The 72,089-nt window shown below is 35.4% G+C and overlaps 3 protein-coding genes and 1 long non-coding RNA gene across 4 annotated transcripts in view; 2 read left to right on the forward strand and 2 right to left on the reverse strand.

The window, feature by feature from the left end:
* The first annotated feature begins 10,172 nt into the window (after positions 1-10,172).
* On the forward strand, positions 10,173-49,412 carry LOC127874910 (uncharacterized). Its single transcript, XM_052419599.1, is given in 25 exon segments — positions 10,173-10,318; positions 14,796-14,941; positions 15,832-15,944; positions 17,516-17,663; positions 19,505-19,650; positions 20,366-20,519; positions 21,153-21,188; positions 21,912-22,030; positions 22,626-22,770; positions 28,351-28,484; positions 29,287-29,416; positions 33,328-33,470; positions 33,926-34,049; positions 34,631-34,767; positions 35,538-35,700; positions 36,220-36,436; positions 37,016-37,161; positions 37,590-37,811; positions 39,175-39,395; positions 43,544-43,775; positions 44,193-44,466; positions 44,916-45,175; positions 45,667-45,907; positions 46,502-46,602; positions 47,331-49,412. Coding segments are annotated over 25 exon segments (4,758 nt in total). The 5' UTR covers positions 10,173-10,314; the 3' UTR covers positions 48,333-49,412.
* Positions 23,655-27,361, reverse strand: LOC127874915 (uncharacterized). The gene is made up of 3 exons (XR_008047171.1): positions 27,294-27,361; positions 26,771-26,849; positions 23,655-25,934 (listed from the first exon to the last, which is right to left on the reverse strand). It is a non-coding gene; the product is annotated as an uncharacterized LOC127874915 (long non-coding RNA).
* Positions 49,413-54,492: 5,080 nt separating the features above from the next.
* Positions 54,493-60,485, forward strand: LOC127874911 (tigger transposable element-derived protein 4-like). Its single transcript, XM_052419600.1, has 2 exons — positions 54,493-55,384; positions 58,367-60,485. Exons 1-2 carry the CDS (start codon positions 54,739-54,741, stop codon positions 59,296-59,298), a joined length of 1,578 nt encoding a protein of 525 aa, XP_052275560.1. The 5' UTR covers positions 54,493-54,738; the 3' UTR covers positions 59,299-60,485.
* Positions 60,486-64,905: 4,420 nt separating this feature from the next.
* The window catches only part of LOC127874912 (small nuclear ribonucleoprotein Sm D2), a 14,221-nt gene continuing 7,037 nt past the window's right edge, over positions 64,906-72,089 (reverse strand). The window contains exons 2-3 of the mRNA XM_052419601.1: positions 67,733-67,912; positions 64,906-65,346 (exon numbers count right to left, since the gene is read on the reverse strand). Coding sequence (XP_052275561.1) covers positions 65,172-65,346; positions 67,733-67,912 — 355 coding nt within the window. The 3' untranslated portion in view covers positions 64,906-65,171. The remainder of the gene's footprint in view (positions 65,347-67,732; positions 67,913-72,089) is intronic.

The following is a 72,089-nucleotide window of genomic DNA, read 5'->3' on the forward strand; positions in this document are numbered from 1 at the left end:
ATCGTGTATTTTGATGCTAAAACTATCTGCGGTCATTTAAAAGTGAAAACAGTTTAGAACACTTATCGGACATTTGATCATTAGAGTAATGTTTTTGTAATAATTTAACCATTTATTTAATGATCGGTAAATTATCGGCGTCATTTATTAAACAAATGCTTATCTATTATATTATGGTCTTACCTAGTGCACACACACTATATAAATGTGGTTTAAGATCATAAACGTACTTGTATGTTTCAGCAAAGGATATGTCATTTCGTGTAATCTCTCCAAAATTATAACCTGCTATCTCTCCGTTTACGACATCATTTATCTATATGATAAGGAAGGAGAATGTAATGGTTATTATTGACAGACATAATTACATTATGCGAGTGCATATACTTAAGCTGGTCATTTTTTCTTCAAAAATAATCATAACAAAACACTAACAATGCGATAGATATTTGCATCCGTAGAAATCTTCGAATGTAATAAAACGTCATAATCGGCCGAAATCGAAATACAACGAATTAATAATGACTAAATATCACAACACGATTCTATATCAATCAGCCATAAAATAAACTCTATAACAAAACAAAAACTCCAAAATAAAATCGTTATGAAACAAGTTAACATGTCCAGAATAAAATAATATATCAGTCATTTGTTACCAATGTAGGCAAAACATCGTTCCGTAAAATCAGTTGCGGTCGACATTATCAAAAACATAATTCCTAACTTCAAGTTCAAAAAGAGTTTTCTTTTAAATTAAAAACACTAACACAATATTGAGATGCTGTACTAAATCAGTATTTATAAAATGGTAATTCAAGTATTGCAGTATTTGAGAAGCTAATGTTCATTTATGCTGATAAAACCATTCCTAGAATAAAATAAACACTTTCTTTTGCAATCGATATTTTACTTGCCTCACATTATAAATGTGCGCCCGTTGACCAGTTAATGTGTGCGATAATGTTTACTGATAAGCCCGGGATCGCGCAATGCTCAAGAGCGCGCATCTTCAGTGCGCGTGTTTATAAGGCAGCGGGTACTCCGAGCTATATATAACTATACGAGAAACACGGGAAACTTTCGGAGGACCCAATACAATTTTAAATCAAGAATATTTATGAATTCAGAAACTGAATTGGAATCGTGTGCTGTACTTCAAATTATTGGGTCCAAATTTTATTGGGTTTTGACCCAATATGATGGTTGGACCCAATAATTATTGGGTCGGACCCAATAATTGGAGTCTCAAAAGTACAAATGACCCAACAAGTCGGTGAGTTTATATACGTACAGCGTTTACATTTACGTTTTCATACGGTGTCTTTCCAGGCTTGTGTCATCGCCCTGCTACTACTTCAGTCAATAGGCAGATACTCTTAAACACGTAAATTCGAATCTAAATGTTGAAAAATTTATAATATTGGGATAAGGCTGAAATCTAATATGTCCGTAACTGCAGTGGTTTTAACCCCTTGTCCTTTGTTGTAACTCTGTTATCCAATTCTGAACGTAGATCTCAGATATGCGTTTTTTGCGATGGATTTAAAACAATTAACGTCTACTACCTAAAAACATGCCTCGCCGAAACCTAGAGTATTTAATATATGTTTAACCGATTGTATCAAGAATTGTTTTCGGGATAAAGTTCAAGATCATGTAAAAACATATTATTAACAATATTGATATATTAGCATCGTCAGATTGTTATATTTTTAACCATTATTTTAAAACATAAAAAATCCGTTTATTTAAAAGGGGTTTACACCCAATTTCCCCGTAAAGGAAATTATTGTGTGTGAGATCGAATACCCAGCACATGTTTACAATAGCGTATGTGTATTCTTTCAAGTTGAATGCTATTGTTTAATCGCCAAACTTCACAGCCATAACATAATATTAATATACTTTTCGAATAATTCGAGACTATGGCTAAATGAGATATTTGTAAAATTACACAAATTTTATTTTAACATAAAAAGTGCTTTAAGGGCCTGCCCTGAAAGCGCATCATATGTTGCTGAAAAGGATCGCCATTGTGAATACTACTTTAAGATATGTAAATTTATTTACAATTTCTAGCTCATTAACTTGAAGATTGCTCTTCTAACAGTAGTCCCTAGGCCTTACTTTCTAATCGGTTGATGCTGATGCGGAACATTACGTGGGGTTTGCATCGATGGCTAATGTAACTGATGATTTGGTCATTCTAACAGAGCTTGATGTAGCTCTTTTTAGGTAAAAACTCTATCATAGATGACTTAAATCGATAGCAAAGGCCGTAAACCTGTTTGGACCAACTTGGCAAGTGATGGGGTCCGAACCCACTGGGTTTGCAAAAATAAACAATTATTACCTATATTAAGTAGTATGACTATCCATAAAATTCTACTTCGAGTGCTTATTTAATTAAACAAATATGTCACGTTTAACAAAAAGCGTAACAATTTTCATCCAACTGATACTTAAGAAGGTATAAATAATTTTCATACAAGAAATATATATGTTGAGCAAAAATCATATGCTGATTTTTATAATAATGATTTGATTTCCGTTTTTTATCCAAGTGAGTATTCCAAATTTAGTAAAATATATGGCATCAGTGGGATGTAAACCCACGCCAAGAAATGGTGCCTCAAGCGCATCAGACCGCTCGTCTAGCTACCTCAATTAAAAGCGAACATGTAATGCGTATTGAATCAGATCCCATCAGATCAACCAGCTAAGTAAATTTTGTGTTAAGTTAAAGGCTCTGTGTATCTAGGAAGTTTATTTACAGGTCATCGCCGAGTCTTCTTCACGACTAATTTATGTACGGACATGCCCATCTGACCTTTCAGAATAACATTAAATTTTGAGGCAAAGTAAGTCCAATTTTCCCAGGCTGCTCGTGTATTCGGCAAATAAATAATTAGATCCAAATAGACCAGTGCACGATGATCAATGAGACCTTTGTGTGCACTGGTAGACAATTTAAAGACAATTCATAAACGGTTGCCCTCAACAGGACAATGCTTCTCCGCCAAGGTAGGTATATCGGACTTTTTTTAAAGTTCAATACAATATGTCATATTATATATCATTTAAAAGGTATTTTAATTTGCAGTGCAATGCTTTTTATTACAGATTGGACCATGTATAAGAGAGTTATTAGCTATAAAAAAAATCCAAATGTCGGTCAACTTTAAGAGCAGTTTGCAGAAAGTGTTCGCTTTATTAGAGCATTTAAATATGAATAATAGGCATTTCAATCTTTCTTTGGAGAATTCTTCAATAAAATTTGCGGGTGACTCTCGCCACGATCGCGACATGCACGCTCAAGCTGCTAACCAATGGAAAGGCATGCATTATAAAAGAACTAATTTATATTGTCTGTCTGATTAAAGATTCTATCATAAGTTTCCAAAATCTAGCCATTTAACCGTTGTAAATTGCACAATCTCACAGCAGCGGGTTACGCAATATCTGTAGACACAGATAGCTCAGTATCGATATTTTCGTTGCTGTATACACCTGTGTGTAACTCGAGAGTTTATGCCGCAGGGAAAAGACGTTGCCAAGGGTGTCGCGCGCTGTAAGCCGATAGACGATTGCAGGGTGTTAACAGTTGAGCATGCTGGCGTATTGTTTGTTGCACTTTGTGTAAAATGGACACTGTGAACGCGCGAAAAACCTGATTGAACCGAATTCATTTTTGGGTGCAAAGAATATACTGAACATCCCGACATAACAGGATCGCTACATAGCGAATTTTGTGTGTATTTAGGATGCACACGGCGCTGTCAAGATTTTGTCTTAATGCTCAAGGCCAATTTAAATAATGATTAACGTTCGGTCATGTAGGCTTGTTGAAAGAAATTTAATAACGTCAAAATTTTTATATTAATGCACGAATGTGCATACATTTGCTTTTAAACCCATTTGAGATTATTATAATTGGCTTTTATTATATTTTGCTATTAATGAATTGTGACCGTACGTAAATAATAAAAAAAATCGCCGTTAATTTCAAGTGTCTCCGCAAAAGAGAACGGAATGCACAAAGATTAATTAATAATATAAACTATTGTTTCGTTTGCGGCGCAATTGTCATCAACGCCGAAAGCGGCGACAACGGGTGCGGCGAAGTCGTCATCATCGCCGACAGCGGCAACATCGGGGGCCGCGAAGTCGTCATCACCGCCGACAGCGGCAACATCGGGGCGGCGAAGTTGTCATCACCGCCGACAGCGACAACATCGAGGGCGTCGAAGTTGTCATCACCGCCGACAGCGGCAACATCGGGGGCGGCAAAGTCGTAATCACCGCCGACAGCGGCTCCATCGGGGGCGGCAAAGTCGTCATCGCCGCCGACAGCGGCAACATCGAGGGCGACATCGTCATCATCGGTGGCAGTGTCAACCCCATCTAAGTCTGGGCATCGCGTTGGAATGAAAGACACTCATCTACAAGCTACTGAGCATGCACTTCCCTCGTACTTCCACTGTCTACTGCCGAGGTGGAAAGAGTACTTTCACAATTTAAATTAATAAAGACAGCCAACAGGTCCTCTCTCAAGTCTGCAAATTTGACCAAAATCATGAACATTAAATTGAATTGTAGTGAGGCAATGTTTGAGGGAATCCTGCAAACTGTGGCCAAAGTTTTATGGGTGCAAAGAAAAGACGGTTTTGAAATATTGATTCTTTAAGAGGTTATGTGGCACTCCTTATTGTGATTGTTATTGTGTCCTTATTGACTTTATGTTTTTTGTCAGGGTAGTGTACTATATGTATATTGTATTTATTTATTCAGTATTGAATAATTATCAAACTATTAGAATATGTGTATATTTCTATCTGTCTTCAGATCTTCAGTTTGTCTTCATCTTGATTTTCATTATTTTTCTCATATTTGAACATGTCTAAAAATGTTTTTGATTATCCAAAATAAAAGTTAGATATTTTTAATCCTGTTCTGCTTCATGATATTATAACCGATTGTACAGCCATATCATTCTTCATACCTATATATGTAAACTAATACAAACACTAGAATAGTAATATATTTATTATTTCATTACACAAAATATGTATATACACGTGAGTATCGATTTCAATATTATAAAATAAAGCATGGGTGCAATTGCATTTTACCGGTGACATGTCTTAGGAAGTAAATCATCGAAGAGTATATTTTTGTAAGTAAACAATTATGACCTATACATAAAATTGTTGGAACATCGACTGAATTCTACTCCAATGGTTTATTTAACAAAACAATGTCACTTTGAATAGTAAGCGTAACAATTGTCATGCAAAAGATACTTAATAAAATATCATTCAATATGTGTCACACAAGACATATAAGTGTCGAACACAAATCATTTAGAAATTACGGAACAACGTTTGAGCGAAGTTTGAAATCACATACGTTCTAAAACATGGGCCCTTAAAGTGAAATATCTTTTCTTTAAACGGGACTTCTACGAACAGAAACAGAAGGCAGTCAATACAAAAAGCCGAGCTGTGGAATTCTATAGTTAAAATTTGGTATTATCTCGGAGATACGAAGATGAAAAAACCTCGACACAGCGAAATATCTTATGTACTTTTAATCAACTATTACATTATTAAAAAAATCTGGATATATTGCTTTTTTAATTGATTAAATTAATTAGATTGACTAGCGGGGGATATCTTTGTCGTCGTGTGGTTCCCCACAACGGTCCGACAGGTCAAATTAATGACGATGACGGTGATGACGGTGCAGATGACTATGGTAAATCGCAAGCGACACGTCAATGAGTGTCTCTAAAGGGACATTGACGCGTGTTCCAAATTCCAAAAATATATAAATATATGTATATATATAATTCTTTGGGCTTCCCTCCTGTGGATCTCACAAACTACAATTAATGTTAACTAACAATAACCAACTTCATGGTGTCATATACTGACACCTCTTATGTTTGTAGGTTAAATCAACAAAGGGATATAACTTAAGCTGTCAGGGCGATATTATACGATTTTACTTTGGAATATACCAGACTGACGGATACACAGCTTTTGAACTATGATAATCGTGCATCGTAGGAGATATTCCAAACATGGATTAATTAAGTGTGTGACAGGTTTAAAGTATGCCCTTCTTGGAACAAAACTAACGACTTCCTTTTAAGGTTTGCTGAATAACGCCAAACAATTAATTCGCATCCGATTGATTTATGTACCTTTTATGTGGAAGATGCGGAATCCCAGTTCATAGCTAGCATTTTTGAGCTGTAGGCCCGGAAATGATGCATAAAAAGGGGGGTCCGGGGTCCCCCCCCCCCTCTGAAACTTTTTAAATCCTATAACGCCTGTGGTGAGGTTTAAAGCATATTAAGACAAATAATAAGATAAGAAAATATAAGACTTTGACCTGTTTTTCTTTGATATTTTACTGTTTTATCTCAATGAACTACTTTTCATTGCAATAATACGTACATGTTTTATTAAATCTACATTGTCAGTACTATAGTCTGACTGCTCTGACTGCGTCATGATGATGAAGATTATGACATTAAACAACTTAGCTGGATGGAAATGTATAAAGATGCGCGTCATCCCATGCCACGGACAACAACGAACGTTTTTGCTTGGCATCAAGGGACTGAACCGAACCGAATTCAGTCAATAGATCGGCATACGGAGGCAAGTGCTCCATTTTATATGTCCGCGGTCTTAAACATCATTCGGAATGTTTCTTAAAAATCCAACGATAATCGATTACAACTTACTGTAGTGTTGAAAGGGAGACAATTAGATTTACATGTAGATCTATGTAAACTTGTAACAGAAAAGAAGTGAGCTAGAATCTATGCACATAGAAAGAAGTATGGTTGATAATTGGAAGATATGTCCTTTGAACACGACCAGAATCCATTGTCTAAGGATTATGTCAATATGAAAAACAGATTTCTAACAACTCACCCTATCAGGGTCAACATTTTAATGCGTATTTTCGAAGTTGGAGCATTTTTATTATTTTATGTTTTAAAAAATATTGTAGGCCCGGGCCCGTCTACACCGGCCGTAGTGGTATGTCAAACTCCAACAAGGCTACAAATTAGATCACATGGTAAAAAGACGCATATTCCACACATTCCAATATGGAACGAACTTGTCATTTACGTTAAAATGTTATTCACAGAGTTATTTTCCTTTCACGCTGGAGAGTTAATATCTGCAAGTATCAGGTAGGCGGAAAACTACAACGGGCGAGGCATGGTATGGTATTGCGCAAGGGGGGTTAGAGGGTTAGGGTAAGGGTCAGGGTTAGTGTTAGGGGTCGGGTTAGGGTTTGGGTTAGCCTAAACCCAACGCTAACCCTAACCCGACCCCTAACCCTAACCCTTACCCTAACCCTTTTTGGGGGTTATCACCCCTGACCATGCCTCGCCCGTTGTAGTTTTCCGCCTCTCCAAGTATCACGAGTTTGTTTAATATAGATTGTTAAAGCTTGAAAACATTGAGACACAATGAGGCTTTGGTCAATATAAGATTATACTTTTGTCTGAATGATTTCCACTGGACTTATTCAAATATACATTGTTCGATGGTATTTTAAAATATGGTTCTCTTTGAATGGCATTTCGTGTACTGCGGACTTAAAACAAGGAAACGGTTAAACATTAAATAAAGTGCTCGAATGATCGGGACATGACATTATATGGAATCTGCCGAGTTGAACATGAAGACACCCTTGATTGTCAATACACATTAGCATTTATTCATGCTCAATTTAAGCATGAACAAGAAGAAAATAATACATAAGATCGCAGAATCGTGTACAAGAGAGTGGTATCTACAAAAGCTAGTTATTGAAGTGATTTGCGTTACTGATTGGATTCAGAAACGTATTAAATCTTTAATTCAACGAGTATACTTTTCCGCAAAATTGTGTTAAAGCTGTTTGCTACATACCTATAATGTATAGATGAGTTATGTAAACTTTCTAATTTTAAGAGAGATACATCTTCAATTTGTCACAAGTTAAGGATGTGCATAGGCGCATCTAAAGGGGGCGGAGGTGGCATGTGCCTACCCTAAAATCGTCAATGAAAGGTATCATAGTACGCTCATTACAAAAAGACAATGAAACCTAAGGATTTTGTAATCTTATTTACCAAAGATCTATACGTAGAGCTCTGATTTCGGTATGTCCTATATGGGGATACCAAAATCAGAGCATCATGTATATATATTTCATTTTACGCTCCATTAATTCTAGATCCACTCCTGATATGATCGTTTGAAATCAAATCTACGACAATTCGTGTTTGGATTACGGAAACATACTAACATAACCGAATGCCTATTTTCCTTCCGACGCGGTCCCGATTATCGATCGGACATGTTCGAGACACGAACGTTAAAATCCATATGAAGCGGGTTTATCGATATTTTCCGATTCACGGCATGCACTATTCTACTTAACATTGGTTACGGGTCTTTAACTCTTTCTTTTGTCCCTGTTTCAATGATCAGCAGACAACTTTAACCCATAATCCAAACGATAGCGAGATTTTACCAGTTTGTTGCAGACGACTCTAGAATTTATAGTGGGATAAGAGTTGAGCAATTTCTCCTTATCCCGCAATTATTTATCATCATACCAAAGCAATTTCTTCATATTATATTACACTCGTATTTGTCGTCTGCAACCTCTTTCAATTTGGAACGGTCCAAACTGTTCCGTTTGGTAAAGGTTTATATCAGTTTATCAAATTACAGATATCCATTTGGATCGGTTTTAAACATCATTAGTCCTTAAAAACCAAGTTACATTATGAACAAATATTTATCATTAGCATTTCTCTCTCCAGGTTTCAAATGTCGTCTGCTGCAAGACGCAAAAATGTGTATAATTAAACCAACACTTAATTACATGTATTAATTCGTTAGTTGGTTTAATTTGGACTTCGCGACGAAAAAAATCAATCCCATATATTATAGACCCAGTTTAACCCATCAAATAAATACGAAATTGTACGAGTTTGTTGCAGACGACTTTAAAGATCATCATGGAAAAAGGTAAAAATGCTCCAAATGAACGATTTCCCCATTTCCCATAATGATTTATATGCTACAAAAGTAATGTCTTTATACTCTTCGACAATTTTTATTGTCGTCTGCAACGTCTTTCATTTCGAAACAGTCAAACATTTGTTGTTTGATAAAGGGTTAAATATCAATTATCTATGAACCCTAACTGTTACTTCCTTTTTAAAAGGGTAAATATTTCTTCTTTATCGTCGGTCTCTTTCGAAAAAGACGTAACAGCAGATTTAACACGCTGCACTTACGTCTTCTTTGATCGAGACCGACGATATGCTATTCATACATGGTATGATTCATATTATACAGGGGTGTTATTTACCAATTTAATTGATGTGTCCTGGCTTAGCAAGTTAACAATGTTAACTTTCTATGGTGGTGCAACAAATACACTACCAAACACTAACGAGATTTACGGGTTTGTCGCATAAGACTCTAAAAATAATTGTGATAAAAGGTGAAATTGCTCATGATGAGCAATTGATCCTTATATCACAATTATTTTTACCCTTACCCAACAATATAGATGTCTTCGCACTCAATTACAATTTAATTTGGCGTCTGCATTCTCTTTCAATTTGGGACAGTCCAAACTGTGTCGTTTGGTAAAGGGTTAAAGGAAAGAAAAAAATAAGATACAGACGTAATAAAAACAAGAGATGTGTTTGTCAGAAACACAATGCCTCCTACTGCGCCGGTTTGATTTTTTCGATCATTTGGCAGGTACAGATAATTATCTCCTTTTAAAGCTTATTACTTCCCTTGGATTTGGTTTTTTACCTTTGACATTGAAGGATGACCTCGACCTTTCACCGCTCAAAATGTGCAGCTTCATGAGATACACATGCATGTCAAATATCAAGTTGCTATCTTCAATATTCCAAAGTTATCGCAAAACTTTAACCAAGGTTAAAGTATGGGACAGAATGATAGACAGACAGGCAAAAAAAAAATTGCAGCTCCATAAAAACCCTGCTCCGCATAATGCTAAAGATTACCTCTTATAAATGGTATACGCTACTCATGAACGTGATAACCATTGGCTCGTATCATATTTTGAGCAGTATACGCACACAAAATTAGCGAATGTCTTCTTTATAAAGCACAGCTATACACGTAGAATGATCAGTTAAGGCGAGCTTTATAATATCGAACATTTGTAGGATGGACTTTAATCTGATCGAGTACATATAAAATGGAAATTTATTGATGTTACACAGTTTATGTCTTTGAAATGGGTAAGTACATTGTTTGAATGCATTTTTATATAAAAAATAAAAAAACTCACTGAGGGCCCTATGGAAGACATTTTTGTGCAGATAAATGTCAATAGAAATAAAATTAAATAACACAATATAAATTCCATCAATATTAATTAGTTACTATTAATAATATGTACCGGTGTAAAAGAAGAATACACACTTAAAAGACGAGTTTGTTTGATGGCGTATTATAATAGATCTCAAATATCGGAGGTAAAAACCCTAAACTTGTAGTTTAACCGATATATTTCAGTTCGCTTAAGTACATAAACTATCTTCGGAAATCAATATCGCTCACTTCACACCCATGTCTGACCAAGCATGACCTATTTCAATATGTATATCGGCGTTTTAAAATGATTACTGATCGTTGATTGCGTTTAATGGAAGTCCTATTTACAGGACACGTATACTACAGCATTCCATCCTTCACGTTTTTTTGTATGTCTTGTCTCAACAAATTGCTATTATTGGTAGAATGATAAAGCAAAATAGTGTTTAACCCTTTCCGAAACTTTACTTTTAATTAACTGTTTATGAATTAGCCTGGAGCAATGGTCAAATAGGCTTCATACATAAATTAATGATACTTACTAGATATTATATTCGAACTCATCTTGTTTGGTCCATGTAAGGAACACATATTAAACATTTAATTGATTTAGTCATGTTTTCCAAATTACTTTTCTTTGGGTAATTTTATTGATAAGGGTTAGGAAACCTTTATATAGAGCATGCTTTACATACTTTACATTTGAGGAGCGGTCTTGGTTTAATGTAATATATATTTTCTAGACTTGAATCAGTTATATAATAACGACTGGTCAAAATCCACAATTGTTGGTTTATCAATCGTATTTCGGAAAGGGCAAATGTTTAGGCTTGCATGTGAAATGACTTACTAAATTAAGGTAGTCCATATATGATCAAATTACTGAGGAATCGTGTGATTTCGGAATCATTCTTAGGTAACGGAATTTCGCTTAGTGAAAAATACATCATCGTCTCTATAACGACGTCATGAAGACAATTCCGTATTACTCGGCTCGTTAAATAACGTGACTATCGAAGGTTTCCGGAATAACACGACTCTTCTACGAATTAATTATACAGAAGCTATATTATATATTTCGATCGATCCATGGGTTAAATTGACTTCTAAAGGACACGAGCCACTCCTAATTGGCAATGAAAGACAAGTTTACTTGATTGATATGGAGGGAAAAGACCGCCAATAGTATTCATCACCAGAAATGTTGCACTTGTTGAGTATTAAGCTGATATGTTTCATCTTGCAATTAAAGATCATACATACATGTCAAATAATATCCGTTCAAATAAGCAATGTTCGATATTTTATGTTTCAATTTTCAACAACGTTAATTTTTAAGGTGGAGACATCTCAAATGTTCATCTTGTTGATTGTCCAATTAAAACTGTTCAATGAATAAAAACTTAAATCTTCTACATGTAAAATAAACATTTAATTGTATTTTTAAATCGCATACACAACGCATAAAACTTACAAATGTGTAACAGTAACTTTAACGAACTGCCAATTTCCACTGTGAGCATGTAAACATGTCTAGATTGGTCAACGCGTATCTTTACACATTGCAATATTACAAGTTTACATCTGCACAGTTGTAAAGTCGGATTAACAACAATCTATACGCGGTGAATACTATTGGCGGTCTTTCCCGTCATAAACGCCGCGGAAGCGACACAATTATTTTTCGTCTTAGCGAGGAACCAATGCCTAGCTCACGGGCCGGGAACCATTATATGTAAACAATGATTTTTCTGGTTCACAGGTGTTGGGCTTGTGCCCGAATCATTTTAACACTATCAATATGTCATAAAAACCAATTTTCATCATTTTGACCAAACATTTGTTTGTGACGATGACAAATCTGTGTTGTAAGTTGATCAACCCGTATTTGTTTATTGTACTTATGTGGATTATGTTCGGTAGCTGGGATATTTCGATAGTTTAACTCGAATGTTACACCTTACGTACCAGTCCTTTCAGGTACCGGCACTTTATGTACCACTATCTGACACTACCATATATATATAATATATAGAGAAAAAATATATGGTTTAATATAAATGTGTGTTATTAATTAAATGTATTTTGGGTATTTAGATTCAAATTTTTGGTTCTTTACAATAACAAAATAGATATACCATATAATTCAGCAATATTTTATTTAGAAAAAACTGAGATACTAAGTTACTCTGTTTAATATCTGATATATTTTCTTTTAATATTTACGCGAACACATTAATTTAATTAAATTTTATTTATCTTTTTTTCCAATTTACCACAATTTTTCTGATAGCAAGAACAAAATTTAAAAAATGATTCAGTGCAATGAATTGCAAGGTTATAGTGGGAACAATATTTGATTAACTAAAATTTGACTCAATCAACACTTGAGTCAAATTAATCAAAGTTGTTTGCACAAGTAATTATTGTCCATTCATACTGCTATGAATGAATGGACAATAACACCTATATAATACATAGGTGGTACGTAAAGTTTGAAAGTGGTACATAAAAGGCCTTGTACATAAAAGGACTGGTGCATAAGGTGTCACGTTGGTTTTACTCTTGTAAAAATCGGCACTGAACATTCGGCCAGACGAGAGCCGACCTAGCATTTCTACGAGAAGTGTTTTCTTGTAGTTTATGTTTGCAAGTAGCCGTTCGTGGTCATTTTTCGTCACGAGGCAACCTTTTCCTACAAAATGGTACATAGTTTACAAAAAATCGACCACCATTTAGGCTCTTATATTATATCAGAATTTGTTTGGTCAAAATTATTTAAAATGTTGTTTAATGACAAATCGATAGTGTTTAAGCAACTTGGCAACGGGCCCAACACCTGTGGCTTCTACTAATGACAATTTGTACCCTAACATCGGCTGACTTGAAAATGCGTTGTAGAATGTTGAATTGTGATTCGTCAACTTGTTTTCTGTACAATTGTATGGTGTACACTTGTTAGATGATGACTTGTAGCAGATTACTCAAACCGATCGTACAACTTAGAAAATATTCAACATGCTAATGTAGTTTGTCATCAACTTACTTTTAGATGGATCTTTTACTTTTTATTTATTATTATGACTACAATATAAGGTATGTGAAGATGTAGACTTTATACATGCATTATCTTCATTTTCAGATCTGTAGTTTAAGAAGTTACATGTTTGTTTTTAAACATTTAAACATTTAGTAGAATCGGAAAATACAACATTTTACACTTTACAATTGTACAAAACAGATATTAATATGTTGCATTTAAAAAATTCTCTGTTAAACAAATGAGCTGAATATTCAACACGTGCAACATTTCTGGGGATGAATAATATTGGCGGTCTTTCCCTTCCATAGATTGAGATCGAAGATGACAACACGTTATTTTGTATCAATTTAGACCGAAGTATATCGATCAATCCATGGTGTAAATTGACTTCTCAAGAACACGAGCCACTCCTTATTGGTAATGAAAGACAAGTTTACTTGATTGAGATCGAAGATTACAACAAGTTATTTTGAATCAATTTAGACCGAAGTGCGGCGAAAAGTTGTTATGAACAAAATATAACTTTAACCCATTAGTTTAGATAAATCCTTTTCTCAAAATTGTAGTTGCAGACGATTTTAGAAATTATTGTTACCTTATGATAGATTCATTCATCATACTTTATGAACAAAATGACAATGGGTAGGAACAGATTCAACACAAAATAAGTTTTCCCACATAGCCAGTTATCGACAAAACCCCACGGTATATATTATATATAATAATATAATACTTAGATGCATGTTTATTTGGCGGCCGTGTATATCCGACAATGATAATCGAGTTGATGCTTACAGGGCGTAACTTCTTCTTTTGAAAATCTATTCAGCTTTTTTTTTAAACCATAATTTTCGCCGTTTTTGACGACTAGAAGAAGGAAAGAAAGATCAATTCAGTCAGAAAGAATATTAGACGATCGTATTCATACGAGTAACCAGTTATTTTGTCCTATGTAGATTAACCCATTACCAAACAATAACGAGATTTTACGAGTTTGTTGCAGATGGCTTTAGAAATAAAAGTTGGAAAAGGAGAAATTGCTCAGATTGAACATTTTCTCGTTTTCACACAATGATTTATACCCTAACAAAACAATTAATTCATATTCTATTACAATTTGAATAACCTTCTGCAAACTCTTTAAAATTGGAACAGTCAAGAATTTGTCGTTTGGTCATTTTTTTTAAAGTATTTGTTTAGACTATTTATTTGCTGATAAAGGATAATTTTGTTACAATTATACGAGTATTTGTCCCCTGCAAACCCCTTATGAAAATGTCGCACAGTCTAAAATATGATTTTTTGTAAACTTGTTTATACTTTTAGGACATAAACGACCTTGTTTCCCTTTTTTGCAGGTAAAAAGCGAATTGGTGACTTTATACGCGGAATAAATTTCCTGAAGCTGACAAAAGAGCAAGGAGATGAATTTGGAAACAAAATGATCGACATTGAAAGTCAAATCAACTACGATAATGATGGCATACAGATCGATGAAGTGAAGGTATGCATTGGGAAGATTACTGTCATAAAACAAATCGTGAGCACTGTTTGTTTCGTGGAGGGATGAGAACACCTCACACCTAAAAGAAACAGACGAAAAGTGTCTTTATTACTCATTATCTAATATCACCAGCAAAGGAAACAATCGTCGGGTTCGACCAAAAAGGACGTAAGTACAGCCTGTTAAAGCTACAGTAACGTCCTTTTCGATCGAGACCGATGAAATACTCCATTGTATCTATTTTAAATATTTCAGTTTTTAAGTCCCTTTAGTATTGTGAAAGAATATTATCAATCGTTTCAGAACCACGTTCTCTTATTGTCAACTTGTCCATGATGATTAATAAAGCGATTTATGTATATTTTTTCGCATTTATATGATCATAAAGGAAATTGCCTCATCATTTCCAATAATGCCCGAAGGGGTTATGATTGCATTTTTTTCAAGAAATAAATGCAACAAAACATACATGAATCACTTATAATTGCTTCAAATTCGGAGAAAATGCGATATTGAGAATGGCAGACAAAGGCATTTTTTATCCAATTTGATATGTAAGTAACACGTTTATTATCATGTGATCTGTTTGAACCAATGAAATTCGTTCATTTTGACAGCTGAATGTCATGACTGCAATTATTGTCCAATAAGAATTTAAATTAATTAGATACATCGAAGTAAGTTCAATAAAATGGTTCTTAGAGTCGAGGACCGATTTTTTCCATTTATCCTCATTTTCTGCAATTAAGGGCCTCTGTGTAATGAATTATTACGAATCGTATTAGACGATGTTATATCACAAGATTCGTGAGATTAGCAACTGTTGAACATTTCGGTAGTAACACGATTACTCAATGAATTCATGGCGGAAAGCTCTCTTGTGTTTCTAGGATGGATTCGCAGCATTTGCAGAGAAGGTTGGCGTACCAAAGTTTCCTGAACTACATTCCGGCGGTTACTTGGCCGCACACTCGGCTATTGACGTTCTGATCAGGCTTGTAGGGTACGTCTGGCCCCCCTGGGGTTATACAACTTTGCGTATGCTCAAGTCAGATCCGAACTCAAGGAGTCCTGCTTAACCCTTTACCAAAAGACACATTTTGGACCCATCCAAATCAAAAGAGGTTGCAGACGACACATGAAATTGTACTATATCATACAGAAATTAATTTGGAAGTGTAAAACTCATTGTGATTAAAGGTGAAATTACTCAAAATGAGCAATATCTTCTTTAATCACAATAAGTTCTAGAGTCGACTGCAACAATATCGAAACATCTCGTTATCATTTGGTAAAGGGTTAATGGTTGAGTAAAATTTAACGTGCTTAATTTTTTTTGAGTGAAAAATCCGATGTTCTAATTGGTCAAACGTAACTTAAGCCAAATACAGTAGACTCTCGATATGTCGTAGTCCAATAAGCCAGATACACTACTTCGAGGTAAAACAACTTCGAGTTATCACATTTTTAAAATGAACACTTCTTGTGGTTATAGCTTAATACATGATTAAAGTAATGCTGAAGCTCGTGTAGGAGCTTGCAGCATTACGTCCAACATGTATTAAGCTTTCTGTTTACGTTTTCGAAACATGCATGGGTTTTAAATTAAGAGACATTGCCAATTAATTTTTTTTGAAGGGACAGAGGATTTATATCGAGATATCATGTAGTTCGATTGATCCGACTTCGACATTACAAAAGTCAACTGTAGAAGCAAATCAAATTCTAAAATCTTTGAATTTGGGTCATGCTTGAGCATGTTCAACGTTTTATAACCTCACTGTATGGAGAGATGATCCAAAAGTGTTGTCACTACTCACGTTGCGGTAAGATTACAAAACACAAAACTTCAGATTTTAAGTTATTATTGGACGTCTTTCATATTGATACATTTTAAGGGAAAATAACTAATTTACGGAAAAATCACATTATTAATAGATATTTCTCTCTGTCACTGTTTTCTGTATTCCATATTGAAATAGTAAACAGTTCAAACAGTGAAAATAAGTTAAACAAGACTCAAAACGTCGAAGATACCTCGAAAAGTCGTGGGTAAGATAATTATCGCGGGTTTCATTCGAAATGGTCGTAACTTGGCTTGTTACAGCTGAAGATACACCCTTTTTGAACGAGACCGCCAGTATACCAAATTCACCCATGGATATACTTGAAACACATTCATTTTAAGAGCCATAAGATGGTTGAAAAAATACCCTTTGTTAATTGCACCAAGAAAATTCGTTTGAGATATTATTATTTTAGGTCACGTGATTACTTACAAAATTTGCCAATGTAAACATTTATAAGCATTTAAAGGTTATACATGCAATTGTAGTATTGTATAAAGCCAAATTGTTTGGCTAAAAATAACTCTAAACTTAGAATCGGCCATTCAGAGAACGTGTGGCCTTTTTGGCCTGTTTTGCCAGACGTTCTCTCAACGGCCGATACTAAGTTTAGAGAGTTTTGGGCAAAACCATTTGGCTTTATATATATATATATATATATATATATATATATATATATATATATATATATATATATATATATATATATTCAACACCGTGTTTTCAGGGAACTAGAACATGATGAGGCAGTCTCTAAAGCATTCGGTAAGGTATACGCCGACACGTGGCTAGCACTCCTTAAGGCAGGACCAAGCTCCGCACAAACAGAAATAATGTCCACATTCCAAACGTACATCTTCGAACAGTATATCATGGTACTTTTTTGTTTTGTTTTTAATATCGTTTGTTTGTTACTACTAGTCAAACTAGGTTTACATCCATTTGAACATAAAACCGGTTAAATAAAGATATGTTATGTTTGTCTCTCTTCAATACACCGCCTTAAGTAAATTATTTAAAACCTTTTCATTCCAACAGCTATGCAGATAACGACTTAAGGAGATATTTGCGCAAAGGAAGAAAAAATCATTATAGAATCCGTGCATATATCTTGTAAATACCAGCTCCGGATCAACATGTCTTGGTCGAAACCTGTTAATTTCTATTCCTGTTCTGTTAAAATCGCTTGAAACACTCAAAAGCTTTCCGTGTTTCTAACTAGTACATGTAAAGACAACACACGAACATAAAGGACGACAATGTACGCACCATAACATCAACTTTCAACACAAGAGCCATTACTTATAGGGTTGCATCATATTGTGTGCAAAGGGAGTGCATTTAGTTCAGTTGGTGGTGGACTCAACTAGTTTTCGGAATTTTAAATCACGTCTAGCTGTCCTTAAATATAATGAGCTGCGACATACTTTAAGTCTTAAATGTGCACACCTATTAAACACGGATGCACAAGTTTTAACATTTACTTATATTCAAAAGAAAAGTTTTAATTTCCTCTGCCAGATCAATCAATGGTCAAACGGTCAAGTGTTCATTTTTAGAAATACGGGATAAGCGCGAGTACCATGATGATCGATTCGGCTAATGTTGAACTGCTAAACTGATCGATTTTTAGCCACAAACAGCATAGAACTCAAAACGCAGAAAGCTCTAAAAACTTAAAACTTAAAACTCTGTTAGAGATGCCAATGACCAACAAATACAGTTAATTATTGTGTTGAGTTTATTTTCGATACATTTATTACGTGTTGCAATCCAACAATATCTTGCACGCACATATTTTTCTACCGCCATTTCATGAGTGTCACTGTTTGTTTACCTTATCATATCGAATCGATTGGCTGAAATCCTTATTTCAGCCAATCAATTCGATATGATAACGTGAACAAACTGTGACGTCACTATCAAAACATTCCGGTAGTATTGTATCTTACCTAAACTTGGAAGAGTAAACAAATTTAAATACAATGACATGACATTTTTAGGAAATTCTATTATCTATGTACGAGTTTGCCAATACCTTAAATCTTTACCAAACAACATATTTGAATGTCCCAAATTAAAAGAGGTCGCAGACTATGATTTATTGTTACAAAATATAAAGAATGTGATTTAGTTTGGAATAAGTCACTGTGATAAAAGGAGAAATTGCTCAAGATGAGCCATTTCCTCTTTATCACAATGATTTATAGAGTCGTCTATAAAAGGCTCGTAAAATCCTGTCAGTGTTTGGTAATGGGTTAAAGTCCCTTTCGGGTTCACTGCTCGTGCTGAACTTACATTAAAGTTTCACTAAATTGTTTTAGTCGTACTATATACAACTATTTTGATATCATATACTAAAATGTCATTTATCCCTTTACCAAACAATAACGAGATTTTACGAGTTTGTTCCGATTGACACTAGGAATCATTATAATAAAAGAAGAAATTGCTCATTTCCCTTTTATCACAATGATTTTTACCCTACCAAATCATTTTCTTCATATTCTATTACAAGTGTATGTGTCGTCTGAATCCTCTTTTAATTTGGGGCGATCCAAAATGTGTCATTTTGTAAAGTGTTTATCGTTATATTATATAATAACTCCCAGGGCCTTAAAATATTCAAAAGCATTGATCTATTCTAAATACGTTTCTTCGACTTGTAACATTTATCTAAATTAAAAAAGACCAACGACACGTATTTTTATTTCAGAACTGTGAACATAAACAATTTTCTGAAATGTTCTCCCAAATGAAGGTTACATTCCACTACGACGCGTCCATAGAAAAAGGCCACGAAGAGCGAGAATATGCTGACTTTGTACATAAAGCCATCAGCTATTTATTTGAACGCATGGAGTAAGTTTGTTTTTTAACTTGGCCTGTGAACACCCGTAGGTTCTCTTTAAGCATGCACCTGTATTATTCTGGCGCAATCACAAATATGCATATCCCATGCGGAAACATCGGATATTGTAAGTTATTTTATGAAAACCATAAAATACGGTTCCATATAAAGTATTACCAAGTGACTTAAGCCACGCCCACATTGTAATAATATGAAAAGAGACTTACTTATGCTTTTATGTATTTATCCGCCATTTTGGTAAACGTTCACAATATCTCATTTTATTTTGATACAATTTTAATAAACATTATAAGATAAATTATTTGTTTAATTTACATATTTTTTAAAATCTATGAAAGTATTAAATGTGTTGTCTTGGATAAGCGTTACAAGTCTTGTATTTGCTACCCGATGTGTGGTCCGATACATTATTTCTCCCCTTTCTTGAGAAGGAAATACAAGTTCTCGGAGATGACAGGCTGAAATAATGTCCTAGATGAATGAGGTTGACAATAAACTTTATATAGCTGCCTTTTAAACATGACAGACATGGCAGATTGCAAAGAGGAACAACTGTTGACGTCGCTTCGAGTGTATTGTTTGCATCTATTAAAACGGACTTTACTTCAGCTTCTGACAAGCTTAAGGCAAGTCCCGTTGTAAGTCCCTTTACAGCATACACGGTACATTATACTTACAAAGCATATCATCCTTTTTACTTTTTAGAGAGAAACAACTGATCGAATCACGGAAAGAATTCCTGGATCTGTACCATCACTTCCAAAAACAGCTGTCTGGTTTATCGGAGACGTTCGCTACATACGTGGGTTATTTACTCAGAGATATGGCTTCAGGATTCCCCAACGAAAACCCATATGGTGTATGCATATAAAATCTAGAAAACACCCGACATCGGTTTTGCGTTGGCCCAAAGTCAAACCGAAATTGCTAACGTTTTCTGGGTGTATAGATAAATAAATATCGTTTTAACCCTTTCTGCGTCATATGTTTATTTGTGCGACACTGAAAATAGTACAGTATCAGATTGGAAAACCGCCATCAATCTGGGACACTGCTGTTATGTCGTTTTCACATATTTAGAGGTTTCTTTAGACACTAAGTGTTCAGTTTTATCACAAGATTATTTCAATTTATTTCAAGTCATTTAAACCAAGATGCAGTGGACAAATTTGAATTTGGCGTCAAAAGAGAAACTTGTCAAATAAAATCTTAAAGCGAGATTCCATGTGAATTCCACCAAGGGGATTTTGTTTATGTCTGGATGAGGAGATTGGGCCACTACATAATAGTTTCATCATATGTATTTTTAGACCTAACATACGAAGTAGTTAAATGCAAAACTCGTATCCGATATTACATTAAAACACTTGAAAAATACATGTGCTTAGTACATGTGGCAGAACATGTCGTCTTTTTTCCAAAAGCATATATCATCATCGTGTTACGAATATTTGAAAGGATTCGTGTAATTTCCGTTGATGTCTTGTTTCAGGAAACGAAAGGGGTTGGACATGCAGACCCAAAAAGCGTACGTATTCTAGAGAATCCTAAGGTACAGTCTATAATTAAGGCACCTTGAATAAACGTCTTAAAGTATCAAACTGTCAGATAGGAAAACTATGAGGAAACACTCCCTTTGATTAGAACGCCATTATCAGCAACACAAAGTAAAACAATGAAAGAGATTATTAAAAAAACACAAGAAAAAACAACACGCACAATATATTACCAGGGAATAACATGCTTTTATGATTTATGATACATTAATAACCACATCTACTTTTCCACAGTTGTTTTAAAAACGTTCCTGCTGTATATCTTAATCTCAACTTCACAAAATTCAAAATAGTTTGTAAAAAGCAGTGTGGAAAACGTACTGAACGTTATATCATTGCCAATTCTTTTTCCGAACGACGCTTGCAAGTTGCAAACAAGAATTTGGTGGCAAAAACATCTTCGTATTATTATGAGCAATTAATATTTCAAATCTTGTCATGGAGAACAGCTGATAACGACAGCTTGTGACAAGTAGGAGTTACGTTCTTTACGATCAATACCGACGATTCGGTTTAGATATTGCAGTACCTATTTGACCAGATTTATACACATTCAATCTCTTCTGCCTCGCTCCTGTATGTAAATGAAACGGTAGATTTGGTAAATAGCTGGTTGGATTGAGTTACATGTAGCTGTACGTAAATTAAGAAAGCAAAGCAAGTCCGTGTCGATTTAAAGTCAGAACTTATTTCAGAGCAAAGAGAGCATTGAACTGGTGAAAAGCATGATCTGTGATCCAAAGATAAAGTCCCAAGAAGACATCGGAAAATTTAAAGCTGGCGCAACCTTAGAAGGTGTAATAGAAGGAATGTTGTAAGTTGGAATAAGCTTGTTTAAGGTTGCCGGCCTGCTATAATTTTTAAGGACGAAGCAGAATATTGGCTTTCTTCGATAGGCGTGTGTCTTCAGCTTGCCACGCAAACTGACGATACGTGCTTTACAAAGAAAACCGATGTTACTAAGAGTATTACATAGTCTACTCTCGAGTTGAAAGAAATGCATTTTTGAATTTATAAATTACTAAAAAGTATCAATCGTCAAAATGAAGGTAGCGTTAAAATCACACTGCGTAATCCTGTGATAAAATATTAGAGGAAGATTTAAGGCAGGAATTCAACAATAACATAATGCCTTTCCTCTGTTACAAAATATTGCTCGTGTAAATATTTATGCAATAATTCCATTCATAAAGATGATTTTCTCTAGTATATCTATCTCTTTTTAAGTCTTAGTATTGAAGAAACCCCGCTTTATTTACATGCTTAAATGTGGACACATTTGATGAAAGGCAGGTACCTATAACCCTTGTTAACTTAATGTATCGAGGTACAATTTTTTAAGTACACCGGTCATAAAAAGAAAACCAAAAAAAACATGTTTTGAACGTCACTGCGCATGGCTACTTCAGCAAAGCCGATGACATACCTGGAATGATTGACCCTCTGATGAGCCTCGTTTCGGAGTTTTCGAAGTCAGCCGGATCTCCATTCGGAGGGGAGATTTACGCAACCGTCAGGGATAGACTGTTTAATAAAATGGACGTTGACTCCTATGTAAGTTTTTAATTCATAATATTTAAACTATTTAGCATGTAATATTTCGTTCAGTTAACAATAACTTAAGCTTATTAGATCGGAAATCTCGCGTTTTTCCAAAATGGAAGAATACTAATTGTAATCCTTTTTATCTAACACTCGCATCTTTATAATCACTAATAACATGATGTCATATAAATAAATAAGCATTCTAATTATCTACAAGCATTTTCTTTCCATTGATAGTGCTTCACATATTGCCAATAAATAACTATAGGCTAGAAAAAAGTAAATTCTTAAATAACAAGCAAATTCATTTAATTGATAACCCCCGCCGAATAAATTGTGTTTATTCATGGGTACAGAACTAAAAAAAACTTGTATGTGAATCGTTGTGCCTTTTCGTAATTATGTTTTGAACTCATTTGTAGCTGTGATGATTTTTCAGCAGAAAATAAAATGCAGATAACGTTGAAAAGATTGTAACAAGAATAGCACTTGCTTGTTATGAGCTTTTTCTTATATAGAAATCTTATATGGTTTCTGAGATATAGCCTGGAAAAGGTACAGCATACACACATAACAAAGGGCAATAACTCTGAACTAAGAAAGAGGAAGGTTGTGGTTCTTTCGCATTGAATTTCTCCTAATTGAGATGTTTACACACATGACGATTTATAAAGAAATATTAAACAGTTTCCAGGATATAGCCATTAAAAGTTATAACAACAAATAACAAAGTACTCCAGTCATTCTAGCCTCAAAATGGCCAAAGGTAGAAAAATTGCAAACGAATTGATTTGTTTGTTTTTAAGTATTTTAATATATGTGGAATCGCATGGAAAGGTTTACTTTTCTTTGGCGGAAAGTGCTCAAATTGTAACGAAACAACATGCCTTGAACTTCAGCTGAAACCAGTGGAAATTTACAAAAATATGCATATATGAAATGCGTCTGGCCATTAAGCATTAGTTTTCATTATTTTTGAAGGATACACGACATACAAAATATGTCTAGATGCTGGTGATAATAAGTTGACTTCTCTTTTTATTTTGATCATATTTATCGTATGTCGTGGGTCATTTTTACCCCACCCACTTCTTTTAAACACTGTCCATTGTATTCTCAAGATCATTCTTCTAAGAAGATAATTTATTGCAACCAGAAACATTTATGCAGCCCAAGGATATCTCATTGAAGTAAAAATAAGCAACTTATTATCTAACTTAAATTCCTTCTAATATTTTCATGGTTAATATAATGTGAAGACAATATATACTTCAGCCATTTTTATATGAAATACTTATTAAAATAACTGTACACAAATTGTTAACACCATATTTTTGCAAAGCCATTATGTTCAACTTCATTTGTAATATAAAATTTAAGAGCATAAACTGATTTGATGCCATTTAAGATTATTATTATCTCTATATAAGAATAACATGTAAGAGTAAAACGATATGTGGGGTCGCGAAAACATATTATATAAGAGTGTAATAATTGGTTTGAATACATTTTATCAATTTAGAGCGGGCAAGTTTTGCTCTCTTAACAAAATCAAGGTTTTTTGATGTGTGTAATTATTGAAATACCTGAATGCTTTCAAATATTATCATAAATGCATTGAATCCTTTTACAATTTTGTATCTCTTTATAAAGGTCGCACATATAATACGTTCAGGTTTCAGACACAAGGTCGTCATCATCATTGACGGCGGAAGAATTTGAACAGTTTCCTCGAAAGTTCCAACAGCCTTGTAAACAATCAAGTCCATGTTTCCTACACGTACATCGTTTTGAGTCACAACTTTGTCGGCAATTACAGCGTTTGACTTTGAGTAGAGGTTCAGGAGCAGGAAGAAGATGTGTCCTTACTGGAATCAATTTGTTGTTGGATATTACCCAGTCCCAATCTACTGCATCCAGTGTGTTGTTTCCTCGCCATATCTGTGTCTGTAGGTATGAACGCAGTGAGTGAAAGCGAAAGGTAGCAGAGGTCGGTGGTAATGTCTCCAATTGGACGGATGTTTTGCTTGTGCAAACCTTCTGGGTAAACTTCCGGAATCTCAGGATATCGAGCCCTTCTGAAGGAACAGCGTTGTTGAGAAGAATCATTGCCTCTTCACTACGAGTTGTTATCTCGTTAACGTCTGGCTTTTCTTCGTTAAATATCTCAATGATCTGTCTGAATTCGGGACTGGTTTTGAAAAACTTCAGTACGGCTTCTTTGCTGATACCATATATCCTAGAAGTCGTATCACAACCTGTGTATGCATGTATTAACGTAAGCATGTTGCATAACTCTGGTCCAAGGACATTCTTCGTTTTCTTGATATCATATACTTTATTTGTCCGCTCGCCAAATATCTGAGTTATACAGTAGATTGTGATTTGAATCATCTCCATGGAGACACAATAAGACAAGCACGCCAGTATCCTTACCGACAACAACCGTATTATGCGATGTTTCTTCTTGAATTGCAGTGCTTACTATCACCGTATTAGCGTCATCGTCTGCTTTTATTGCATCCACGTTGTCTCCCAGGTATTTGCTCAGGATGGTTAGAAAGTTCTGCTTGTTTTCTGTGTTGTTGATGATTTTTTCCTTATCTGAACTGAACGTCGTTTCAAGGTTAAATAGTGCCTTAGTCCCTATTTTTCCTTTCGTTCTCCTCATATGTGTAACATCATTGAGACTTGGTGAGAAGGAATACCCGTCAAACACAACTTTTGCTCTGTTGCCATAGTGGTGTTGAATACTCCGGAGGTATCGTTGGCATATCTGCTGAAATGTACTATTTTTCTACCATGGAACACCTTGCAACAATGACCCACCATCTAAAACATATGTTGGTGATTGTGGTAAGGTGTTAGCTTGACAGTCACCCATATTCCAAATAGCTTCGGATAAATTCGGTTTGTTAGTCTCTCTTGGAAGTCCGTTTTGTCAAACATGGAACTTGGCACAACTCATACTTGAATATATCTGGCATATTCGACATGTTTCTGTTATAATAGTTTCTTGAAAGTCAAAAGTTTTAACGTCCCCTACATCCCCACCCTTTTTCTTTTTGTCCGATTTAGCATAGTGAGCACAGAATAAGCAGCAAACTTGATATCAAAAGTCTCGTCCGATCTTAAACTTCTGCTTTTCGCCTGGTCATTCATCATACCTTGTACTGCAATAAAAATGCTATAAAAAATGTTTGTATAAAGATATTTTTGATATAATTTCAATACATACAACTGTAACAGAAGTAGAATAACGTTAAATAATGATTTGTGTAGCTTCCAATAAAAGCCGCCCAGCATTTTGAATCAGTGTTGTTTGCATTTTCCGCGTCCTATTTGATCGTGAAATATATGTTCATTATAGTATAGCATACTTCAGTATAATTAAGTACAGTACGTGCTTGGTGGCATGAGTGGCATAATGTTAACAACCACTTGTGAACAGACCCAATCCAAATATCATGGACTAGCAGTATAATTATACTTATAAGTCACTATAACGCTCAAAATCAACGAAAATTTCGTTAAGATTTTCGTAAAATGAAGTTAACACCTTACCAATTAGTGTTCCTTATAGCAGTTCATTATAGCAATAGCCAAAATTGCAACGCTAGATGTGATATGATTACTTAGATTTTTGTAGATACAAAATGCTCGTTTTTATTTATTTGTGGCCACAATTAATTCCCGCGAATATATCTATTCATACGACACACGAACACCGTGTTAGTGTTCATGTGTCGTATTAATAGATATGAAAAACAATAATAAAAACGAGAATTTTGTATCTACAAACATCTATTTTATCAGACCACACCTGGCGTTGAAATTTCGACAATTGCCATAAGGAACACTGAGTTTTAATTGGTTAAGTTTATTTTACGAACAATTGTACGAATTGTTCGTTGATTTTGAATAGTAATGTTACTTTAAATTATCTTTTTTTCTGATTATAATACATGAAATAATTCCTAAAATTGAGTGTTCAGTTAATATAACATACCATGCTGAATGAGAAAGATGGCCAAAACTACTTGATCTGCTGGACTTGTCACAAACTGTATTTCACTGATCCATGTGACCTGAAATAGCGTAAATATAGATAGTATTTAATACTTAACAATTGTTATGTACTTAATAAACGTGTTTTAATCAAAGAATATGCATAAAATGCGAAAAACTAAGAAATAATATTTTTCCGAAATTTGCGAAATTTGACACAAACACGCTTCCGTAGTTTTAAAAATTGTGCAGACTTCGATTTAAGGTTGTCAAAAAACTTTTGTTCATGTATTAACGATGCCTTAGGTAAATATCAACTGTCCATGCGTCTTTTATATGTAAAAAGTCTACAAAGAAGTATAAACGACTCAATTCAATAACTTGATGCATGTCTTTGAAGAGGGCTCTGGTCTTCTTATAATCTTTTTTCAACTAGATTTCTGCTAAAACATCGGCACCATTAAGTATTGTTCTATATTGAAATATTAAGTCACATCATTTGAAATAAAAAAACCTATACTTACCGTCTTTATAAACCTCAAATCACAGTTGATACCACATCGATAAGAACTTTCAACTGATATTGCCCGCCATGTTGTACTGTTTCACGTCACTTTATGAGGTCATATTTATTGGAAGCACCCGTGTGGTGTACTACATTGGACATCATAAAACTTTTCGCCATATTCAACGTTGAAATTTAACACTTTCCCCATTGAGTTGAGACTTGAAAATAACACTATGAATTAATTAGACATAGGAGAATACGACCCACACGGAATCAATACTTTTGCAATTTTTTCTAGGTTAAAAATAGACCGACTGGAGTAAAGGGTAATACATCTAAATTAAGAAAGAGAAGGGTTATTGGTCTTTTACATTGCACTGTTCCGTATTAAGGTAGCGCACCCCTAATAGGCACATATCCAAATATAATCTAATTAATTATTTTCTTAATCAGCATTATTTCACTATTTCGTTAAATAAAGTTAACACCTTTACAATCAGTGTTCCTTATAGCAATAGCCACAATTTCGACGCTAGATGTGATATGATTACATAGATTTTTGTAGATACAAAATGCTCGTTTTTATTTATTTGTGACCACAATAAATTCCATGTTAATTTCATGCGAATATATCTATTGATACGACACACGAACACTAAAATGGTACCATATTAAAACCATAATAAAAACGAGCATTTTGTATCCACTTACATCTATTTTACCAGACCACATCTGGCGTTGATATTTCGACAATGGTCATAAGGAACAATCATTTTTAATTGTTTAGCTTTATTTTACGAAATATTGTACGAAATTTTCGTTGATTTTGAGTAGTAACGCTACTTTAAGATTTTAACACCTATGATGTTTGAAGTTAAAATCTTACATAGTTTCTGAGTTTTAGCCCTGAGAAACTTGTGACGGATGGACGGACGGACAACGCCTAAACTGTATCCCTCCGCCAACGGCGGGTAATAAAAAGGTGAAATACTCCTATAATTGATGACAGTAATGCCCAACTGTTTTTTTCTGTAATAAAAACATGTTTATTCCGTTTGTACATTTGTTTTCAGGTTCCTAATGTCAAGGTCTATGAATCGTGTCTGGGAATGGTCCTAGACGTTTTACCGCATCCGAATGTTACAGAGCCAATGGCGGACATGATCAAGTTTGCATTTGCATATTGCCTTATGAAATTTCAAGACATGTGAGTTAGCTTCTTTCTTTTTTTCCGTTTAAATCTGATAAAGGGCTTGTCAAAAAGTCAGTCTTTTTACATATTTGTATTTTATCTCTCAAACAATCTTTGTCAATGCGTTTGCATAATAATCACATAAACGTGTACGCATCGGTGGCATCAGTATTTTGTAATAAAGAAACTAATCTATTTTGAAGGTTAAATAAGAAACACTTGCAACAATAATGACTGCTCGTTTTGAGCAATTTCTGGTTAATCAACACCCTCTATGTTAGGTGTGTTAGGGTTTCATTTGTTGCTTTAAAAAACAAACATTTCAATTGGCGTATTATTTTGGACAGAAGTATTGACAAAAAAGTTCAAATCTAGCTTTTGCTACTCGTTTTGCCTATATTAGACTATATGTCGATGTTCAAAACCAGCTAAATGCGCCTTCGAAAGCAAACGCAACAATGCCGATCCAATCCATGTCTTCCAGGGAGTCGTTTGGTGTCTTATAGGTTACCACTCGGTCATAGAGGACCACAACGTGTTCGTATCTAAAGGGGGTTAACATGACACCCTTAAGTTGTTCTGTTCAAATGGACAGCACTAACGAACTGAACAAATATTGCACGCTTAATCACATTTAGCTCATGAAACTCTTAAACAAACTGTTAGGGAAAAGGCAGTTTCGCAAGAAAGATTTTGTATTGTACACGATACTTTCAACATATTTCCAAAATAGGATTATTCTCATAATTAACATGCTTTCATGTTAGTGTCGCAATAAAGTTGCAAGTATGTTAATGAGTTGGACTACCATTTTCAGGACACAGCCTTTGGCAAAGAAATTTGTAACCGCCATGATCGAACTGCTTAAATCAGGAAACATAATACTGGTTAAAATAACTGTGAGAATATTAAGGGATGACGATATGCTAGAACGACTCAAATGGAAGGTAAGTGACGAGGACTACTTACATGAACTCAAGTGCATGATTGTTCAGAAAGGATGAAACTGCAGCTTGTTTCAAGCTGTATTTACGTTCTGGGGAAACCTGAAGGGTAGCGTCCTGGTTGACTTGCGCAAGGTTGATGGTTCTGTCCAGATGTTTTATCAAGTACAGGTCGCAATTAAAACATTGGACGTCTTTCTGCCTCTTTAATTGACCCGATATCGCAAAATGACTAAATTACCATAAATAATATGTCAATTTTTATAAAAATCGATTAACAAAAAGAGCCAACAATACAAAGTTGTGAAAACCCCCATTGATTATCTATGTTTCACTTGTGTTTGCTGTGGCAAGGTTGTCTTCTACAGTGAGAGTAGTTGCTATTGCAGTAGTGCATCCGATTTAGTTTCACCTTGGTTCTTATTCTAAATATTATTTGAATATCAACAATTGTCATTTTGTAGGCACCGTATTATCTGCAGAATACAGGTCAACTCGCCCCAAAACGCTTTCGGACCAATCTCTATCGGCCGAAAAATGTTTTCGGCCTAGTCCTTTTTGGCATGTCCTTTTCGACTTTTTTTTAGTTAGCACTTAATTTACGCTATGAATAGTCGTTTAATGCAAATTATAAATAAAATAAAGTAAACGAATAAATTTAACACACATATTTCAGTTGTTTTAATAACGGCATATGTCTGTTTTTATTATATGCATATAGATACAGAGGCCAAACATCGTATCCTTTTGTTAAACTATTACCATACAATAACCATATTTTACCAGTTCGTTAAAGACGATTCTTGAAATCGTTATGATAAAAGGAGAAATTGTTAAATGTCTCCCTTTATCACATTGGTTTCTACCATATCAACAACATAACTTCGAATACCTCATCTAAAATAATCATAATTGAAATATCTAACAATTTCATTACCACACATCAAAATTATAATAATATTTAACAACTTTTTAACTACTGCTTGATGGTTTAATTACAATCAGTAAAGAATAAAAATGCGAGCTATACTACTCGCCCCGGCGTCGGCGAAGGCGTTGGTGAAAGTTTTTTATTAACTCAAATTACTTTAACACATTCAAAAATTATTAACTCAAACTTGGAATAGTTGTTTATGGCAACAAGACAATTGTGTAGATCAAGGTGAATAACTCTGTCAGCATTATTTTTATGCCCCTTTTAATAATTAGAAAATTGAAAATTTGGTTAAGTTTTGTGTTTAGGTCCACTTTATTCGTCAAGCATCAAAGCTATTGTTTTCATGCTTGCAACACTTACTAACTATCATAAGGGGACTGTGCTGGCAAAGTTATGTAAGTATGGCATTTTGACAGAATTATGGCCACTTTTATACTTAGAAAATAAACAATTTGGTTAAGTTTTGTGTTTTGGTCCATTTTACTCCTAAAGTATCATAGCTATTTCTTTCAGACTTAGAACACTCGCTAACTACATGTATCATAAGGGGACTGCACAGGACAAGTTGCATAACTCTGGTTGGCATTTTGACGGAATTATGGCCCTTTTTTGACTTAGTAACTTTGAATATTTTGTTAACTTTTGTGTTTACATGCGCTTTACTTCTAAAGTATCAAGGCTATTGCTTTCAGACTTCAAATACTTTCTTACTATCATGAGGGTACTGTACCTGGCAAGTTGAATTTGACCTTGACCTTTGAATGACATTGAATCTCAATCACATTGTATTCATACTTTGACAAAAGAACACTTACCTGACATACTACAATGAACTCCACCCAAACCATCCCCCCGGCCCTACCCCATAATCCCCTCCCTATTTTTTCCTTTTTTAATGCCCCCGGTAGCAGTTGACTGTCCATCCGAAAACTTTAACATTGACCATAACGTTTGCAATATTGAAGATAGCAACATGATATTTGGAATGGATGTGTATCTCATGAAGCTGCACATTTTGAGTGGTGGAAGGTCAAGGTCAATGTCGTCCTTCAAGGTCAAATATATGGCATCTGTCCGTCCGTCCATAAACTTTAACATTGAAGATAGCAACTCAATATTTGGCATGCATTTGTATCTCATGGAGCTGCACATTTCGAGTGGTGAAAGGTCAAGGTCATCCTTCAAGGTCAAAGGTCAAATTTTGCAATATTGAAGATAGCAACTTGATATGTGGCATTCATGTGTATCTCATGGAGCTGCACATTTTAAGTGGTGAAAGGTCAAGGTCGTCCTTCAAGGTCAGATGTCAACTATATGGCGTCTGTCCGTCCGTCCGAAAACTTTAACATTGGTCATAACTTTTGCAATATTGAAGATAGCAACTTGATATTTGGCATGCATGTGTATCTCATGGAGCTGCACATTTTGAGTGGTGAAAGGTAATCCTTCAAGGTCAAGGTCAAAGGTAAAAATGTTCAATTATATTGAAGATAGCAACTCGATATTTGGCATACATGCGTATCTCAAGGAGCTGCACATTTTGAGTGGTGAAAGGTCAAGGTCATCCTTTAAGGTCACAGGTCAAGGTCAAAGATCAAAATTTGCAATATTGAAGATAGCTACTCAATATTTGGCATGCATGTGAATCTCATTGAGCTGCACATTTTGAGTGTTGAAAGGTCGAGGTCATACTTCAAAGTCAAAGGTCAAGGTCAAATGTTGCAATATTGAAGATATCAACTCGATATTTGGCATGCATGCGTATCTCATGTAGCTGCATATTTTGAGTGGTGAAAGATCAAGGTCAATGTCATCCTTCAAGGTAAAGGTCAATTTGTTTCGATATTGAATATAGCAACTCGATATTTGGCATGCATGCGTATCTCATGGAGCTGCACATTTTGAGTGGTGAAAGGTCAAGGTCATCCTTCAAGGTCAAAGGTAAAATTTTGCAATATTGAAGATAGCAACTCGATATTTGGCATGCATGCGTATCTCATGGTGCTGCACATTTTGAGTGGTGAAAGGTGAAGGTCATCCTTCAAGGTCAAAGGTCAAAGATGTGGCTTCTAAGCGGCGCAGTAGGGGGCATTGTTTTTCACGAACACAGCTCTTACAACACTTACAACACTAACCTGACATACCACAATGGACTCCACCCAAACCATACCCCAGCCACCACCTCAGACCCCCCCCCCCCGAACATTTTTTCCTTTTTTTTCTTCTTATTTTTGAAATATCATCTTATAAATGATCACACACCCACATTATTCCCCCTCTCCACCCCCCTCCCACACACAATTTTTTTGTAACATGGTAAAAAAACACAGATATTTATTTTTATGATTTTATTTTTGAAAGACCGACCAACCATCACACCCAAGCTTTTGCTTTCAAGCTTGAAATATAATCTTATTAGTTTGTTTTATGTCTTTACAAATGTTCAATAGATTGTGGAAAATATACTTAAACTCAGAATCGTCTATAATGTACAACTTCTTTAAAACATAAGCGATCAATATATTTCAATTATGATCCTCTTCCAGTTAGAATATGACTATATTACATTGACCGTATTGAATATGAACAATTTCCCCTTTACACTGTCAAGCACTCAAAAAGTCGAGCGTGCTGTCTTCTGACAGCTCTTGTTGAATTGGTTATTTATTTTATTCATTGTTAAATTTAGTTATGCACATGTACTTTTTAAAATAAAGCTGTCATGGCTATACCGCATATTTCACAACTCAAGGATACACTATGATAATAAACACCGACACGAGATGAACATTAGGGTGTCAACTCGGCCCTCTTATTGGGCCGAAAAGGTCAGGCCGAAAAGTACCAGACCGAAATGGATTTGGGCCGAGCTGACCTTTTTTCTAATCCACATCGGTTTTCTTACAAAAAGACAAAACTTCAGCTTGTCTGAAAAATAAAAAAAAAGAGAATCGTCTTTATTATCTTTTGTGTAAAGAGTTTAATCGAGGAGGTGAAGATGATGCTGGGGACTGTAGGAAAGAAGCCAATCAAGGAGATGCAAAAGGATGGACGTGACAAGCTGGACACTATAATCGAAGGATACACGGATTTCTGCGACTATTTTCTAAAAGCGCTGTGGTAATATTTTGTTGCATGCTAAATATGTTAATTCCCAATTTTATCAACACAATATATCACGTATGTTATAGTATCATAAACAGTAATCACTATGGTGCTTACTTAACGTATATGATAAAAGGAAACATGGAAGGTACCTGACGAGTTATCAATTTATAGTTCACCAAATTTAATTCACAGTCATACTGATATCTTAAGAGCGATTGTGTTTATTTTGTCAAGTAAGTGATATAAAAAATTAACGCGGAAAACTGATCAAATCATTACTTTAAACTTAAATAAATTTAGTGCCCGAACTTTGTGATATTAATCAAGACATATTTTCTAGTAATTTGGATATTGCAATGATTACTGATATTGATAAACGAACAAACAAATTTATTCAAGAAATACAAATCTTCAGCTTGTAACAGGCTGCATGAAAATATACGACATTCCGCATCTTATTATTTTAGGAAGTCTAAGATGGTTGATAAAGTACAGAAAGAGCTTATTGAAGCAATATTTGACTGCTTTGAGCTAGAGAGCCCAGCAAAAGCCAACATGGCTTATAAATTACAAGATGATCTCCGCCTATCGGTGAGTATGTTGTTGGTTTTCTTCAAAAAGCACGTAACTAAATTGTCACGAAATGAAGGTACGTGTTATGCAAGAAAGCCGGTTATATAATTATTTGTATCCATTGCTCGTGAACTACAGTTTGTAATGTTGACGAAAATATTTATTTTATTTTTTTTTTTGGGGGGGGGGCACACTTATTGAACATTTATGAAAAATAAATGAAAAAACGTACAAACTGTTAAAGCAGCTTATATGATTTACATTTGCTCTAAATAAATGCTTTTAGCTTCAATTTTCTAATAGAATCATGGTACCTCAAGTATCACATAAAGTTTGCTGTTTTTCGACAATTTCGTCTTTAAGAGAATGCAATTTTAGCTTGAAAAGCTGAACGTGTCTCGTTTGAAATTAAACAGACATGATACATCTATTCACTTGTTTATTCCAATTTTCATTTTCAACGGATGCAGCAAAATTTTAAACATTTTATGAAAATGAACATATATGGATATTTATGTGGAAATACATAAATAAGTACAATTATAAACAAGTAGAAAATCGGTAGATTCATTTTCAATTTTAATATGTTTATTTTTCAGAAGCCTGACAAAGATCTTATTATGTTCATTCTGACTCGCTGTAAAGCTGACCTGGCCAACAAAGAGTTGAAATGGACGATTTACTCTAGCAGAAGTATATCTAATACTTTACAGGCTGTGATCACGGCCTATAATGGGTTAAGTATACTTTTATACCTTCATAGATTAGTCATTTAATCCATATACGAGTATACTTTTATAGCTTCATAGATTAGCCATTTACTGCATATGCCAGTATACGTTTATAGCTTCATAGATAAGCCATTTACTGCATATACGAGTATACTTTTATCCGGTAGGAGCTTTCTGCGTAACTTGCATCATGCCTTAAGTTGTAAACTGGTTTAGCAAACATTCATGGTTTGCTGAAGAGCGGTCGCTTAAAACAAGATCGACTGTACTCGCTTTCACGCACTTTTCGCAGAGGACAAAGGAAGCATTATGACAAAAGAACAAATTGCTTATCACGAACAGTTTCTCCTACTGTCATTATGTTTTTTTCTCGAATTCATTATGACAATGCAATGTGTTTTTATTTTAATGAGTTTTCTGTTGATGCTTTCAATTTAGACTATTTTCATAGCAGGTATTAGGTTAACTAAGAGGTAAGTATATACTTTGTATGTTATCTTTGGTTTGCAAGTAGCAGTAGCAATATTTCGGAATACTTATATTTTGATGTATTGCAACATTTACATGGCTTATTCGGGAAAACAGTTTAAACATAATTTTTATATTTTCCGAAACTGTTAAAGTCTATGTATTCCAATTATATTTTGTTGTTGTTTCCTGGTTGTTGTTGCAGTCACAAAGGTTGAACTTGAAACACAAAGCATCATAATTGGATAATGATTGTTTATATAACTATATGAAAATGTCTGATAGGTATTTCTCTTCTCCGTTATAGAAATGGCAAAATGGTTACCCCAGAACAACACAAGCTATTCGCGGGGATATTTAACATTTGTATGGAAGGGGACTCAACAGTGGAACATTTTATTGACTACGATGAATGCCATACAGTTTATATGACGATATACCGGAACAACCTCGAAAACTATTATGAATTGGTAAGCTCATTCACGAACGGACGTACATAGTAATTAGACCTTTTCCCGAATAAAATGACGCCTTTGCAGCAGATGACATATGAAAGCACTAAGCTTACAATGGGAAATTTAGGTTTTGTCACCGTGTAATGAACAAAATGGCCCATTGACTCAATTGTTCAGCTTATATCGATGAAATATTCAGTGTTTTGTGTAGTACTAAAAAACTTTTATTTTTTGCTCTCCTATTTTGTTGTCTTCTGCAGGGCACAGGGTTTTTATAATGTCCACGCCCATATCATAAAGCAACTTGTAAGTCGGTTTCTTAATTTGCCCATTGATAAATTAGAAATCTGATTTATTGATGGGAGTATATTCGTCATTGTCAAGCATCAAATATGTATAGACAAGGGGCATAGCATATCATATAAGGTTCCTTGAAAAGTATATGTGCTTTTTCAAGGAAATTTCCTAAATAATACGATTCCTAAATAACGTGTTGATAGATGGATTTCCTTATAAACTGTTCATTGATTTTAGCACCGAGAGACGAGTACCCAAGACTGTTTCATTGATGTAATACCGGGTGTGCTCAAGTGGGTCAGGATTTCAGTGGAGGAGGATTGTGAACAAGTCAAAGATACCAGTTTCCGCATCCTCCAGAACTGTTCTATTAAGGCGGTGAAAGGCATGGAAAAATATCTCAAAGATCTAATGGACCTCATGTTTCTGAGTGAACAGTATCAATATTTGTCTCGTAAGCAGTTGTGTTTACTTGTTCATGTTAACACTTTAAACATTTAATACTTTACCAAACAATCCAAGGTTTTACGTGTCTGCTACAGTGCGACTTTGAAATAATTGTGGAGGGAGGAGCATTGTTCTTAACGACAAATTCCTTTTTAACACGAACATGTAATAAAATTACTTCGACACAAATCTTATTTGTCGTATGCCTATCCTTTCAATTTGGGATGGTATAACATTTGTTCAATCGACTAATATAAAAAAGAAAATTGAGAACCTATTTAAGGAATAATACAGGGTGCTTTTATCGTGAAGGTTTATTTTGCCTTGATTGTAAGCAACACAACTTAAAATTATTGATTATGAAAAATTACATTCACATGTTAAGTTTTATTATCTACATTGTAATACGCTTACTTCTTCTAAAGACACAAGGAATCAGTTGGATCTAAATCTGAAAAGTTCAATTACAAATTTAAACTGTATGTTTAAAGTTGTTATTTCTTAGGAGAAGGCCACCATTTCTCATGATGAGCACGTTTTATTATGTCGCAATGTTTCAGGAAAGCACGTTTTTACTGTTTTGCAGCATTGATTACGAAGCTGTACCCAGACAACCCAAATGATGTCCATACAAGTCTCCCGAATCTGTTTGACAGGTATCCGATGCTAAAGGACTTCGACCAGACGATGGTTATGAACCTGATGGTGACTGTGTCGACCACGCATCCAGAGGTAACATGGGACATGGCACGACACATCTATTTCTAAGCAAAAAAACTAATTATGTTTTATACAAATAACTATTTAAATTAAACATGTTTTAAATTGTGACAAATGCTGAGCAAACTTTATGATTTAAATGTCACATTTTGGTTGACAGAACACCAAACACAATGTCAGCCTTTTTGCGTTAAAACAGATGTATGTTATTTTGGTCTGTGACTGATAAAGAAATACCAGGGTTTTCATACTTTGAACATAATGCGGCGATTCTATAGTATATTTGTTTACAAAAAGATAGATACACTTCTTCTTATTAAATTGTTAGATCTATACTAGTCAAAATAAATAAACTTATTACCAAGTAAACTTATAACGTCGGTTTTACGTTGACCGCATGTTACATATTTGCTTGGTCCATAGATATTTTTTTTATTCAGGCATTTACAGATCAGCAGATAAAGAGTTTGGTAGATTGGCACCTGGATGCTTCTGAGGACTCGGACAGCCTTCTACTAATTGTACTTCGTTTTATATCAGAGAAACGACCCAGAAAATTGGTTCCCCACTTAAGGTCATTTTTAAAACCGCACAAAAAGGGCCATGCAATGATGTTCAGTGTGAAACTATACATTATTGGAAATGTCGGTGTTTGTGAAAAGGTAAGTCGGGTGTAGAGTATTAACCATTTTGGGTCTAGATAAGGGGGAGTAAAATGGTCTTTACTATTAAATATCTCTCTTAGTATTCCATTTATTCCTATATAACCTTATTCATTACAATCGTCTTATCGACATATGGTAATGATCAAAATTAAAGAAGTGAGCGTTGACCACTTATCTAGGTCCCTTTTTCAGTGCATTTGTAATGGATCGTTAACAACAGAACGGTCTAAGATTGAACGCCCTTTTCAAGGGCTACACCAGATCTAAGACGTTACTGTTCTCTACGTTGTTTTGTATTTGATCACTAAGTTATATTTTTGTCATGAATTAATGTACATGTTTTAATTAATTTCAACATAGTTACAGACGACCCATTTAAGGTTCAGAAACGTACACGGATGTTTTTATATTTAAAAAAGTGTTGGTTCTTAGGGCAAACGTATCCAACCTTTTTATTCTGGTTATAATATAATTATCCTTTTGGCACAATATTCCATTCTTACGTCTTCAGATGTGTCATATTATGTATATATGAAGTGAAAAGCAAATTGCTTTCAAATCTAAATGGAAGTTAGATGTAGTTCAAACATGAAATCAGATAAACTTAATTTAACATTTGGAGTTCTTCACAATACTTAACATACTTTTGTTTTATTTTGTATTACACCGTTATCACACATATCAGTCATGTTGTGGTGATAGTTTTCAGATAAATGTATATCTGCCTTAAGTATCATTTTAAATACACATCATTACAAATAGCTCTACATTTAGATGCTGATTCATAAATTATGTTTGAATACAGACACGTTACACGACTCTGTACTTGTTTGATTCTTTGTGAAGGGATCAAACAATTTCAAATTAATATAGCAACAATTACGAATATTGGAAAACAACTCAATTTATCGTCATTATCGTCGGTTCCTTCAAACTTGTTGCTTCAGCTAATGGCAAGCAGACGATCCATCTGCCTGGAAATGTTCAAAGCATTTGTAATATCTCTAATCAGCCCGTTAGTCTTACGATCAAAACTTATTGCATTAATTTGTAAGTGTCAAACGCTAATGCTTATTAGTCCTCTACCAGTGAAACCGGAGAGGGACTTATGGTTTGCGCTCTGTGTGTCTGTCAGTCTGTCGTCTGTCAGTGTGTCACACTTGTTTGGATCCTGTGATAACTTTAAAAGTTTGTCTTTTTTATGAAACTTGACACATGGACAAATGGCAATATGGAGATTATGCACGTAATTTCATTTTGTTCCTACGTCAAGTATTCATCAAATAGACTAAAATAGCTACCGGTATGGGACTTTTATTGCTTGGCAATAGTCTTGTTTAACCTGTATTTTCATTGCTAGACTCTTGCAGAAGAATCAATGGACTTTATGGTTTCCAATTTCGGATTTCACGACCCGAGTGTTGTAATGGTCATAAATTCAATGATTGCGACGCTTATGAAAGCCAGCAAACAATATATGCAAAAGTACAGGGAACACGTTGAAAAGCTCGAGAAAAATGGCACAACACCCAATATTAAAGATTGAGCTAGGCACATACTCAACATACTGGACGGCAAAGTGTAAGTTTCTTTTACGGGTGTAGTAAAGTAAGTTAAAGTTAAATTAAGCTTCGATTTCTGAGGTAAAAAACACTCATCATAGGAAACGACGAAACTACTATGAAATGCACATTTCACTACATTTAATATCTTTAAGTACGTACATTTTTTTATTTATCCGAAAAGTTGCTTATCTGTATCATTAAATATCCTAATGGTTTATGTTAGATATTTGTCGATCGTGTAATCTCTGTCATTTTTGTTTGCTATTGTATGTTGTTTAATGTATTGTATATGTTTTGTATTTTGTTTGACATATTCCGTTGTATATATTATATATAATGACCAAAGGCAATAGTGTTGCCGAAATGCCACAGAGAAATAAAATAATAATAACAATTATTAATTTGCCGTCGTGAGTGAGAAGCTGTCATAATAGCCTTTGCAAAAGATGTATTCGGAGCGTATTTCTTAAATGTAATAGCATTCTTATACTGTAACCTACGTGAGTCTCTGAAGTTAGGAAAACTACATATAACAAATTTTGTTGTGATCTGTTTACTGAATAAAGATTTTATTTTGCCATTGAATATAGATATAAATAACATGTCTATAATGTAAAACGTATAGGCCATGTCCTTATAGGGGTCTCCATGCTACCCCCCCCCCCTGGGATTAATTTACACCTATACCAAAATCTTCAGTAACTCAAGTTAGTAAATTTGTTCACTTGTTCTCACAGATAAACTCAATTGAAAGTGTGCATCTCAACCAGTTTCCATGGCAACCGCCATTCAAAATTTGAAAACGGACCAGGGCGACTATATCACATCATTATTATATTATATCTTATTGTTATACAAACAAATTAGTGTTTAATAAAAACTACTTATTGTGCTATGTTTCAAAGACCAAATTATATATTTATCTCATTTGCATATTCATGAATATTAATGAGAAACTAACAAAATAGGGAAAACATAAACAAATATCACTATATAGACTGAAATATTTTAAGTACAGATTGTTTTCATTAAATATGTGAATGTCAGCATAAGCCACTACTTGCAGACATTCAAAACCCAAAAAGTGGGTGGGGTAAACATAAAAAACAAGGAATATTCCATATGCAAACTTGATAATTCACTCTACGGATGTGTTGCAGGAGACATTGCTTACAGGGCGACAACACTGACAAGTCTACATTTTGTGACGCATTTTGGGCTCTCATTACAGAACCCTTTATTTTAAGAAAATGCAATTTATCTACCGAGTCGGTTCTAGCATTTCCATTCATAACACATGTGAATATATCCAATTCACCCACTATTTCGTCTGCAACTGTCCAGGTATTTCCTAAAGCAGCCATTGAAGCAACGGTTTGTGGCCTGTTTTTCATCAACTTTATAGGTTTGATATGCCCCTTTCCTTTGAAAGCGCATGTTGTGTCACAACCGCAGTATGCATGTATACCTTACAGTGCTGATCTGAAATCCCGTAGCTATATACTTCATTCATGTCAAATAGTTTTCTATGATTGCCAACACCAGTGTCAAAAAGTATCTTGCAACCGTCAAATAATTGAATGTAGTACACAATTATGAAGAATATGTCACTGCCAGGGGTTCGAATTCGAATATTGTTGTAACCCTGTTCTTTCCATTACAGGTCATACATAATTACGCTAGTGTCGGTTTCCTCTCGTGTCGATTTCAGGTCTTCAATAAGTGTCTTTTCAGTAGTTTCTCCATCTCTTGTTGTGAACTGAAAGGCTTCTCCTTCACAAAACAGAATCACTTTCCTGTCTTCTAGGTTATTTGCATATCCATCGCTCTCCCATGACTTGCACGTGATCTTCAAAAGTTGTTGCTTGTTCTCGTTATTTGAGAGGAAATTCTTCAAGTCTGCCGTTTTTTGGTGTTTTCGCCTTTCACCACAAGTTTTTCTCCTGACCCGCGACGTTTCCTTACCATTGATTTGACAGACCCTTGCATGTACATGTCTGTACTCAATATGACATATGTTTTCTTCGGTGTCATGTTAAATAGTTTTACAGAAATTTGTTTAAACTTTGACGGGATGTTTTTCATCGAATGAAACAATGCATTATCATCTTATATAACTAATGTCTTGTCAATATCCCTTGATACTGAAAGTTGATAGCATTGGAACTGCTTATGGGTTTATAGCCAAAACTGACAAATCGAAAGGTTAAAAACACGTCCCTTAAGGGACTGATCATTCAGATAGTTTAAAAGACAAGACATTAGTTATAGAAGATGGCAATGCATTGCAAGGGTCTGTCAACGCAATGGAAAGGAAACGTTGCGGTTGTGGAGAAACGGGATTAACTCAAGAGTTCAGATCAGCACTTTTAGGTATACATGCATACTGCGGTTGTGACACAACACGCGCTTTCAAAGGAAAGGGCATATCAAACCTATTAAGTTGATGGAAAAAAGGCCACAAACCGTTGCTACAATGGCTGCTTTATGAAATACCTGGACAGTTTCAGACGATGTAGTGGGTGAATTGGATATATTCACGTGTGTCATGTATGGAAATGCTAGAACTGACTCGGTAGATAACTTGCGTTTTCTTAAAATAAAGGAGGTATGTGATGATAGCCCAAATGCGTCAAAAAATGCAGACTTGTCAGTGTTGCCTCCCCGTTAGCAATGTCTCCTGCAGCACATCCGTAGAGTGAATTATCAAGTTGGCATATGAAAAAGGTCATACATACCCGATCCAGATATACCACTTGCAACGGAAGGACATGAATGGACCAAAAACACTGATACAGGCCTGATTGAACCTGTTTGGATTGATGGAGATATACTCTCGCCTCAAATTGTTGATGTATTGGAGGACATGGCAAATGAACTTGAAGAACATAATGACACTGATGAAAGTGATACTGAAACGGAAAGAGTTGGCAATGAAGACAGTTACACAGAATACACAAAATGTATTTGAATTAAAAGAACAAGTAAAAGCAGCAATGAGCAACTAAATAACTAAAAGGAAGAGATGATGTTAATTTGCTTGTTTTTATGTTTACCCCATCCACTTTTCGGGGCGTGTTAAATCTATTTAGCTTCAAAAAATGTCCTTAATCTCGCTCTTTTTGAATGTCTGCAAGTAGTGGCTTATGCTGACATTTACATATTTACTGAAAAAAAAATTGTACTTAAAATATATCAGTCTATATAGTGATATTTGTCTATTTTTTCCATATTTTGTAAGTTTCTCATTAATATTCATGAATATGCAAATGAGATAAATGTATAATTTGGGTCTTAAAATAAAGCTCAATGTGTAGGCTTTGTGTAAACACTAATTTGTTTGTATTACGATAAGATATAATATAATAATGAGGTGACATAGTCGCCCTGGTCCGTTTTGCAATTTTGAGTGGCGGTTGCCATGGAAACTGGTTGATATGAACACTTTCAGTTGAGTTTCACTTTGACGACAAGTGAAAAAATTTACTTACTTTAGTTTCTGAAGAACTTGGTATAGGTGAAAATTAATCCCAGGGGGGTGTATGGAGACCCCTATTAGGACATGGCCTATATGCTTGTCAATTCTTAAAGCCGGGAAAGCTAAAATTGTCTTTTAAGATGCGTAATCAAGCAAAGAACAATTAGATAGAAGTTCTACTTATATGGTGTCAGACTTAAAGTTTTGCTCAACATTGAAAGAAAATACCTGTTTGTTCAATGCTTGTCCATAGCTAGACTTCATAACCTTTTGAAATGAATCCGCCCCACAATATGTCAAAACAAAAGAACTAATTGTTTCGTATAACTCTTCTTTAATAAGTTAGTTTTTCAATATATTGATATCTCATGTTCTTAAGGTTCTTACACAGTTTTCAACAGTAACAGTCAGATGAAACAGAATCAAGTTACTTAGCCATGTTTTTCCTTCACCAAGACTAGATAAACTAATTTCTAAGCCTATGGCTTCTTTCCCATTTTAACAATTGTAAGCAGAGATTAGAGATGGTTGCTTTCATTAACAACTTTAAAAGTATTGGTTAAGCCAGGATACAAAACAAAGTGATATGATGATTCGGAAACGTATTCAGTTCCAGTTTCCGGAACTCGATCTTAACAAACATTAACATAGTAATCCGATTGAAAGTGAGATTTATCCAATTATAGAATTGAAGAGGTGTTTAATGACGTCCAAGAAACCAAGGAAACGGTAAACGTGATTGACAAGAAAGTTGATGCTACCATAGGTACAGTTATAACAATCGGCGAAAAAGTCGTTGAACACGATAAAGATATATCCAAGCTGCAAAAAGAAGTTGATACTCTGGATGAAAGAGTTGACGATGTGGAAGATGACCTTGGTGAGACAAAAGTAAAGGTCGAAGCAATTGATAATAAGGTAATTATATTTACATAATAATATCAATAATAATAATTAATAATATCAACTGCATAGCTATTCAGTTACATTAATGAAAAGATAAACGCTTGTAAAACGAAAGTAAAACATGTTATTTAATGCATCACAATGCGTCAGTATTTTAGCATATAGGGGCATTAGTTTATTTATATCCACATATGCAAACAACAATGGCATGACCATGTCACGTAAATGTAAATGGTAGCCCGAATTTAAGTGATATAAGCGGCATAGGTATGGATGCAGCTTGAAGACAATCCTACAAGTGCAAAAGCTGTTGCATAAAACTTTGTCGCTTGAAGACAAAATGTTTTTTTTTTGCCATTTTACAAAGGACAACAATACCGTGTTCAAAATGTGATGCACTAATACTTACTAGGATTTCAATTTTTTTAGACTATGATAAATGCACCTAAGTGGTCACGAGATCTGACGAAGCTAATGAACCCGACTAGTAGCGCAGATTGGCGTTTACTTGCGCAGAGACTGCAGTACAACAATGATGATATCAGGGGTTGGGCGCAACAGAATGATCCGTGTATGGCCGTCCTCAGCGAATGGTATGCAACTCATAAAACAAGCGAAGCAACTAAGGCAATTTTAAAGATTTTGGAGGACATGAACAGAATGGACGCTGTTGTTATTGTGGAGAATGCAATGAAAGCAAGTGGTATGTTTATGCTTTACTCTTATATTTTCGTTTGATCTGCATAGGTCGTGGTTTCTAAAATATCAAACACATTTGATTATGAGGACGTTCTGAGAGGTATCGCTTATGAAATAAATTATCACAATGTTGGCAATAACTGAAATAGATTTACAATGAATACATGCATAGTCCTAGACAATCTGAGGCTGAAAGAAAATCGACATACTCTTTAACAATATTTTCTTAATCAAAACATGACAAGTGTCGATAACAGTGGTCCAGAGACATGTCGTCTAGATCAGGACACGAAGATCGAAGGTGTTTACGCCATCCTGATTAACCTTGGAATAATTAATAAATCCGCATCCGGCTCTACTTTGAGAGAGTTTAATCAAGATTGATTTATTCAAATATTTGAAGGACATATTTCACAACACATATCTAAAGCTGTATTTGTTTAATTTATACAGAGGGTGTTGTGGAAGACGAAGAATTTGAATATGCCAGTCCACCGCCAATATTCCTGAGCTATCAGTGGGGGATGCAAGAAGAGGTTAAACTACTTAAACAACATTTATTGATGGCTGGTTTTGAATGTTGGATGGACATTGGTCAAATGGGAGGAGGGGACAAATTGTTTAACAAAATCGATGACGGAATCAGAGCAGCCAAAGTGGTCATATCGTGCACAACAGAAAAATATGCACAATCGCCGAACTGCAACAGGGAGGTAGGTTTTCAGATCACACGTTGACAATGTTATTGAATGTTTTTCTTTCAATATTTGTGTTTTAAGTAGCCGTGAACATAAGTTTAGACACTATTCTTTGTTGCTTTGGTGCCGTCAAACTAGTTAATACATGCACTATGATTTAGACGAATTATTTCTGATAGAATTCGCAAGGCTGGTAATATGCAAATGCTAAATCAAAAACCAGTTTGAATTGTATACATGTCCCTTTATACAATATGGTTTTATTGACTTCTTCATGTTCGTTTAGCATGTAAACCTATAAAAGAAATATGTATTGTCAGAAATGTTGGAAACATATGTAAATCCACAAATCGAACAGTATGTCATCGTCTCGATGACGACCTCATGTGGACGATGGCATCTTGTCTGATTCGTGAATAAAACCACGAATGTTTTCCTACTAGCAAGATTCTTGTTTCACGGATGTATAGATTATCTAAATGCTTTAACTTATAATTTATGTGTAGGTAAACTTGGCTGTAAACCTTGGTAAACCAATCATTCCTCTCTTAATGGAAAAGATGGACTGGCCCCCAAAAGGATCTATGGGTCCAATCTTCAGTGAATACCTGTTCATCAGGTTCTTCCAAAGAAATGGAGAGGAAACAAAAGAGTCGGATCAAAGATACTGGCCGTTGTCGAAGTTCAATGAGCTTTTGATGCAGATTCATCTGCACATTGTACCAGATGAAAGAATTGTAACAAAAGGTATCCTTATTCACTATATAGCGGGTTATGCAACATAAAAATAGACAATTGTGTCAACAAAAGGTTTACTATGTCAATCTGTAATGGATTTTGCCACATGTCAACATCTTAGAACGCCAAAGTAAAAACAATAATATAATGTTATAAACACCACACTCGTTATGAAATCAAGATGAACAATTTAAAGAAAAATAGGAGCTTATTACCATAAGCAACTGGAGGCAAAAGGAATATCCAGTTCACATTAAATATATTGTCCGCATTAAGGTTTGAATGGATTTAAATAAGTGAATCAATTATGATTAAGAAATATTCTGATTAAGTAATGACGAAAGAAATCTTCATTTTTTGACCGACGGTGTTAAAATCAAGAACGGCAATCTTTTCAGGGCGTGTCCAATATAAGACCGTTCTGTTTTCAATGTCGCATAAATAAGCATATGTCGCTGAAAGGATAAAAACAAGAAACTTGTGGGAAGTCTAGTTAACACAAACTATTTAAATGAGATAAACTAAACTGAAAAAATCAACAATTACATTCCTACAATATAACACTTTTTAACACTCGTCATAAGGATTCTTACATACTTTCAGAGTACAAGAACTGGTGGAATCCCATAATGCAGGCGGTATTCATTGATAAAAACAGGGGAAAAGGGAAACCAACTCAAGCAAAGTCTAGTGCAGAGAACAAGGTAAAGTTGTACACCTTTAAAACATTTATCTTTTAATTTCGATTAGTATTTCAAGCATAAGATGTCAAACAGTATTTTAAAAATACCAATTCCACTTATTAAATATCGAAGGCCTTTTGACTTGTATAAATGGCCACTTGATCATCCTGACATCTTTCTACAGAGATTGCCTGGGTTATTCAGTACTTTGGAAATAGGCTTATCTTACGTCAACCATTCTGTCTATAGGGTGTTCTATCTTTTGGATACTTTGCAAAAAATATTTTCTAGATCTTCGTCACTTATCTCTAGCTTGTATCAATATGGAGGAACATGCTTTTTAAAAAAGATATGTGTTAGTTTGGCATATAATTATTATTGGTGGAATGTCCTTCCTAATGCTCTGAAAAACTATTCTTCCGCAATAAAAATAATTGTGTGTTGTTCTAGTAATGCATTATTTATTTATTTAAACATATACAGGATAAAATAGCAATACAACAACAATATAAAACGCTATAACTATCTGATGTTTAACTGGTGGACAAGAATTCAGTTTGTTCGGGCGCTTTTATTTGACGTTATTGACACATATACTAGTAGCCATCTTGGCTACAAACGTGAATCGGCGACATTAAGACCTTGATCTCATTATGCGCAATTCCTTTTGAAACTATATTCTTCTATGATGTTAGATTAGGTTCTAGCAAATAGACTTATCGTATACATTTCTTTTCTTCCATATTCAGTTAAATGATGCTTCAGACAAGTCGCCGTTAGTATTCCTGTCCTACCAGTGGGATCTACAGCCCCAGGTGTTATTGCTGTATCAACGTTTGACGTCACTCGGATACTCAGTATGGATGGATATTCACCAGATGGGAGGCGGCGACTCACTCTATGACAAAATAGACAGAGGTCTGAGAGGATGTAAGGTAATCGTGTCCTGTGTTACGCCGAAGTATTCACTGTCAGCCAACTGTAGGAGGGAGGTTAGCCTTGCAGACGCTCTCAAGAAGCCAATCATTCCATTGCTGTTGGAAGAAATGAAATGGCCTCCGGGTGGTCCAATGAGCATGGTGTTTACGGAACTGCTTTTTATCAACATGTACAAAGATCCGAATACACCGAAAACTTGGTCTGGTCCAAAATTTGACGAACTTATACAAAAACTTCAAGAACACATTCCAAGCCTTACGGCAGTGGTAAGCGTCACAACAGCAGATACAAAACCTTCAAACGGAAATTCACCAAACAAAACAGATCCGAAGGGAACCCAAGCGAATGCTCAACCGGACAAGGCAAAGGCAACTCAAAATGGTTCGCAGTCAGATTCTAAAAGCGGACAGTCAAAAGGCTTAACAAACAAGTGGGAAGACACACTTGAGGCATCGCCTAAACCTACAAATAGTAATCTAAAGGCAAACCCAACAAAACCGTTATCTGAAAAATCACAAGAGGAGACAGGCCAATCGAAAGACGGTCCCACAGGCAATTCTAAATCACTTGAGGCACCGCATAAAGAAACAGAAAGTAAACTAAAGGTAAATCCAACTGAATCGCCGCCTGAAAAGTCAAAAGACACTAGCCAATCAAAAGACAGTTCCACAGGCAAGGCTAAATCACTTGAGGCACCGCCTAAAGCAACAGAGAATAAGCCAAAGGCAAATCAACCAAAGGCGAATCAAACCAATCCATCGTCTGAAATGTCAAAAGAGACAGGCCAATCTAAATCATGTGTATTGCTTTAGAAAACGATATAATGACACTCTCCGCAGCAATGTAATTTCAGTTAGATTGATACAGCTTCGGTTCATTTTGAAATGGTATGAAGCAACGATTTGGAAGAAAAACTTTAAAAAACATGTTAAACATGCCTTCTCAACATTTTTTACGTGTATATGAATTATTCTTATTTCTATATTTCCATGTCATCTAATTAATTTTACATATTTGTTTCGGATAGAAACAATATTAGTAATTAAAACACGATATCGATGCTGGGATCAAGCTCCAATCCATCACAATGTCCGATGGTGATCGCTCAGGATGAGTATAAGGAATCTTACTTTATTTCGTAGGCTTGTTTTCAAAGGTCGTACTTTCAACAAGGGACAAGCTGAAAATAAACCATTTTGAAAGTCGACGATTAATAATTTTGTTCATTTAAATATAGATGTTTGCAATTAAAGATTGATAAAATTGTAAATGATATCAAATAATTTGTGACGTGTGCTTGTTCATTCTGAGTGATTTATTCGTACTTGAGTGTGTTTGTGCTTAAGTCAATAAAATTCATCCATTCAGTTGAGCTCATGTCTGCTGTAATAAATGGTTTATAATTCGTATTTGAGCTGAAAGATAAACTATCTGCTTCGAGCAAACTTTATTTTCTAGAGTTGTGATATGTCCAATAAAAGTTGAATTAATCTTCATGCCTTTCAAGTCCAGCTATTCAAAATGGACTGCTATATTTCCATGTGCATCTCATTGAGCGTCTCTGTGTGACTTCAAATTCGGTTACGTTTCATGTGACCAATGTCATTGCAGTATCATCGATATAAAGCGACTTCCCAATACATTAATATAATTATCAATCTCATCTCAAGTATGAGTAAAAGCTAATACTTCAGGTTAGGATATAAACAAACAGTTAACCACCCAGGAGCTAGAACTTTAAGCTCGTATATGACTTGGTATGATAAAGAAACTTTTTGTGCCTTAATTCTTTATTACAGAGACAGTTCACTTGTTCACCTATTAATGCCCCGGTGACTATTCGGTATATTATATATGCATTCGTGTATGTCTAAAAACCAGGATACATGTTATTTCAATGTTATTTATATCTGATTTCAGTGCTTAGATCTGTGATATTAATATTGCAAGTGACAAAAGATTTCGTTTAATATCGTCAGTCGCAATCGAATCTTCAGCTTGATTTAAGCTATTACACCATTTTCGTTCGAGCCCGACAATATGCTACTCTTTGATCAAGTCTTCTTGTATCTTTCTTTTTGTCGGTCCTCTTCCAATTGAACAGGTGCGAGGTTAAAAAACTGTTTTCCATGCTCAACCAACTCAACATACAGGATATTTATCCTGCTAATAAATAAAAAATGCCAATGATGCTTGCCATTTTAGCATTTATAGCAGTAGCCATGTCTAATCCGAGATTTTTGGTTTAAAATGTATCATTTATTTTAGATATTTTAACATTTATGAGGATTGAAAATGACATGAATTGCCTAGCTGGGCATGAACAAGGTTTTATAATTCGTGACCAGGTTGAAACTATAAGTTAGGTGTTTTACAGTTCTGCCTTTTGATTTTGTTTTGTATACATACATTTATGAATGTAATCCGGTGTATCAGTTACTTAGCTACATGTCATTGAAAGCCATATAGATTACCAACTATTCGTTATTCCAGAGGGTGGTTTAACTGTTGCTTTAGTAGATGAACATGTGCTTTATCATTTTGATATGCAAATTATATTAGTTTTTTCTTATTTGAATATTTGATGACAGCTAGCTTTAATTAGTGGATATGTCCCCTTAAATCCTTTTATCTACAGACTAAATCTTCTTAAGAATTTTTAAGAATGACATCGTTGGTTTCTTCAAAAGTCATGTTTCACGCTTTAGACACGTCCTTTTTGTGCGAGGCCGATGATGTATAGAGCGATCAATGATATTTATTCCGTCGGTCAAATTCCAAATTACCTTATCTTCAGCTTGTAACAAGCTGAAGATGCGTCCTTTTTGGAATTAGACCAACGATCCATACAAATATCCTATTTAATCTTCTGTTAGACAAAATGAAGAACTGACGGATAAACTAATGAACTTTCGACAAAATATGAGTCGGTAAAACTGACCGGGTGCCGGAACATCAGACTGGCTGGCAAAAAGAAGGGAGCGACATGTTTGTAAACTGACCAACATTTTTAATGCAAAAGTCTCATACAAACTGCGCAAACGATTATTTGTGATTAATTTATTATTAATCATTGTAAAGGTTAAAAATATATAGATTAATAATACATATGTAATTAAACTTCATTGAATCTCATTTATAAAGATCTAGATTAATAATAACTGTTTTGAAGATCATTTATTTGTACTTTAAATGTCCAGTAAAATTATATATCGCAAAACGTTGAGCACACCTTAAACTTGCCTTGTGGTAATCTGAAGATAAACATATGACGTTTTGAATAATATTTGGTTTCAAACACAGAAGACAGAATGTCCAGTAAAATTATATATCGCAAAACGTTGAGCACACCTTAAACTTGCCTTGTGGTAATCTGAAGATAAACATATGACGTTTTGAATAATATTTGGTTTCAAACACAGAAGACACAAAAGCTATAGTACAACGTTCTATTGCGAGACCTAGGAGCAACACTATACCAATTCTCATTTTGCAAAATATTACAAGGTCCAGTCTTGTTTATAACCAACGATTTTCTTGTCACTATACATTCAAACCCTCGTATGATAACCGGAAAATAAAAAATAAGAGCGACAGTGATGCAGTGATAGAGCGTCGGCCTCTAGGACCGAAGGTCCCGAGTTCGAGCCCGTTAGCAGCGGAATGAAAATATCGGACTTACCTACATGCCGAATTGTGAAAAATGTTGTTTTACTTGTCTGTCCTAAAATAATGTTATCTTTTATTGCAAAAAGTAATTAATCGTGCCATTTTGGGCAGAACATTTTACAGAGATCAACTCAGGATGAATATTTAAAGCTGAACCATTTTCCCACTTGTCTTTGGGGAGCTCTTAAACATTTATGGGTCGAACTTATTGAGAATTTGTATTATTGTAAGCATACTTTTCATATTGAAGTTTTTTTTTCAGAACGCACATTGACCATACACTTCTTTGCATGTCTGTTCTTTATTTAGAACCAATGTTGCTGGTTTTTTTCCAGAAAAATCAAAACAATACACAATGTAACTGTTACAATCATGTAAAATTTAAATGAGCGAAAGCGAGAAGTATAAGCCACTTACTGGTGCCACACGCGAGCGATAGGTGGCTGTGTGGTGTGCAATTTTATGAACGTTTTACTGTCTGCATACACTTATTTAACAAGTTTGTAGTATCGCGTATTGCAATATCATTTTATTGAGAATTGTTTAACAACATTTACACAAACGTATCCACTATTGAGAACATTAAATGACATAATTAATTAATTGTATTGCTCATGTTATTAATAAATGCGTAGAAAGTCTCTTAAGTGAAAATCGGCTGCCTGGATCAGCACGAGAGGAGTCGACCATTTTGTGCAGAATTTCTAGGAGACATGTTCTTGTTCACCTGTCAAACAGTGACTGTGACAGAGGGGCCTATTAGGTTGTTTTATCGAGGGAACGGTATAAAATTCGAGTCTGTTATATGAAATTGTTATGGATTTTTTACTTAAATGTTGCATCGGCTACATGTTTTTGAAGATTAGTGGGGGTTGGTTATAACTATAAAATAAAAAAAGAGACATGTTTTCTGCTTACACTTTCAGAGCTCTTGAAAAGAGGCGTATTTCTAAAGCTAACTCACATCTTGACGACCTATTGTGACATAGAAAACGCTTCGAAAAGGAAAATGTATTGCTACTATAGAGTTATTCTTGCAATGCTCTAAACAAGGGGAGACACTTTGGGTAAAATGCACTAAGCGAGTTTACCCTGCTGGAGTTACGTCAATTTCGAACGAGACTGACGATTCGTAAAATATGCAAATTTAAATTCGAAATATATGAGAAAACATTCTGATAAAATATGTAGTTGCTCCTTACGAGACACAAACAATCCCTTCTTTTCTGACAATGTTTTCTAAAGTATTCGGACGCAGATATCCCAAACGGAAGACGATCTGATAAAAACCTGTTAAATCAACACAACAGTATATATTTATAAATCGCCTGAGCGACTAATGCTCTCTACGCTTTAATAAACGCACTGTTAGTCTTCTGATAATGGATTTGTTTTGTTTGGGGATGTCTGCAAACAGTTCATCTTCCGATAGTGTGATTGGAATACGTTTAAGTGAATATATCTTTAATAAAGGGTTACACTCTCTCCCTGTCTGATCTCCTACAGATATCACGAGTGAAGTTTTGACAGATAATACATATAACATTGCATTGTGTTTCTATTTCTAATGAGCCGGGCAATGACAAAATGCTGATTCTCCTTCTTGTTATTGGCCCTTCGCCTTAGATGCTTCATTTACAGTTTTGTGTAGAGCCCAATGGGTCTAGATAAAGTGGAGTCAAACTGGTCTTTACGAGAGATTAAATCCCTAATTTGTGTTAATTAAATCCCATGTTGCTGGTGCTTATAAGAATTGTCTCATCGAGACGATTCTAATGAGTACCCACATCAAAGGGTTTTGATTAATATTAAAAAGGTTAGTTGTTGAAATACCCACCTTATCTAGATCCCAGAACCTTTCGTAGGACACGAACCTAACAATTCTTGCTTCATAAGATAGTGGCTGAATGTATATAATGAACGGAATCCATAATATGTGACGTTTTGTTTAAGTTCCCGATGAGTTACGCTTTATTTTGAACTGGATCTGATCTCGCTGTTTAAAATAAAATTATATATATATATATATATATATATATATATCCCGTTTTATTTATTTGAAATTATAAAGTAATTGGTAACGGCGCTTATCAGTATTCACAACTACAAATTATCCACGTAAGACGCTACGGCCGAACAATTTTATTGGGATTACAATTATTTTTAAAATTTATGTAAGATGTGGTATTTGGACACGTGCGTTAAGGGTAAGTAACACATACACATGAATAATTTTCAAATGAAAATAATAAGAGTTAAAGAAAATGAGCAAAACATGTCACCTGAGCCAGATTGTATATGTTATGTCAAAGTATAAACATGTACACTTAAAGACTTTTCGAACGCAACGCTTTTCAAACTTGAGTATATCATTAGTTATTTAAGATTTTAATTTAAAATTGCACATGTGATCGTTTGACTATATTCTATACATGATAACGATAAAATCAATCATCCATGATAATTGGGCGCATGGGCACGGTAGGTGTGGTTTCATCTTTTTGCACGTGAAAATGGTGAAAAGCGATATGATTCTAATTTAATTTCAATTTTTACATTTTAGGTGGGTTTATACACCAGGAAACCATAGAATTAATTTAAAAATCAATATGTCTCGTATACAATTTCAGGAGCGCAATCGGCATGTTGCAGGCTACCTTCCCCACCTGCTGAAGCATCCGATCGTCACGGATGAATGATTTTAACGTGTTCTTGCACATTTTTTAGAAATTTACTTTTTCAGTGATTTTATTATTTGTTATGTTTGATATTTTAATGCTGATCAATTTCAATTAATTTACATGAAGTATTTTAAATGTGTTGAATTAGTCTGAGTCAAAATTTCAACAAAATCCGTTCTAAAATTAGGGATAATAATAAATAACATGACTAATAACAATCATCGTCATTCATGTGACTGCAATTAACTTGAAACATTATTGTAATCCTTCACTATTGCTACATTGTTGCGGCTATTGGTACAAATTGGTATGTAATACATTATTATTATTAACTGTACGTGGATTTCGATAATAAATATAATGCTTCTTGAGATGTAGTTCGATCGTCATCTTCTTAAACTTCAATGATAGCCAATGTTTTCCTAAATCACTCGTGTTTATACTTTGAAAGCGCGTCGTCTGCTATCTCGTTTATCGGTGTTCTCTACTTTATCCATAGGTGACGTGACAATGAGAGTGAAGCGATCGATTATTTGGCGAATGTTTTATATGTCAAAGATCTATAAATACACATGTGTTTATTTATAGACGTTGAATATGCATACACGGAGTTCGCCGAGTGCAGACGCTTGCGTTTTAACTAACATGTACAATGTAACCTGCCTAGCGGTCACCTTCAGCAAGCGGTAACCGGGTTTAAGCGGTCAGTGTATATTCTTAGCCATTGTATCACATTCATGATTAACGCTCACCTGCAGCCCGCGGTAAATGTTAAGGTAGTGATAACACGCGGTTATGAAAACAATGGTTACTTGGCATTTTAACTAAGTATTTAAGTGTTAACATCGTGTCTAATGCAAACGAGTTAATGGATACCGAATGCACAATGAGTTCTAAACGTAAGTTTCTCACATTAGAGGAACGAGTCAAGTGTCTGAAACTGTTTGAGTCTGGTAAAAGTTCGCGTGTTATTGCTAGTGAATTACATGTTGGGCGTACACAAGTGCTGAATGTGCTGAAACGTAAGCGTGAAATAATGGAGGAATTCGAGTCTAATGGAGATCCTGGTTGGAAGCGCCTGAAACGAGACACGGAATATACTGAATTGAACACTCTTGTTTACAAGTGGTTCATTGGCGCTGATGTTCGCTTTGGGAGACCTACAGGAGCAATGATTCAGGACAAAGCTAAAATGTTTGCTATCGAGTTAGGTCTCAAGGAATTTAAAGGCAGCAATGGTTGGCTGGGATCTTTCCTAAAACGAAACCATATCGTGCTGAAGACAAAGAGTGGGAACCGCGGTGAGATAAAGAATGCTACTGATACGCAGTGGGAAGAAACGATAACCACCGTATGCCAAGGCTACGAGTCTAAAGATATCTTTACTATGGATGAAATCGGTCTTTTCTACAAGAACTCCACTAGCGTGACCGGCTTCAAGAAAGGAGATGCATGCTCCGATGGTGAACATTCAACGGAAAGGATGACGATCGCCGTATGCGCATCCATGGCAGGTATGAAAACGTTTTTTATCCTATAACATAGTTTTAAAAAGTACGTTTTAGGCAGGTATGTATATTAACATATACATGTATATACATACATAATATTAATACCTGGTTTATGGGTAGCAACCGGGTAAACCTTTTGAAACGACCAGCTTACCTGTTACATGTTTTTGTAAAGGTTAACCTGAAACTTTTCAGATAATGTTTTTAGTTGAATAAAGCGATGTTTTTATTTTTCCTCCCGAAATACTGCAAAGTTACAGTGGTGCTTCGTAAAACAACATGCCACACCAACGAAGAGAATCAATTAACGTGTCAATTGATTCATTACTGAGTAATACGAACAAGTGGTATTTGTTATTGTCACAAGTGTGTGGTTTAACTCGCAAATATAGGGTAAGCCACTTAAATAAGTTAAGACCTTTGTCGGCTTATTTTGATGTGTTGTTAAAGAATATTCAAAACCGATTGCGCGCGATAAGTCGCGTTTTGAGAAAACTGGGCTTAATGCATGTGCGTAGTGTCGTCCCAGATAAGCCTGTGCAGTCCGCATAGGCTAATCAGGGACTACACTTTCCGCCTAAACTTGATTTTCGGTAAGTAGGGACTTCCTTGAAACTAAAAATACCATAAAAGCGTAAAGTGTCGTCCCTGATTAGCCTGTGCGGACTGCACAGACTAATCTGGGACGACACTTTACGCACATGCATTATGCCCAGTTTTCTCAGAACGCGATTCATTTAATGTTTTGAAATAACAATTATATAAAGATCATTCGATGTTATAATTTAACCAGTTTACGTCGTATAAGCAATATCAAAATTTAAGATTATTCAGTATTCTTAACATAATTTACGATAATAGGCAAATAAATAACATAATTTAACATTAAGAGAATGAAACGGCCACTTAAAAACTTAAGTCACTAAATTAAATGTAGTATTTTAATAATTAGTTCATAGTTGCGCTGTATGGTAAGTTAAAAAATTAGTAAATTCCAGCATTTCAATTCCTTATTCTTCAAAGTTCTTGATGTATTATTTGTGTATGGCCACTGGCCAGATGTATATGGTAACGGTAAAACTAAAAACTATGAATAAAAATATATGCATGTGTACTTCAATTTAAAAACACTTTCATAAACCAAAATGTATGATAGACATCCAGTGTTTTTTATGGCATTTTTTGGGCCGATATTCGGCCCCATTCCACTCAAAAAAGAGTATATATTTTTCCCCAATTTTGTAGAAAAAAATCCCCTCAAAAAAAAAATTTTTTTTTTTTTAGAAACACAGTTGTATGAGAAATATATCTCAAATTTATTTCATAAACAACTAACAAAGTATTTAATTATAATTAATATGATTTTTATTATTACAAAGAGTTATAATATATTAAATTAGTTTTTCCCAAATCAGTGGACTTTTCACATGAATTGCATTTTTCCCCAAAATGGCCAGGAAAAGGCCTGATGTATCTATATTGTGTCAATATTTGTTGATAAAAACATTACAGTTTGGTCCATTTTATTGATGCATGAAAGCTAAACTGTCTGAAACTAATGTTGAAAAATATCATTGATATATATTTAAGAAAAAGGACAGTGACATTCAGCTGTGAATATTACATTCATACATTTATGAGTATTCATATTATTAATATCATTACATATAAAAGAGTGAATTTTTAATTTTCCCCTTTTTCTAAAAAACGACGCGTTTTCCCCTTTGGACGCCACCATTCCCCTATAGGTGAAAAACACACACACTGACATCAATTAAACGATCATGATAAGACTTAATACATAATCCTGTAAGAAACAGAAAACAAGGAATGAATGGTTTAGCTTAACGAACATTACCCCCAATAATGTCGACCAGAAAGAGAATAATAACAAGTTTTTATTAATAAATTTCAAACTTAAACGGAATGAAAAAAGAAAACATGTTTGTAAGCGAAACGACGCGAATCTAAGGGGCGCCGCAAAAAGTAACATAAAAAACGTGAAAAGAACATGTTTAATAAGTGTAGTTCTTTGAGCAACTTACCCATATGCTTTTGGGCAGGAAAAATAATAACGAAATCAGACATACATTCATAACTCTACTAAAATAAATTGTATAATACATTTGTATCAAGAATACTAATACGGCCGCTGATGTCATCAACAAGAGCGCGTTTTTACATATTAGACGTGAACGAGTAACATGGCATTTTAAAAAATATACTCAAAACATTTTGAGTTGGTAAGTTAATCGAGTATTTACCGGTTACAATAACAGAGGGGGTAATCACGTGATTATCAAGATGGCGGCGTCAATGCCGAGGCAGGTATTTTATTCCGTTTTATACCCTTTATTTCTTTGATAAAAAAAAATCCGCTCAATTTCTAGTCCAAATAATTAGACGTAATCTACCGATGTATATCGACCTTTATAGGAGTACTCAATTTCCAGCAATATTAGCAAGAAAGTTACAGGCCTTTATTTCATAGTAATATTCGCTCTTTATCTCGACTTTACTCGTTGCGAAATTTTTTAGCGGGATGTCCTAATTAGTGCTCCACTAAGAAAATTTTCGGGGAGTAAAGTCGAGATTTAAAGCGAATTTAAATACGAAATAAACGCTTATCACCTTTTCACTGATATGGCTGGAAAGTGAGCGTCATTTAAAAAATGAAAAAGAGGCCTAAAGGGTATCAAGCAGCGAAAAATAACTGTCTCGGCATGGGCGTGGTCATCTTGACTATCACGTGATTACACCCTCTGAATAATAGGTTAATCGCTTATTGTTGTCTGTTGCATCCATTTTATATTTACATCTTCTAGGACAGATTTGTCTTACAAAAAAGCAAACAGTAATACCTTGTAAAACACAATAAGAGTTTTAGACGACTTGGCGTTGTGCAGGCAACACAACATACCACCTGTATAGAAATAGTCTTTGTAAAACATTAAATACAAAATGAGTGGAATTGTCTGTTTCCAGGGGAGAAGCTAACACCACTAGTTATTGGAAAATCGCCTAAGCCGTTATACTTTGGGTCTATTTCTGCTGATCAACTTCCCGTGCGCTTTGAGGCAAACCGGAAGGCGTGGATGACAAATTCACTGATGGAGGATTGGTTGAGAACGCTAGACCGGGAGATGGGTTCTCAGAACCGTAAGATCCTTCTCTTGCTTGACAATGCTCCCATTCATCCAAACATCGAACTCACAAATGTGAAACTGCAATTTTTCCCTTCTAACACGACTTCAGGGGTGCAGCCAATGGACTCCGGCATAATCCAGACGCTAAAATTAAATTATCGCAGACGACAACTCCAGCATGTTCTTGAAGAGATGGAAAAGCAGCCGTCAAAGCCGGGTATAGAGATCCTGCGCGACATCACAATCCTAGAAGCAATCTCCTGGATCTCCGCTGCATGGTGTGAAATTAAAGAGAACACTATAGTCGAATGTTTCAGACAGTGCAACTTAACAGCAGAGCTAATCAGCGTTTCAGTGAAAACGGAACATGTTTTGTGTCCTGTGGTGAAGACTGAGGTCGACCATGAGGATGAAATCCCGTTCAATTGCCTGTGGCTTTCTCGGGACATGTTTGACTTGGATGTCCACGACTTGGTCAAAGTCGATGACAACCTCGCTACATGTGACGATGGCATGATCGACTGGGACAGGCCTGCCCCGGATATTATTGAGGAGCTAAAGGCCACGGAGCAGGACACCGCTTGTGATGATGAGAGGGATTTGCCTTCTTCTTCCCAATCCATCTCCATCAGTGAAGTGACCGAGTGTATTAAAAAGTTGAAGAACTTCGCTCTTGCTAAAAATAACAAGTTGATGCTGGATAAGATAGTGGGATTTCAGGACGCTTTCGTGCAATTTAACAATAATGACGATTCGGATAAAAAGTTTTAAAAATAGACATCTTGAGGCTGTTGTCACGGTATTAACCTGAAATTTACAACTTTACTTAAAATCAAGTCGATATCTCGAATCTTTTGGCGTAACAGTCTTAGATGGGTACTGACCTAGATTTCTTTGGATAATTATATATTGCTGTAACACTGACTTCCAAAAGAATTTAGCAGATAAATGTTTATAGAATGCTAATATACAATCACAGCTAAATATCTTTTAATAACAGAACAAGACTTAAGTTTACACTTTTTGTTAAAATAAGCAAAACAAAACAAAAGCAAAAAACTCTTTAGAGACATGCATTTAGGACTGAACAAATCTATGAACGATTTTAAAAATGGTATGTCATGCTTAAAATATTACATGTATATTCATTCAAATGATTAAATAACCATCAAAAAGAAGACAACAAAATAATTTCGATGGGTCTATTTACGCATTAAAAATTAGTGTTCTACGTAACGATATTATCCGTCCATTACGATTCTTTGTATGTCATAATGTTTATGTAAATATCAGAATGACGATAGATTTATACTATATATTTTTAAATAGCAAGAACAGGTAATAGCAAATATAATCCACCTTATTTTCCTATTGCTATTGTGTACAAATGGTATTGCTCGATGTAACTGACTTCCCAACGCTAAGATTTATTTTAGATTTTTATTTTAACGTACACTTTTAAAGTAGCGTACTACAATGTATGTTTAATACCTTTTTAAAGTTAACACTGGTGATACAAGTGTTATTCAGTAATTTGTAGTCATGTTTGGTGTTTGTTGAGTATGTGTGTGTGTGTGTGTTTTGTCTCGTAATTTTGTGCAGTCGCACTGTTGGACAATTATGTCCTTGCCATTAATCAACATTAAATGGTTTACGAGTATTTGGCAAATTGGCACAATCAAAACCTTTGTCTAGATACAAAATATAATGACGATGTACAGCCATTACTTGTACTACGAATTCATATAAAAAGTTTTAAATATATCAAATACTTTTTATATGAAGCATGATGCAAAACATGCTGTCCATATGTACTGTGTCCGCGAATTATAACCATTACGAAGTGGTTCAGGTAAAGGCGCAAAAGTATGTTAAGTGTGGAAACGTAGCGGTAACAAAATTATACACTAATTTTTAGATGTCTAAACAATCGTTTTGTGCAGGGTAGATGTGTATTATCACAAAGACCTATAGATAATGTTATCTATAGGTCTTTGATTATCACAACCAGTTTATTCCCCGTTGTTACCCTCGACCCAACTGATGTGCGAATAAATTAATGCAAGTTTGAAGAAATTAGAATTACTTAAGTGGTGGTTTAATCATTTAGCGGTGAATTTTTCTGAAATGCGACGTCTAGTGGTGTCAAGCTTTTTTTACCTAGTGACCCTACTTTTTTTACCCGAGCTTTCATTAGAATAACAAGTGTTCCGCGGTCGGAGACATATGCCCCCCCCCCCCCCCCCCCCCAAAAAAAAACAAACGTGGCCTTGACCGTGACCTTTGACCTAATAACCTCAAAATCAATAGGGGCCATCTGCCAGTCATGATCAATGTACCCATGAAGTTTCATGATGCTAGGCTTAAGCGTTCTTGAGTTATCCGGAAACCATTTGGTGGACGGACGGACCGACCGACGGACATGTGCAAAACAATATACCCCCTCTTCTTCGAAGGTGGGCATAAATATTCTGACCAAATTTTATGAAGATTTGTAAAAAAAACAAGACAGGTGTTTGTCAGAAACACAATGCCCCCTACTGCGCAGCTTTGAAGCCATATATTTGACCTTTGACCTTGAAGGATGACCTTGACCTTTCACCACTCAAAATGTGCAGCTCCATGAGATACACATGCATGCCAAATATGAAGTTGCTATCTTCAATATTGCAAAAGTTATGGCCAATGTTTTCGGACAGACTGACGGACAGTTCAACTGCGATATGCCACCCTACCGGGGGCATAAAAATGTGACTTCCATTAGAAGGTTCTCAATGTTTCACAATAACCGTGTAGGGATAGCTGTCCCGCCCCACTGGTTGTCGTGGTTTTAAACGCACAACCATTTTCGAACTCACCGAGCAATCATTAAAACAAATGTTCAGACCAAGTTTCATTCAGATTTGACCGCACACGCATGTGACTTCTTGAGTGTTTACAAGCTTGTTTTTGCAATTTTACCGAGTGACCTAGTATTTTTACCTCGCGTTTAGAACTTTACCAAGACATCATTGGAACAAATATCATGCCAAGGTCTCATGAAGATTGAAGATCATGTGGCTTCAAAAGTATTCACAAGGCAAATGTTGTCAATGTACGGCGGATGTAAAGGTGATCACAAAAGCTCAAAATGAGCAGGTTTAGCTCAGGTGAGCTCAAAATAGGAACTGTTAAAAACTATAAAATGTAGGAAAACTAGCAACGCTGGAGAGCCTATGTATAATAATGGATGAATCTAGAATGTATCACATTCAGGCTTGACATCCAGCAGATCTTAACCCTTACAGTGCTGGAACCGAATTTTAAAGGCCATTGCAAACGGTTTGGATCCAGATGAGACGCCACAGAACGTGGCGTCTCATCTGGATCCAAACCGTTTGCTATTCTGATAGTATTCTTTGAAAAAAAATCGAAGAAAATGCTAATTTTAGAAATTCAGCAGACGACATTTTAGCAAACAAGAAATTTCCCAGCATACAAACGGTTAAGAGATGAAGGAAACAGAGACGTGAAGACAATCATTGTGACCATCCAAGTTACAAAGCCACCTGCAAAAGTTTTAATTTCTGAAGGTTGTAAGAGACCGAACATTCTGCAGAAAGGTAGAAGTCAATTTATGTCAAGTCGTTTGTTCTTCAAGATGACTCCTGCAACAGTCATTACATACATGTGAAATAATGATAAACAACTCATCTTAAGCGAGATTATGTAATAAACGTGGCTCTTTTTGGAAACAAGTTTTGTTCAAGGGAGTCCTTCAATGTTAAAATTATGTATTTTGATCCAGGTGATGATTCTTTTTTAACATTACTTAATTGCATGTAAAACACTTTGTGAAGGAAAATAATTGCTAGTAAGATTAGAGCTGTGTCACAGACATGACGAATACCCCCACATGCCGCATTGACACAGAATATTTTGCATGTTGTGTTCACAAAAGACAGCAGACAACATGTTCAATGTTTAAAACGCACTAAGTTACCCCGGTACCTAGTTTTTGACCCGGCATGGCCCATGTTCGAACTTTACCTGCACATCATCTAGATACAACTTCTGACCAAACGTGGTGAAGATCGGTTGAAAACTACTTGAATTAGAGAGCTGACACCATGATGAATGTGAGTAAAACGTACATGTACTAAGTGACCCCGTGACCTAGTTTTTGATCTGGCATGGCCCATGCTCGAACTTGGCCTTAGGATCATCTATTCGATAAAACCTTTGACCGAGTTTGGTGAAGATCGGATGAAAACTACTTGAATTAGAGAGCGGAAACCATGCTGAATGTTAAACAAGAGCACCGCCTTGCGGGTGCAGACCGCTCATCTATTTTCTTTTTAAAGGTGAAGGGACTCTCAATTTAAATCACAAAGGAGGGAGAGGTGGAGTGAAGAGGGGTGTATAGTGTGGGGGTGTGGACATTTATTACATTATCTTCCAAAAATGCGAAAAAAAATGCACACATTTTTTTTTTAATAATTTGACCTCGAGAGTCAAGGTCATTCAAAGGTCAAGGTAAAATTCAACTTGCCAGGTACAGTAACCTCATGATAGCATGAAAGTATTTGAAGTTTGAAAGCAATAGCCTTGATACTTTACAAGTAAAGTGGATCGAAACACAAAATTTAACCATATATTCAAAGTTACTAAGTCAAAAAAGGGCCATAATTCCGTAAAAATGACAACCAGAGTTATGCAACTTGTCCTTTTACTGTCCCCTTATGATAGTTTGGGAGTGTTCCAAGTATGAAAGCAATATCTATGATACTTTAGGGGTAAAGTGGACCAAAACACAAAACTTAACCAAATTTTCAATTTTCTAAGTATAAAGGGCCCATAATTCTGTCCAAATGCCAGTCAGAGTTACATAACTTTGCCTGCACAGTCACCTTATGATAGTTAATAAGTGTTGCAAGTATGAAAGCAATAGCTTTGATACTGTAGGAATAAAGTGGACCTAAACACAAAACTTGAACAAATTTTCAATTTTCTAAGTATAAAAAGGGCACATAATTCTGTCAAAATGACAGTCAGAGTTACATAACTTTGCCTGCACAGTCCCCTTATGATAGTAAGTGTTGCAAGTATGAAAGCAATAGCTTTGATACTTAAGGAATAAAATGGACCCAAACACAAAACTTAACCAAAATTTTCAATTTTCTAAGTATAAAAAGGGCACATAATTTTGTCAAAATACACGCCAGAGTTATCTTACTTTGCCTGCCCAGTCCCCTCATGATAGTTAGTAAGTGTACCAAGTTTGAATGCAATAGCATTGCTACTTTCTGAGAAAAGTGGACCTAAACGCAAAAATAGATGAGCTTAAAACGCACGTAGTGACACTGTGACCTAGTTTTTGGCCCGGCATGGTTTATGTTCAAACTTTGCGTAGAGATCATCTTAATAAAACTTCTGACCAAGTTTGGTGAAGATATTGGATAAAAAGTACTTGAATTAGAGAGCGGACAACACGCTGATTGTTTAAAACGTACCGAGTGACCCCGTGACCTAGTTTTTGACCCAGCATGACCCATATTATACTTGACCTAGACATCATCTAGATAACTCTTTTGACCAAGTTTGGTGAAGATCGGATGAAAAGTACTTGAATTAGAGAGTGAACACCATGCTCAATGTTTAAAACACACTTAGTGACCTCGTGATCTAGTTTTTGACATGCCAGGACACGTTTGAACTTGGCCTAGAAATCGTCTAATATGATCTAGATACAACTTCTGACCAAGTTTGGTGAAGCTCGGATGAAAACTTCTTGAATTAGAGAGCGGACACTTAATATGGACCAACATACCCACAGACAAGTTCACTCCTATATACTCCCCTAAATTTCGTTTGTGGGGGTATAAATATTGGAAGTTTCATATGGCCATAAAAAAGAATCTGCTACTTATGCAAACCAAATGAAAATTGTGAAGGCAAAGGTTCACCAGCTCCATTCAATTGTTACATTTGTATTTATATTAATTTTGTGTGAAATAAAATATGTGATTGCATTCTGCACTTGAGCGGTCAAATTTGTTAAGATTGGCCTTAATTGATTTAACTAGTCGTCTCCATAGGATGACATTCCCCCGATAAACGCTTTGATAGAAGTTATGAGCATTTTTCGAAACATAAACGCTGACCCTAAGTTCAAGGTCAAAGGGGTCAAAATTTGTGAGCGTGTGGAAAGGCCTTGTCCATTTAAACATGCATACCAAATATGAATGTTACATCTGAAGCGACATAGAAGTTATGAGCATTTTTGGAAACCTAAACGCAAAGTGTGACGGACAGACAGACAGATGGAAAGACTGACAGTGCTATCACAATATGCCCTCCTTGGGGGCATAAAAATCAAGATAATAAAGAACAACAAAGTAAAAACCACATTTATTTACAAAACATTTTGTCACATTATGACATAATATTAGCAGGATGAATGATCAGAATGAAATATGCTAACAAACATAGCTATCTCAAATTTCAAACGTTTATCATGATTAAACACAGAAAGAGTTTGAATTTTTAACATGTTATTTTCAATTACTTTTCTTTGAAGCCAGAGCTTATGTTTGTTCTCTAAATCAAGTGAAATCAAATGTTATGGTTCACATTTTTTCACAGGGGTGAGTTACTATTTTTGTTCATTTTGCAGTTGCAAGTGGATTTCTCAGTACAATAATGACTGAATCACCACGAAGGAACATTTTTGAGATGAATCTGTCCTTATTGACTGGCTTGGACTTTTTCTTGCCTTTTCCCGTCTTTGGAACTTCTGTCCACATCTCTTTCACATTTTCCAGAACCATGTTGCAGTGCCTGAATCAAGAAAATCAAAAACTACAAGTTCACAGTTTATAAACAAACCTATTGACAATCACAAAATGTGGGTAAAAGAGGTATATAATACCAACTTTTTCTCAAACTATTTGCCCCTTCAGGAAAAAAAGTGTGCTTAGAGCATGGACGCCCCCACATTCCACTTAGTCTAAAAACATTGCTGATGTAACAAACAAATGGTTTATGACCGAATTTAACATTTGACCTCTATAACTGTAATCATGATCTATGAGGTAATGAAACAGGTGACCACGCGACACTTGACCTTTGAGGTAGGGAGATGGTGTTACATGCAACATGTTGTCGTATGATGGTGGACATCACTGGCAGGTTATTTCAAAATCTATCAATATATGGCTATTGTTTGGCTCAGACAAGAAACTCAGCACAGACAGACTGCTATGCTCTGTCTTCACTTAAGGGGGGCACAGTTATAACAAGGGCTGTTTGTAAAACATGCATGCCCCCCATATGGGCTGTCAGTTGTAGTGACAGCCATTGTGTGAATACGTTTTTTGTCACTGTGACCTTGACCTTTGACCTAGTGACCTGAAAATCAATAGGGGCCATCTGCCAGTCATGTTCAATATACCTATGAAGTTTCATGATCCTAGGCCTAATTATTCTTGAGTTATCATCCAGAAACCATTTTACTGTTTTGAGTCACTGTGACCTTGACCTTTGACCTATTGACCTGCAGGGCCCAACATTAACCTAAAAACCAACTTGCCCTGCCAGGCAAGTACTTAGAAAATCTACTTGCCCTGAACGTAAAGTCACTTGCCCAAACATTAAATATCACATTAACTGTAACCTCATATTTTTGAATAAAGAACAAAATGATACACCACAAAACCTTTTTTATTTTTGCACATTTAACAAAATGATAAGATTACAGCAATTAAAGTCTAAATTTAATGCTCTTTGTTCTTTTTTCACTTGCATGGGCGGACAACTAGATTATTAAATAACTTGCCCGCACCGAACTTTTACTTTGCCAGGGGCAATAGGACAACTGTTAATGTTGAGCCCTGACCTGAAAATTAATAGGGGTCATCTGCCAGTCATGATCAATGTACCTATGAAGTTTCATGATCCTAGGCGTAAGCATTCTTGAGTTATCATCCGGGAACAATTTTACTATTTCGAGTCACTGTGACGTTGAACTTTGACCTCATCACCTGAAAATCAATAGGGGTCATCTGCCAGTCATGATCAATGTACCTATGAAGTTTCATGATCCTAGGCCTAAGCATTCTTGAGTTATCATCCGGAAACCATTTTACTATTTCAGGTCACTGTGACCTTGACCTTTGACCTGAAAATCAATAGAGGTAATCTACCAGTCATGATCAATGTACCTATGAAGTTTCATGATCCTAGGCCTAAGCGTTCTTGAGTTATCATCTGGAAATCCTCTGGTGGATGGACCGACCGACCGACGGACCCACATGTGCAAAACAATATACCTCCTTTTCTTCGAAGGGGGACATACAAATTAATATAGTGTGATCTCAGTACATGTAAACGCATGATAGTGATTGAAAGTGATGTAAATGAATAAATGACATTAGTTCTTAATTAATCGGAGCAAAGGCCAGGTCTAAATGCAATTATTACATATTTTTTAATAGCCTGTGTATGGGTACTGACATTAATTTTAATGTTACCTTGAACTTTGCATGTTAAACACTGTGATCATGTAAGTGCCTGATAAATGATGATGAAATGACAGTTCAGACAAGATTGACCCAACAAAAAAGTAAATCTTGTCACCTTGACCCTTAATACTGACTCTACTTGAACTGATTACTAAGAGCTTGAATTGCTCTGTGTAAGTTTAAGTTTCATTAATTTAATTGAAATTCAGTACATTTATTGTGAAAAGTTAAGTGATTTACCTCTACATGAAACAAGATATGTGTTTGTCAGAAACACTATGTCCCCTTTTGCGCTGCTTTGAAGCTATATATTTGACCTTTGACCTTGAAGGATGACCTTGACCTTTCACTACTCAAAATGTGCAGCTCCATGAGATACACATGCCATGCCAAATATCAAGTTGCTATCTTCAATGTTGCATAAGTTATTGCAAATGTTAAAGTTTGCGCAAACAAACAAACACACAAACAAAGCAACAAACCAACCAACAGGGCAAAAACAATATGTCCCTCACTATAGTGGTGGGGGACATAAAAATCAACAGCATTTTAATAAAATTATGCATTAAGGTCAGAGTCAGGCAAATAACTATTCTGGTTAGCTATATGAACGAGTGCAATACTTAATGTCTATTTGAGGGAGTATTGTCTCACTCTTAGAGGGGACATACACATTTTTAATAGTTGCATACATATTTCAATACCTGTCAAAAGCCTTCACGCGGCCAAGGAGCTTCTTGTTGTTGCGACAGTTAATAAGAACTTGTGTGTTGTTTTTCACAGACTGTGTGAGCACTGAGAGGGGACCGGTGTTGAACTCCTCCTGCTCACGCTGGGACAACTCCTCTGGAGTCATCTCACTCTTCGGTTTCTGCATCAAACTCCTACCAAAGAAAAACACATGAAATACACTCAAACAATAAATAAATCAGGGATTTACCACTATAACTTAACATAACAAGGGCTGTTTGTAAAACATGCATGCCCCCCATATGGACTGTCCATTGTAGTGGCAGCCATTGTGTGAGTACGATTTTTGTCACTGTGACCTTGACCTTTGACCTAGTGACCTGAAAATCAATAGGGGTCATCTGCGAGTCACGATCAATGTACCTATGAAGTGTCATGATCCTAGGCAAAAGCATTCTTGAGTTATCATCCAAAATCATTTAACTATTTCCGGTCACCGTGACCTTGACCTTTGACCTTGTGACCTCAAAATCAATAGGGGTCATCTGCGAGTCATGATCAATCTACCTATGAAGTTTCATGATCCTAGGCGTATGCGTTCTTGAGTTATCATCCGAAAACCATTTTACTATTTCAGGTCACCGTGACCTTGACCTTTGACCTAGTGACCTCAAAAACAATAGGGGTCATCTGCAAGTCATGATCAATCTACCCATGAAGTTTCATGATCCTAGGCGTATGCGTTCTTGAGTTATCATCCGGAAACCATTTTACTATTTCGGGTCACGGTGACCTTGACCTTTGACGTAGTGACCTCAAAATCAATAGGGGTCATCTGCGAGTCATGATCAATGTACGTATGAAGTTTCATGATCCTAGGCCCAAGTGTTCTTGAGTTATCGTCTGACAACCACCTGGTGGACGGACCGACAGACAGACAGACCGACAGACAGACCGACATGAGCAAAGCAATATACCCCCTCTTCTTCGAAGGGGGGCATAAAAATCAATACACGCACGCTTTGCAGGAGTATACCTTGTACATTGCAGCATAATTTTCGCGCGCTTTTGTCGGGAAATATACATGATCACTGTATATTGGAAGCATTTGTAAACGTCGTGTTAACATTAAAAATCGTAGTTTGTTTCGGATTACTAATTATTATTCTCATTTGGAAATTTTATGGAACATTTATTCTTGTCTTATATGTGTTATGATTTAAATATTAATTTGTCGAATGTCTTATATTCATTCATATTATAGACCTACCTGTGAATTAAAAAACATAATTTTTATACGTATTAATTTTCTATACAATTATCTTTTTTATACATGTACTACAGTATTAAAACAATTTATTATAACAATGTTTTTATTTTTTGGCATGCCCAGTAGCACACTGCTAACGCGGCGTTGCGCGGCGGTCACTGATAAGAACGGAAACTGTCTGCATTTACCGACTAGGCTAAAGTAATACACGCCGCTGGAATGAGCGAACGCCGCGTAACGCCGAGCGTTTTATCGAGTTCACCTCGCTCTCTCAACGCCGCGTGAACACTCGCCAGGGCCCTCACACTACTTTGGGGGAAGGGGCCCCCAGCCCTTAGGAGGGGGAATTTTCGCGGCGTTTCCCTTTTTAAGGGATTTTTTTACTTACTCTCTCATTATTACATTTGTACATGTTTGCACTATATTCATTGCATTTTTCATAATTTAGTAATGTTTGCAAACATTAAATTGAAATAGAATTAAGATATAATGATCATGAGACACATCTTTCTATTAAAATTTTTTTTATTTTTTTTTGTTTTTGTTTTTTAGGGGAATTTTTCACCCAAAAAGGGGAAAAAAGTATACTTTTCAGGCGGGGGAATGCCGCCGAATTTCGGCGGCAGATTTAATAGATTGAGGGCCCTGCTCGCTAGCAGAAAAAAACCCGCGGAGGGAGCGCGTTTTTTGGGGAAAACGCGTAGAGTGTACTGTAACAAGATTTTACTATAGCCATATAAGGAAAAATGCCCTGCCCCTTGGAAACCATGTTTTTCAAGCAAACATAATTATTTTCAAACTCATCCAAGATATCATTGAGACCAATCTTCTGACCAAATTTCATGAAGATTGGACAATAAATGTGGCCTCTAGAGTGTTAACGAGGTTTTACTATAGCCATTTAAGGAAAAAAGCCCTGCCCCTCTGGTGGCCATGTTTTTAAAGCAACCAAAACCAAATTCACTTTTTCGCTACTTTCTGATAACAGCACCATTCAACACATGTTGCAAATGTCCACCATCTCGAAATTTTAACTTATATGTATCTATGAGTAAAGTAAAGCACTGCAATATCACATTTAAAACAATATTTCAACCTACATGTATATTGATTGCGTATTCGCAAGGTTACGGTTTTTATTTTCTGCAGTCAAACGATATGCATATTTTATTTCATGTGCAAAGAGGTATCTCGACATGTTTTCGGACAGTCGTTTTCGGATACGGTACGGTTCGTCGATTTTAATTTACTTTCAGCATTCTTTATAACATTTTTATAGAATGACCAATACATATGCGGTGTGACGGATGGTCTGGCTGACAATATTTCGTATTTTACAGAACTTGCACCTTAACAGACTTTAAAAATTAAATAATTTGAAAGGGCAGTTTTCTTATTTTATTAATAGTACTTTAACAAAAGTATTTATCTTTTTGTTTTAAAGTATATATGTATGTAACTGTAGCTGATGTCTGGTTTGTTAAGTCACACTCACAACCTTGATTGTATTCTTTATTGTAATTAAAGCCATAATAATATTTTATAAACAAGAGCACCGCCTTGCGGGTGCAGACCGCTCATCTATTTTCTTTTAAAAGGTGAAGGGACTCTCATTTTCAATCACAAAGGAGGGGTGTGGAGTGAAGAGGGGTGTATAGTGTGGGGGCGTGGACATTTATTACATTATCTACCTTCTTGGGTGCGATGGTTGGACGGTATTTCAAACATAATATAATAAAAATAAATATTTGTGTTGTTTCAAAAAAAAAAAATGGGGGGGTGGTAGGGTATAGTGTGAGGGTGTGGTGGTCATTTGTGAGATGATCTTAAAAAAAAAAAAAAAATCGGGGGGGGGGGGGGGGGGGGGGGGGGGGGGGGCGGGAATTCGGGGTGGGGGGTATTCTTGGGTGCGATGGTTGGACGGTATTTCAAACATAAAATAATAAAAATAAATATTTGTTTTTTAACCGTTTCAAAAAAAAAAATTAGGGGGGTGGTGGGTGGGGTGGGGGGGGGTATAGTATAGTGTGAGGGTGTGGTGGTCATTTGTGGGATGATCTTAAAAAAAAAAAAAAAAATAGGGGGGGGTCACAGGGGGGGGGGGGGAGGACACGGGGGATGGTTTGGGTGGAGTTTATTGTCGTATGTCAGGTAAGAATATTTTTGTCAAAGTATCAAGCAAATCTAATCATAAATAAATGGCATTTTTAGCAAAATTTAATAATTTGATCTTGAGAGTCAAGGTCATTCAAAGGTCAAGGTAAAATTCAACTTCCCAGGTACAGTAACCTCATGATAGCATGAAAGTATTTGAAGTTTGAAAGCAATAGCCTTGATACTTTACAAGTAAAGTGGATCGAAACGCAAAATTTAACCATATATTCAATGTTACTAAGTCAAAAAAGGGCCATAATTCCCTAAAAATGACAACCAGAGTTATGCAACTTGTCCTTTTACTGTACCCTTATGATAGTTTGCGAGTGTTCCAAGTATGAAAGCAATATCTATGATAGTTAAGGGGTTAAGTGGACCAAAATAAAACTTAACAAAATTTTCACTTTTTCTAAGTATAAAGGGCCCATAATTCCGTCCAAATGCCAGTTAGAGTTACATTACTTTGCCTGCACAGTCCCCTTATGATAGTTAAGAAGTGTTGCAAGTATGAAAGCAATAGCTTTGATACTGTTGGAATAAAGTGGACTTAAGCACAAAACTTAACCAAATTTTCAATTTTCTAAGTATAAAAAGGGCACATAATTCTGTCAAAATGCACGCCAGAGTTATCTAACTTTGCCTGCCCAGTCCCCTCATGATAGTTAGTAAGTGTTGCAAGTATGAAAGCAATAGCTTTGATACTTAAGGAATAAAATGGACCTAAACACAAAACTTAACCAAAATTTTCAATTTTCTAAGTATAAAAAGGGCACATAATTCTGTCAAAATGCACGCCAGAGTTATCTTACTTTGCCTGCCCAGTCCCCTCATGATAGTAAGTAAGTGTACCAAGTTTGAATGCAATAGCATTGATACTTTCTGAGAAAAGTGGACCTAAACGCAAAACTTAACCGGACGCCGACGCCAATGCTGACGCCAAGGTGATG

Source organism: Dreissena polymorpha, chromosome 3, assembly GCF_020536995.1.
Source record: "Dreissena polymorpha isolate Duluth1 chromosome 3, UMN_Dpol_1.0, whole genome shotgun sequence".
Classification (NCBI taxonomy): domain Eukaryota; kingdom Metazoa; phylum Mollusca; class Bivalvia; order Myida; family Dreissenidae; genus Dreissena; species Dreissena polymorpha.

What these genes read in the sequence shown, in the direction of transcription:
- LOC127874911 (XM_052419600.1), top strand. Translation starts at nt 54,739, where the DNA reads ATGGATACCGAATGCACAATGAGTTCTAAACGTAAGTTTCTCACATTA. An exon ending in CGTATGCGCATCCATGGCAG is followed by an intron (nt 55,385 to 58,366) that starts GTATGAAAACGT and finishes GTCTGTTTCCAG; the next exon opens with GGGAGAAGCTAACACCACTA.